This window comes from Impatiens glandulifera, chromosome 3 (assembly GCF_907164915.1).
Source record: "Impatiens glandulifera chromosome 3, dImpGla2.1, whole genome shotgun sequence".
In the NCBI taxonomy this organism is placed as follows: Eukaryota; Viridiplantae; Streptophyta; class Magnoliopsida; order Ericales; family Balsaminaceae; genus Impatiens; species Impatiens glandulifera.
Window position 1 is genome coordinate 29,527,387 of NC_061864.1, and position 72,089 is coordinate 29,599,475.

The 72,089-nt window shown below is 30.2% G+C and overlaps 6 protein-coding genes across 8 annotated transcripts; 1 reads left to right on the top strand and 5 right to left on the bottom strand.

The window, feature by feature from the left end:
• Positions 1 to 17,399: 17,399 nt before the first annotated feature.
• LOC124930128 (high-affinity nitrate transporter 3.1-like) lies at positions 17,400 to 17,894 on the top strand (the record flags this gene model as incomplete). Its single annotated transcript, XM_047470489.1, has 1 exon — positions 17,400 to 17,894. A coding segment is annotated over one exon (495 nt), but the record flags the coding sequence as incomplete, so codon positions are not given.
• Positions 17,895 to 18,045: 151 nt separating this feature from the next.
• Positions 18,046 to 20,561, bottom strand: LOC124931928 (CBBY-like protein). The gene is made up of 8 exons (XM_047472511.1): positions 20,194 to 20,561; positions 20,012 to 20,082; positions 19,742 to 19,900; positions 19,306 to 19,372; positions 19,035 to 19,130; positions 18,841 to 18,887; positions 18,480 to 18,560; positions 18,046 to 18,258 (listed from the first exon to the last, which is right to left on the bottom strand). Exons 1-8 carry the CDS (start codon positions 20,512 to 20,514, stop codon positions 18,135 to 18,137), a joined length of 966 nt encoding a protein of 321 aa, XP_047328467.1. The 5' UTR covers positions 20,515 to 20,561; the 3' UTR covers positions 18,046 to 18,134.
• Positions 20,562 to 21,554: 993 nt separating this feature from the next.
• Positions 21,555 to 31,841, bottom strand: LOC124930986 (kelch domain-containing protein 4). The gene is made up of 20 exons (XM_047471363.1): positions 31,628 to 31,841; positions 31,459 to 31,545; positions 31,299 to 31,367; positions 30,931 to 31,063; positions 30,801 to 30,847; positions 30,645 to 30,731; positions 30,083 to 30,144; positions 28,720 to 28,762; positions 28,541 to 28,621; positions 27,502 to 27,624; positions 26,631 to 26,736; positions 26,206 to 26,269; positions 25,265 to 25,307; positions 24,891 to 25,160; positions 24,647 to 24,808; positions 23,734 to 23,883; positions 22,691 to 22,843; positions 22,515 to 22,601; positions 21,998 to 22,066; positions 21,555 to 21,910 (listed from the first exon to the last, which is right to left on the bottom strand). Exons 1-20 carry the CDS (start codon positions 31,757 to 31,759, stop codon positions 21,800 to 21,802), a joined length of 2,079 nt encoding a protein of 692 aa, XP_047327319.1. The 5' UTR covers positions 31,760 to 31,841; the 3' UTR covers positions 21,555 to 21,799.
• Positions 31,842 to 33,603: 1,762 nt separating this feature from the next.
• Positions 33,604 to 36,496, bottom strand: LOC124931370. Of its 3 annotated transcripts, none has more exons than XM_047471819.1 (10): positions 36,295 to 36,496; positions 35,987 to 36,012; positions 35,799 to 35,883; positions 35,501 to 35,710; positions 35,114 to 35,242; positions 34,960 to 35,017; positions 34,801 to 34,874; positions 34,454 to 34,542; positions 34,305 to 34,377; positions 33,604 to 33,930 (listed from the first exon to the last, which is right to left on the bottom strand). In XM_047471819.1, the coding sequence occupies exons 1-9, from the start codon at positions 36,379 to 36,381 to the stop codon at positions 34,308 to 34,310; spliced, it is 828 nt and encodes a 275-aa protein (XP_047327775.1). In that variant the 5' UTR covers positions 36,382 to 36,496; the 3' UTR covers positions 33,604 to 33,930; positions 34,305 to 34,307. The 3 variants fall into 3 exon arrangements, with proteins under 3 accessions (XP_047327775.1, XP_047327774.1, XP_047327776.1); XM_047471818.1 differs by having other exon boundaries at positions 33,604 to 33,931; positions 34,296 to 34,377; XM_047471820.1 differs by having other exon boundaries at positions 33,604 to 33,931; positions 34,296 to 34,377; positions 35,987 to 36,005; positions 36,295 to 36,413.
• Positions 36,497 to 37,441: 945 nt separating this feature from the next.
• LOC124929474 (26S proteasome non-ATPase regulatory subunit 6 homolog) lies at positions 37,442 to 40,386 on the bottom strand. Its single transcript, XM_047469845.1, has 8 exons — positions 40,170 to 40,386; positions 39,976 to 40,090; positions 39,181 to 39,271; positions 38,764 to 38,909; positions 38,469 to 38,688; positions 38,283 to 38,391; positions 38,016 to 38,184; positions 37,442 to 37,858 (listed from the first exon to the last, which is right to left on the bottom strand). The coding sequence occupies exons 1-8, from the start codon at positions 40,303 to 40,305 to the stop codon at positions 37,684 to 37,686; spliced, it is 1,161 nt and encodes a 386-aa protein (XP_047325801.1). The 5' UTR covers positions 40,306 to 40,386; the 3' UTR covers positions 37,442 to 37,683.
• A 13,403-nt stretch (positions 40,387 to 53,789) lies between these two features.
• Positions 53,790 to 59,332, bottom strand: LOC124931866 (3-oxoacyl-[acyl-carrier-protein] reductase 4-like). The gene is made up of 11 exons (XM_047472442.1): positions 58,961 to 59,332; positions 58,594 to 58,739; positions 57,633 to 57,686; positions 56,228 to 56,308; positions 55,845 to 55,890; positions 55,680 to 55,774; positions 55,570 to 55,602; positions 55,341 to 55,475; positions 55,087 to 55,180; positions 54,229 to 54,311; positions 53,790 to 54,112 (listed from the first exon to the last, which is right to left on the bottom strand). Exons 1-11 carry the CDS (start codon positions 59,145 to 59,147, stop codon positions 54,080 to 54,082), a joined length of 987 nt encoding a protein of 328 aa, XP_047328398.1. The 5' UTR covers positions 59,148 to 59,332; the 3' UTR covers positions 53,790 to 54,079.
• Between the last annotated feature and the right edge of the window lie 12,757 nt (positions 59,333 to 72,089).

The window sequence follows — 72,089 nt, forward strand, 5'->3', positions numbered from 1 at the left end:
GACCATGACGATGATCTTTCGGCTCAAAGTCCAAACAATGCCGAACATAGCATAAATCCTGAAACCACCGAGGGTGAGGACGGGGTTGACACAGGTGCCAATGATGAAGGCCTCAGCAGGGAAGAAGCCGATGAGGCCGAGGCCGAAAGATTAGCCTAGAATATCTTTCAGGGCATCATCAGGCGGGATGAGGACGTTATAAGCTTATACTTGGAGTGGCATGAGCACCGCTTCAACACGAACTATAAGAACATCATGACGGACTTGAACCAAGAGGATTGCTTCGCCAGGTTGGAGGAGGTGGAGGCCATGATCTTAAGCCTCACAAAATCCAATACCATTCATGAGGTACAAGGCCGAACTTGCCTACTGATACCGAGAAGTCATCTTCGACAGATAAGAAGGCGTATCAGAAAGATTAAGGAAGAATATGCCGAAGGGGGATCGGTGTCTACAGTAGCACCGCGAGTATTGGATAAGCTTGAAAAGGGCAAACTGGAAATTCGGCAGGAAATAGAGCGGCTGGAAGTCATATGCAATCAGAAAGAAGTACCGGTATATACCGCTCCAGTCATCGAAGAATTTCCAATTGACTGGACAACAACCTCAAGAGAAGACACCGAGACACCGAGGGACATTGAGACACCGATACAGGACAATGCTGAAATACCGACTTCAAAGACTATTGAGGTACAAAGTTTAGAAAATGTCGAGGTTCCAAACTCAGAAATTGAGGTAATAAACTTAGAGGATTCGGCTCAATTAGAACCTCCAAATGAAGAGGAGGCACCGATAAATCTTGATGAAAGAGCCGATCCTAATCCGACCGAGCAGTCCTCTCCCACTCCACCACCGGAAGCTACCGTTTCAGTTCCTCCGAAGGAATGGATTGAAGACCGGCTTCAAGAATTTGAAGCATCCGTTTCGGGACGGATTGGTGAGCAACTTAAGAAATTTGAAGCGTCCACATCGGGGCAGGTTGAAGACCGGCTTCAGAAATTTGAGGCATCAATATCAGAACAGATTGATGACCGCATACTTAACCACAACGTTTCTAAGCTTCAACCGCTCAAGGATAGATGCGAGAACATTTTCGATACGGCTATGAAGTTCGCCGATGTGACAAAACAGGTTGTGGATCAACATCAAACACGCCTGGAGCAACTCAGCACCGGACTATGGGAAGAGGCCGGTGAGCGAGAGAACTGTGCTCATCATATTTTAGCTCTGGAGGATCTCACTTCGGAATTAAAGAAGGATTTCGAACGGGTTGATCCGACAATTGAACGAGTCTCGGTACTGGAAAAGAAAAACGAAGATCTCGTGGCCGAAGTAAAGGCACTTACTGCACAGATGGCCGAAATCCTGAAAGCTAAGGAAAACGCGGATGCCGCGGCTATAGAGGCCGATGCTCTGGTTGCTAGGAGAGTCCAGGAAAGGCTGGACGCCGAGGTTAGCAGAGACAAAGAAGCGCCGCGAGCGACTCAGCTGACCGAAGAAGAAATAGAGGCCGAAAGAATAAGAAGGGCCGAGCTTTTATATCCAGGATATGTTGAACAATTGGCCAAACAGGCCGCAGCGGATGCCGAACGATTAGAAACGGAGCAACGACGGCTGGCGGGATTTGCGAAGGAACACGAGAAAAAGAAGAAAGCGGCCGCCTCCGCTTCAGCACCGGCCGCCTCTGCCTCAGAACCGAAGAAAAGAAAGAAGCCGACTAGTAAGAAAGTTCGAATTGTCGAGACGCTCAACACAATCTCTGAACTGGTCGAGACGGGTACCTCGCAGCAAGCCGACCCAGTAGAGGACGAAGTCGAAGAACAGCTGCGGTCCCGGTCTAAAAGACCACGATCCTCTCAACCGCAACCGCCACCACCACCGAAGAGAAAGAAGAGCGCCTACGAATTCACGGACTCGGAATAGGGACTCTCCTTCCTTTTCTTATTTGTCTTAAGTATTTATGCTTTGTCTTTCTCGGTTAGCTATAAATATATATATCAAGTTATTTTTGAACACCGGCCTTATTTTGCACTTCTACTTGGTTTTGATAATTTTAAATAAAATAATCAAAAAGGGAGAAATTGTTAGATAAAAGATAGAGATTCTTCCAAACCCCTCCCTCAAAATATTTTTTTGAAAATTCTCTAAGTCTTTTTCAAAAATTGGCCAAACAAAACAACCGGCCTACGGTTGCAAACTTACATGATTTTGATAATTTTAAATAAAATAATCAAAAAGGGAGAAATTGTTAGATAAATTCATACCGGTTCAAATAAACCTAACTTAAACAAACTTCCTATGCAGGAACGAGGAACCGGACAGGATAAATAAGAAAACCAAATGAAGTAACCGAACCGGTCAAGGTACCAAACCGATCAAGCATACTTAGAACGTGACCAAGGAAGGATCGGCCAAAGCTCAAACAGCCGATCAATCCACAAGACAAACATAACCGGAATAAGCCCGGTCACTTCACTATCAAAAGATATTCGGCCAAGTCAAGTGGCCAACCTAGGCCAAGTCAAGAGGCTGACCTGCACAAGAAGACACTTTGGGTATCTGCTGAGAATGATACCAAAGGAACAGACTGAATACTTCCATATCCATGCAAGTCTGAGGAAAGACTGTAGGCTGCAGAAAACAGTACTACCGGATCCTTCTACTTCGGGATAAGCCAGAAAGGAAATCTTCAAAGTACAGACAACTGTCCAAGCAAACAGTGCCTACATTGAGTAAAAGACAAACCCAGCAGGTTTGCTTTACAGACCGGCAGGTCTGAAACAGGATGCCAGGTCTGAGATTGACCGTCAGGTCTGAGGAGAAGACCGCAGGTCTGAGACACTGAATCACTGCATCTCTGATCAGCCAATCAGATTTCAGGCTTCGAAATATGACCGTTGGCATATTTCACCTATAAAAGGAGGCAGTTGCAGAAGAGTAAATGCGGGACATCAAGCGGACATTGAGCAGTTACTAAGAGTTACTAAGTGGGAAAAACATTGAGATAACAAAAGCCAAGTGCATTTACTACAAGTGATAACAGTGTGGTATTCTAAGAAAGCCTAAGTGCTAAATTCTGAGTGTGTGTGCTACAATTTCAGTGAGAATTGTAAGAGTGTTATCGAGCAGGAAATAAGTCTCGATCGAATTGTATTTGTATTCCTTAGTGAATATCCTTCTCGCGGTTTCGAGAGGAAGGGGTGACGTAGGAGTTTTATCTCCGAACATCCATAAAATCTGTTGTGTTATTTACTTTCTGTTGGCTTCATTATATAACCGACTAACTTAACCATACCGCTCCAAACCAACTCCATACTGACCATACCGAATATCCAGATAACCGAAACCGACCCATCATTCTTCAAATCTCCATCATCCGAAACCGACTCCGCCTATCATACACGTGTACCGCTTCAACTTGAAAGCAAACCTCTTCCGCGCTTGAACCTAGTTCAAGGGTTTGTGACAGGTTGTGTAGTATTGAAACCCCGGTGTTAATCTCTAACCGGATTAACCACCACCCTACGAGTGAGAACCGCTAACCGGTCCAACCCCCGGTTCACCAGCGGCGACCTAGATCCTAACAAGAAGTGTAAGCCTAATTAATTAGATCATGTTAAGTAAATAATAATGTGGGATGTTTTCCATCTTATTAGAAAGATAGAAGTACCCAATAAAACATGGATGACCTTACGTCGAGATCATCCAGATTACGAGGAAGGTTTTGATAAATTCATCAAGATCATCTAGAGTACAAGACGACAAAGACTATGCATGTCCTCAAAAACTTCTCCAATGATGAGATGGAATAAGGAAAGAAGATTTGATAGTGATACGTTGAGATATTCGGCTGATTCATTAACTTGGAAAACGTTTGATAAAAATTATAAATATTTCGCGTCGGAATCTCGAAACGTGAGAATGGGTTTATCAAGCGATGGGTTTCAACCATTTGCTAATGAGAAAAAGTCATACAGTGTATGGTCGGTTATTCTCGTTCCTTATAATGTGTCACCCACTACTTACATGGATTTTAGCAATTTCATTCTATCTATGTTAATTTCAGGTCCAAAGAGTTCAGGAGATGCAATTGACATATTTCTCCAGCCATTGATCAACGAGTTGACAGAACTGTGGAAAACTGGTGTGAGAACGTTTGATGCACACACCTCGCAATACTTTAACATGCAAGCGGCGTTGCTATGGACCATTAACGACTTTTCAACGTACGCGAATTTGTCAAGCTAGAGTACGAAAGGGAAATTTGTTTGTCCTTGTTATAACAACGACATTGTATATCTTCGATTAGTTAATGGTTCTAAACAATGTTACATGAGTCACAAACGCTTCCTTCCACCAAAGCACACAAATATAGAGGGGATAAATAGTCGTTTAATGGTCAAACAGATTATAAAGAGCCCTCTAAATTGTTAACGGGGCAAGAAATTTACGAGCAAGCACGAGACCTAGAAAACACAATTCTTACTACGGATCAAAGCAAGAAAACCAAGATATATCATGGAACACGTGAAGACAATTGGAACAAACTTAGCATTTTCTTCCGTTTTCCTTATTAAAAATCACTATTATTGAGACATAATTTGGATGTGATGCATATTGAGAAAAATATTTGTGATACGGTGTTGGGAACAATAATGAATGTGAAAGAGAAAACTAATGATAGTCCTAAAGCCCGTAGAGACTTACAACTCTTAGGCATAAAACAATGGTTACATCCTATAAATGATGAATGAGTGGTTCCTTATCCAGAAGCGCCTTTCACTTTGACCTCTGATCATAAAAAAACGTCTTTGTAATTTCTTGAAAGATCTTAAGTTTCCTGATGGTTTTTGCTCAAATATCGGAGGTTGTGTAAATTTGGAAAAGAAAAAGATTACAAGATTAAAGAGTCATGATTGTCACATTTTATTGGAATATCTTATTCCTTTAGCAACACGTGAATTATTTCCAGATAATGTGTATGATGCTATAGTAAATTTGTCTCGGTTCTTTCGGTTGTTGTGCTCCAAAGAGTTACTTGCAGCGGACCTCAAACAATTGTACATGGATATTATATTGACACTTTGCAAATTTAAAATGGTTTTTCCACCGTCAATCTTCGACATCATGAAGCATCTCCCGGTTCACTTGTCATTTGAGGCTTTGCTTGGGGGACTTGTCTAGTATCGATGGATGTATCCGTCTGAACATTACATGGGTACAATAAAAAGATATTTGTGGAATAAAAATCATCATGAAGCCTCAATAAGAGAGAGCTATCTTGTAAATGAGTGTATTAGTTTATGTGCCAGGTATATGGAGGAAGAAGACCAAGAACATGCACAAACTGAAATCTCGGGCATTTCAATATTTTCATCGTTGGAAGACCTATCCAACGAAAAATATACAACTTGGATTATAGCGATCGAGTGACGGATCATTCATACATTTTGAAAATTTGTTCCGAACCAGAATCTTTTTACATGTAAGATTCAATATGTTGTTGTTATAGTACGTCTTATTAATTAGCATTAAAGAGTATGTTATTTAATATTTGATCTATTTACAGTGATTATATGTAGTATTGCAATAACAATGAGTCCCGTGGAGAAACGTATGCCATCTATTTTAAGTATATATTGAGTACATTCAAAACCATATCTAATAACTTTATATTAATTTTAACAACAAAATTTCGGGAATGTATATATATATAGGTCGCTCATTTAGCAGAAAATAACGACATGTCAAGAGACCTCAAGATCTTAGTCTAAGGTTCAAGTATGTACTCATGTATGTATGTTTGATGTAAAGTAAACGAATACAATTTCTGTACAGAAAAACACGACGAAGGTTTGACCACTCAAAATAGTGGAGTGGTTGTTGAAGGGTACAACGGGCCAGATACTATGTCATACTACAGAGTTTTAACGGAGAAAATCCAAGTACAATACTTTTCTCACAAATGAGTTGTCTTATTCAAGTGTAAGTGGTTTGATACACACTCGGGAGAACTAGGAGTGAAAGTGGATAAATATGGCTTCGTAAGTATAAATGTAAACTGAATTTTAAAACGCAAATTCATGACCCGTATATATTGGCGAGTCAAGCAAAACAAGTATTCTACGCCCCTGATATGTAAACACGAACCGATTAAAAGATTGTGACAAAAATAAATCCATGGTTTAGGAATATATAGTTCAGATTAATTAGGTAGATTTATGTTTTTACTTTATATTCATTCTTATTACTACTTTATTTCAATTATTCTTCTATTTATTAATGGTATGCATTAAGGATGTCTGAAGATCCTAAAGAAACTTGGATGAGTATGAAGAAAATACCTAAAAAACTGTCTAGGTCATACCAGAACCTACTTACACAGGCAGATCTTCTAAAGATCCAAGGAGAGTCTTCTAGAGACGCACCATTAGCGGTGGACCCGTTAGCTACTACTGTCCCAACACGTGATACACATGAAGAGGATGATGTTGAGGTTGAAGAGTTTATTGAGAGCACGTTTGTCTCAATGGGGGATGACGAGGAGGATCACGAGGAGGATGACGAGGAGGATCATAAGCACCATTCCACTCCCGACCCATCATCAACAAGTAACATGTTTACACTTAGTTATTGTTTGTATTGATTTACATCTAATTATGACTTTGATAATTTTAAAGAATCTTCCACCTGCAAGAGACGAGGGAAGAACAAGAATATCGCGCTATCTAGGAGGTCACCGGGGACAAAGATTGCTCTGAATTTTATAGAGGTAGATGGGAGGTCCGGTGGAGGCGATGGAAGAAAAATATGGTCTAAACATTTGGGGTCGGTGGTGCGGGACCCCTCAGCCATCTCACACTGTCTCTTGAAGTGGAAGGCATTAAGTGTTGACCAATTGGATTCACTTTGGCTTGCTATGACGATAATAATTACTTAATTATACATTAATCATTTAATACTTTTTTATAACATTTGAATGACTTATTTTTCAGGATCTGTTCAAGTGTACTAATGGTTCTATTGATCAATATCGAGCGACCGAATTGGCACACACCAAACAAATATGGGATAGGTGGCACTCGGATTTGAACAGGGATTACATCCGGATTCATGAAGGAGACGAGGCGGTGGTACTCATCAATCCCCACGAGACTACGATCGAGATGATTGGGAATTCGTGTGTCGGAACAATTTAAGGTACGGTTTCATAATTCAAATAAAATCTGATATCAATTATTTTAACTTCATTTTTTATTTCAAATACAAAGAAATAGTCGTACCAATGTTGTTAACAAGAATAAACTGAAATTCCCACATCATACTGGAAGTGGACCGTTTTTTCAAGTGGAGGAAGAGTTGGTATGTACATTATTCATTATTTTTAATAATTTAATATAAATAATGTTATTAATTTTATAAATCATTTAGTTCAACAGACGCTTGAAATAGGACGGACCCCCTCCATCGTTGAAGTATTCAAAAGGACCCGTACCCCCAAAACCTACGAAAGAAAACCCAACCCCCATCCTAGACGAACGAGCGCAAGAGAAAATTGTAAGTTAATTAAATTTAAATAAATTACATAAATCTAACATATTATTATATAAATAAAAATGTATTTCAACTGTACAGGCGGAGATGGAGGAGATAAGAAGCAATGAAACGGATATATCTAACTTCGACTTGACGGAGAGAGTGTTCAGACGCCAAAAGCATGGGATAGTGATCAGTATGGGATCAGGCGTCCGGCCCACACACTTTCAAGAGGATCGTCGAAGTTGCAACAATTCATAACGATCCACTGATCGGTTGTTGGAGGAGAATGAAAAACTAAAGGAAGATATGAAAACGATGGCAATGATAGTGGAGGAATTGGAAAAGAGGGATGCAGAAAGAGCTCAAACGATTAATGAAATGCAAGCAGAAAAGATAGAAATGAGGACAAGAATGGAGAAATATGAACAAAACCTAGAAATTTTTATGAGGCAATATCAACCACCCCTTCCCCCCACTAGCTAATTCTAGTACGTTATGATTGGGTACATTTTGATTAGTAGTATATTTTGTTTCGACTAATAACAGGTTTATGAATGATTGAATACGTTTTAATTCGAATGATAACAGGTTGTTTGAATGATTTATTTGGTTTAGAATTTTAGAATGATAATGGTCATGTGGTTTATGAATGTTATTTTTATATATATTGGTTTGGCTTAACAGCTTTTGGTTGCGCACAAAACAATCAGCCTATTTTGTACATTTTATAGGGGTAATACCGAAAGTTAAATGGAAACTCTCGGTTTTTCACTTTCAAGAAAACCGAGAGTTATTTGGAAAGCTTTCCGTTTTTCTTGAAAGGAAAAAACCGAGAGTTTTCCATATACCTCTTGAGTTTATTTGAAAAGGAAAAACCGAGAGTTATATGGAAAGCATTTGGGTTTTATTAAAAAGGAAAACCGAGAGTTTTTCATATACCTCTCATGTTTATTTGAAAAGGAAAAACCGAGAGTTATATAGAAAGCTTTCGATTTTTCGTAAAATGGAAAAACTGAGAGTTTTCCATATACCTATCGGGTTTATTTGTAAAGGAAAAACCTAGAGTTATATGGAAAGCTTTTAGTTTTTTTTGAAAGGGAAAAACTGAAAGTTTTCCATATACCTCTCGGGTTTTTTTGAAAAGGAAAAACCGAGAGTTAATTAGAAAGCTTTCGGTTTTTCTTGAAATGGAAAAACCAAGAGTTTTCCAATTAACTCTCGGTTTTTCTCTCTGGTATATAAACCGAAAAATCTATGATATCTCTCGTTAACACCCAATTATATTTACCGAAAGTTGTAGTACCGACGAATGGCGAGAGTTTCCAAAACTTTATGTATTAGTTCTATACCAAGAGATATAGGGTCATTACCGAGAGATTTTACTCTCGGTTTTGACCCCTTTTTCACCAGTGATTGTATAATTTTTTTTAAAAAATTTCTTATCAAATTGGATAAGATTAATCAAATGAGATGCGCATAAAATTATTTCAAATTTTATATTTCTAAAAGTTTGGATAGTTGGGAACCTTAAGTGGTTCAAATGTCTTAGACTATCCACAGTAGGGTATCAAATTTTTTCATTTAATACCTTGCCACATCAACTTAACACCTATTTTAACACTCACTTTTTAGCATGTCCTACAGCAGAGTGTTATTTAAAGTATCAAAATTACTTTTTCACTTTCTCTCACTTCCACATCATTTAAGCATATACACACATAATTTCATTTTTTTTAAACCACAAACAATATTATTCATCACTTGGTAAATCAAACATACAAATATTATTTAAAACGAAGAAGAAAACAAACACTCTAAACATTGGTAATTTGTTAAGTAGTGTTTTTAAAACTCTAATCGAGAGTTGTTCCAAATTTATTCCAAATGTGCATGACAAGATCATGTTGGAATTATTTACAATATTTGGGTATATATATTATTTAATGATTGTATATTAGTTGTTATCATAATAAAGATTAAAGCCCAGTTAAAGTGATCTATTAAAGTATAAAAGTTATGGGCTTATTTAGACATCTATAATAAATATGGGGACATATTTGTGTAAAATCAGAAATACCATTTATTATTTCATTGATGGGTCGAATAATAAATGGGTATATTAGGGCTAGGTCCTCAACCCATATATATAGCCTACCTATTTGTTTCTCTCATCAGACAATAACGTTTTTTGTTCATCTCTCAAGAACACTCAAGAGGGCTATCAATATAGGGTTGGAAGACTTACACCCCCCACCCACATCAGACATTCCGATCCAGGTTCAGATCCAGAACAAGAAGATCCACATTCCAATCCAGGTCTAGATCTTGAACAAGAAGATCCAAGATTAAGAGAAGATCAAGAAGAAGAGAATAACGAAGAACGGCTTAATGAACCATTCTTCATTTCAGATTCAGGTACGTTTCTGCAACTTATGTTTATCTCAATTTATCGACATAGAGTATTAAGATTATAGAACTAAAGAATAAAGATCTAGATTAAAGATTCTAACAGATCATTCTTCAATTGAATATGTTGTGCTTTGTCACGTAGATCGGCCCTAGTATGAATATTAATTCAGATCGACCTTGAACATGCACTTGAAATTGAGATAGCACTTCTGTTTGGACATTAACTGAGGAACAAGACCCGGAACTATTCGAACGTTCGAAGTCGATATTTTCCCAATTTCGTGAATACAAATCTCGTTCATCCTCCACAATCATATTATGTAAAATTATGCATGCCCTCATTATTTTATATAGGCCATCAATATCCCACATCCTAGCTGGTTGGCGAATAATAGCATACCGTGCTTGGAGTACCCTAAATGCACGTTCTACATCCTTCCTGCATGCTTCTTATTGTATTGCAAACAACTGCGCTTTGTCTCCTTGGGGCATTTGAATTGATTGGACAAAGATAGGCAATTTAGGATAGATTCCATCAGCAAGATAGTAGGCAAGATTGTATTATCGACCATTCACAGTGAAGTTCACAGCAGGAGCTTCACCAGACTCAATGTCGTAAAAAATTGTTGTATATTTGGGTTTTGAGCTTGATTTGGGAAGTAATTTGAAAAGAAGTTGTAGTTTTGTGAAGGATCCATGAAAGAGTTTGAAGATTTAAAAGAAAAGTGATACAAACAAGGATGATAATATGGTGGAAAATTTCAGAAATTTTTGGTGTCCAAATGACACAAACCAAGTCTCTATTTATAGATCTCGAAAAATAAAAAATAATGATATATATTTTTTTATTTTGATCAATTATTATGCAAAAGTAGTATTTAAAAAAGAAAACAAAACAAAAAAATAACCCACCGGCGTTGTCACTTGACACGCTGTCATTGGGCCACATCAGCTGAAAATAAAATTTGCACCGGTATCAAAATTTGATACTCATTTGTACCATGCTGCACCATTTAGTCCTCATTTAACACCTGTTGTGGGTGGTCTTATAAGTGATTTTTTTTCTTCCATGGCCTGGGTAAAAGAACAGTCAACTAAGAGTCAAATGAGACTTAAAAAGATTAGATGTTGTAATGTTCAAACTTCATGGGTGACGATAAAGTCACATACTCAAGAGTAGTTCAAGATACATTAATGGTTGTGTGAATGAATCACAAGTATTCACATGTTGGTGTACAATGTTTGAAATCATAGTGGGCTGAAAAGTAATTGCAAAGGTCTATCCTCCAATAAAGGGCTTCAAAATATCTATTCCATTGTACCCTTCAATCAATCAAAAGTCATAAACAAAAGAGAATGACAAAATCAAAAGACAATGTTCAATCAAATTAAAGTTCAGAATTGAAGACAGTTGACAACTTAACATGGCCTATTCATCCTTTTCAAGTCTCTTTCTCAAAAGGAACATGCCTCATCAACTTAGACATAAAAGAATTATGACTCATCATATAACCCGGCTTTTTTAAGATTTAAACTACCCCATAGGCATTTTTGTTTTGTTGTTCTTAGTACTTTTGGGAGATAATTTGTCATATACCTTTGTCTTCTATGATTTATCATATCTATCTGCCGTGGGGAAGTTGGGAAATTCTAACAAAGACAAGTCCATGTACTAGAAAATAATAATATATCATATTTATTTAAAATAAAGTTTTTTTTAATATATATATAGTAATAATTAGACAATAACTAAATGACAAATAAAATCTTCACTAAATAATGATAATTAAAATGGTGAACAAGACAACTCAGGATAATGAAACATACCAAAATCTATATATATAATGATGCTTAATTTTGAAAGTGTCTGAATTGTTGGGTCGAGAGCTGTGCTTAATTTGGATATATATGTGAAAGTAAATGGATACTTGGGTCGGATTCTGGGTTGACCCGCCCATAAACTTAAAATATTTAAAAATTAAATTAAAAATGCTATAAGTATGTTTCAAACTCGCAACCTAACAAAACAAGCATCACTCTTTAACCAACTAAACTAATAACTCTTTATATTTTTAATTCAACACCACATTTAATGAACGCGGGACGTTGTAATAATATATTTTTATCCGTATGCATCGCACGGAGATCTTCCTAGTAATAATAATTAACTAGTTAAATATTAATTGCAAACATAAATGAACAAAATATATTATTTGTGAGTCAATATATAAGTCAATCAACATATCAAAAATTTATTTATAAAGACATATACCAAAAAAAAAAATATATATATATATATATATATATATATATATATATATAAAAGTGATCGACAATAAACTTATGATAACAAAGACATGTGGTGAAGACGACATAGTTTAAGAGCATGACTACACAATAACAATCATCTGGACGCAGATTCACATTTACAATAAGAAGCATCTAGATGCAGATTCACATTTACAGTCTCACACAAAAGACTAACTATAAAAGAATAGTAAAGAATATTGGTACAATAATAAAAATGCATGTTGGATCTTTTCACATAAAGGACACCTCAAACTTTGTTAGACTCCAAATCGAAATAAATGTCACGTTACCGATCCAGACAAACATCAAAATAACCAAAACTAGAAAATCAAGTATTTTGATAGAATTCACGTAAAAAAAAACTCAGAGATGTATGTTTCGAATGTGGAGTAATATGGTCGGACTAAAAAATGCAACAATCATGTAGAATCTCCATACGGTTTTTAGATAAAAGCATATTCTATAAGTCATATTCCAATTTATGCCAAAATAATACCCATGAGCTAACATATCACTTTTGTCAAATAGAAAGTGAGTTACATGCACATAAGATAGTACAAAATAACATTGGGAGACGAATAGACGCATACTTCCAAAGAACAACTATATATGAAACAACATAGTTATGTGATCTAATTAAGTCGTAAGTTTTATTTAAACAATATGATTCAATCATTTTTAAAGACAATTCTATTAATATTGTAAAAGATACTAAAGGAATTTACAGAAAAAATAATTTTAAAAAATGAAAAATATTAAGGAGAATGTAGTAATGTTTTTATGAAAACACAGTGGAGATAAATACGAACCAACTTGTGGATGAGCTAAAACATAATATTTATGTTGCCACAATAAACCCATCATCCAAAATTCTACCGAAGTGCATTATTAACAACCCAAAAGTTATTAATGTGATTCAAAATACAAACCACTGCATTACTCTATAAAAATAAAAATTGAGAAATAAACGATAAACTTATCTTTAAGGACTACAATAAAAAGTATATTTGGATTATGAAAAATAAAATGGTGCATTATAAAGAATTGTGATAAATTATTTATAGAGTTTAAACCCCGCATCTTTTTAACAATCATTTGTTTACATGATTTTGTGAAAGGACGGCAATAACGACCAATATAACAATGACAATAATGACTTGTAACATTTATGTTATAATCGAAAGGAAATGTGTATATTTAAAGACTGAATAGTGTCAAAATTTTGACTATATAAAACGAGATCATAGCAATATTGTACTTAGGGATATTACTTATTAATATTAAGAGTCCAATATTGTTAAAAAAAAACGTTATCTACAAAATTATTTTCTTTTGTTATTATGTAATATTAGATTTTAATTAACTTATCATATTATAATTAATTAAAAAAATTATTCAAAATAAAAGTAGTATGAAATATTATCTTAAAAAAATAAATTATTAATTGTAATATTCAATTATAATTAAATATTATTATTTTTAATTAAATAAATTATTTAAATATAAATATATAATATAATTAATATAAATTAATATATTAATCAAACAAACTAATAAATTAAAAGTCAGTTTATAGTTACACTTATTTATATCAAATTATAACAAGAGATGCATTTAGAAATTATTTCTCGGTTTCACAGTTATACTTAAACACAGCTCCAACTCTAGACTTAGGGAGTTTCTAAATTATTAATTTTAAATATTATCATTTTTAATTAAATAAATTATTTAAATATATATATATAATATAATTAATATAAAATTAATATACTTATCAAACAAAAATCAGTTTTTAGTTACACTTGTTTATATCCAATATAACCAGAAATGCATCTAGAAATTATTTTTCGATTTCTCGGTTAGTCTCAAACAAGCTAGACTCAAACACAGCTCCAACTCTAGGCCGTTTCTAAACATGCTCATAATATTATCAAGTTCGGAAAATTTTAGTAAGTCATTGAACAAGTATTATATAAACTCGAGTTCGGCTCGAATATTATACAAGTTGGTGAGCTCGAATTTGGTTAAACTCAAGCTCAAGTCTAGCTTGACTCATTTACAGCCATATTCCCAACTCCCCTTCTTTAATGCTCTTCTTGATCTTACTCTACCAAACGAAAGGAATAATATAAGACTCAAATGTACCCCATAAAAGTTGTGCATAAGCTTCTCGATGTTAACCGCAACAATTCTTGGGATTTTGAATAATGAAAGCATGTAGTTAAGCACTGAGGTAAGGACACTCTTAATCAAGACCAGTCTCCCCCTTTACAGAGAAGTTTGTTTCGCTAAATAGTCAACTTAATTACCCTCTATTTTCACAACAATATTGTTCCAATTCTCCTTGTACCTATAGGAACCATCAAGAGGTAGACCAAGATAGATGTATGAGCAAACCCCACATTATATTCTAGGATTTGAGTGATATGATTAATATATACCTTAATAGTAAAAATAATTTATGATTTTGCTATGTTAACTTTCAACCCCGCCTTATTATCAAACTCCTCGAGAACGTTCTCTAACGCCACAAAGTTTTTCATTGAAGCCTTAATCATGCACAATGTGTCGTCAGCGAACAGAATATGAGAAATACCCACTTTGTCCAACATGTTGCCACAATTAATTCCCTTAATGTTACCTACCAGTTCTTCCTTTTATAGCAACAAAAAAAATCTTCCATAACAATCACGAACGAGAAAGAAGACAGTGAATCGCCTTGTCTCAGGCCTTTGTAGTTACTAAAAAATTATGTTGATTCCCCGTTAATGATCACCGAGAACTTTGATGCAAAATCAAATCCAGTAAATTCATTTTGACCTCATACCCATTTGACTCATAATATGTAGAAGATACTCCTCTATTTGGTGATTCAAACTTTTCTCCAAATATGAGTAAGGCTGTGCCCATCAGTATGAATATCTCGCTAAATTTGTTCATTTATCTGTCAAATTCTTTACCAAATTCTTGTATTTCTTTTGTAATCAAATTTGATATATTATATTTCCAATTAACAAGTTTCTTTCTCAATTTTTTTAACAATCAAAAAGGTATTTTTCATTTTAAACTTTACTAGAATTCCTACATTTATCCATAAAGTACATAACTATGATTTTCATTTTGTCAAATATAATTTTTATTATTTTATTTTTCAATTTTTAAAAATGATTTTCATTTATTTTAACATTATTCTTTTTTATCTTCTTATATTTTTTTCTATTTTAAATGATATATTTATTATAACAAAAATTGAGAGTGAATTAATTACAATAATACTAAGTATTAAATCAAAAATTAAAACTATTAATTATTATATTGATATTTTAAAACTATTAATTATTCCTATAAATAAATAAATATATATATAATATATAACAATTATTATTAATATAATATATATATATATATATCAAATAAAAATAAATATGACATATATATTAATAAAATAATATAATTGTTTTATTATATAAGAATTGTTGAAAACATTATTATGAAATATATATATATATAATAAAATAATCTTAGTAAAACTTTCCTCCTTGATAGAAACAAATAAAGAATCTCTCCTCAATCTTCTATATTTGTTAAGATTAAGAATATTTTAATTAATGAAATAAATTATTTTATAATTAAAATATAATAAAAAAACACATGAAAGGAACTCTTAGAAAGTTTTTCATTCCTTTTCCACCAACTACTATTGTATATCATTTCTTTGACCAGTTCATCTTTCAAATAAAATTTAGAAGAAAAAAAAACAATTTTCTTCTTTCTCTATATATATTTATATGAGATCTGTTAATTAGCTTAAACCCAAATCATCATCATCATCGTCAAGTGAAATTAATGGCGTGGATTAATGATCGATCTTTAGAGCTGATAGGTTCAATTTTTCTCTTCTTCTTGGCTGTGATCTGCTATGGCGGTGTGCATTTCTCTACCCTCAAACACACTCTTTTGGTTCAATCCTCCTCACCACCCAATCCTGGTAACCCATCAATCTGTTCTTTGTTTATACATTTGTAATCAAATACAGATAATTCTAACTTACTTAACACAAAAATATTGGTTTGATCTTGAATTATTTGAAAAAATACAATGAATTCTTTTTTAAAATAATATAAAAATTACTTGGATTTATTTGAAGGAATGAATTCCTTCTGAAAGCAAGTCGGCAGTTACAATGTTCTTATGTCAACAATGACATGTTTGGTTTGTGGGTTGATTTTAATCATAATATAAATGGAAGGGAGAAAATAATTATATTATTCTATTTTTGTATACCTTTTAATTAATTAAAATATTCTCTATTTTAAAACTAAAACAATTAACTCATGTCTACTATTATATATTTATACATCATTTTTTACCAAACAAAGATCCATAACCCATAACCCAAAATTGAATTCCAAACAAGACCCAAATGAATCAATTTCTTCCAACCGGCATTTCTTAATTTCTTGGATTCATACCAGGCCAACTAAACTTACAAAGGAAAGAAAACAAAACAATGTCCTAAACTCCTAATAATATATCAAATAAGTTCTTAAGGTATCCAAAATAATATTATTTTTAATTAAGTAGAATTAACATATCTCATGTTCAATATGTTAATATCCAAAAGATTATTAAGATATTAGTTATCAATATTAAGCTCATTTGTACACTATCTTGTTCAAACTCTCAAATTTTTCATTTTCACAAAAATAATAAAATTTTCTTCCTGTTATTTTTATTTTTGTTCATCTAAAAATTCCACATAATTTAATAATAATTTTTATACTATTTTTTTAAAATGTATTGGGTGTGAAGATCCATGATGTTATAGTTCATTTGTTGGACAACTGAGTTAAACTCATTAAGGTCATTCAACAAGATTGGGTTTTTAAAATATCAATTTGATTCCTATTTAAAATGCATAATTAATGTGAAAATCATGTTGGTATATATATACATATATAAAAACTTGTGTACAAAGTTATCAGTCCAAATTTTCAAAAAAAGAATAGTCAATTTAAAAATAATATATATATATATTTTGAGCCAAAATCATTAAAAAAATGTTCATAATAGAGCCCAATAACTCATGTGTGCTTATATTATTGTGTGAAATTTTTCCACTTTGATAAAACCAATGTAAAATCGATGTAGTGTTGAAAGCCGGTGAGGACAAAATCACAATAACATGGTCCCTAAACCAGACTGTGGCACTAGGAAGCGATTCATCTTACAAAACCGTAAACATCAAGCTATGTTACGGTCGTATAAGCCAAGTGGACCGGCCATGGAGAAAAACAGTGGACGATCTTGACAAGGACAAGACATGTCAACACAAAGTAGTTTCCAAACCATACTTGTCTAACAATAATTCCCTCATATGGATGATACCGAAAGATGTTCCAACCGCAAGTTACTTTGTTAGAGTTTACGCCAACAATGCTGATGATGAACCGGTTGGGTATGGTCAGACGGAGAATGTGTTTGAGATACAGGGGATCAGTGGTCGCCATGCTACGCTTGATATTGTCTCCGCCTGCTTTTCTGCATTGTCGATTTTCTCTCTTTTTGGATTCTTCTTCTTGGAGAAGAAAAAGGCTAGAGCTAGAGCTGGAGTTGGTTTAGAACAGAACAAGTGAACAAATAACACAATTTGGTTTGGAGTTATTTGTATTATTAATCAAATGTCATTGGATCTTATTGATCCTTGATTGCATTGTGTGTCAGCTTTTTGTTTTAATAAATTCATCTATATATATATATAAATGAGCTTGGTTAAATAAAAAAGGGGACACTAAATGATACATATATATATATAATTATTTGAAATTAACATCCATGATGAAGATATACATGAAATTTGATAAGTAGTAATTAAACTAGCTCACATATTGCTTCTGGAGAAGGCTTCCACAGAAATCTAGATCAAACTGTTCTGTTGGAGGATCTCCAATGAAATCAAACACTGCATCTGCATTCTCAAAATCTTCATCAGCAGTGTAACTGCATCAACCAATTTTAACAAATTCAATTCATACTCAATTTTCGAAGTTAACTCTCCCCAAGAATTAGTCGAAATGCGCACAAAATGGGACAAAATGTCTAGAATCCAAGATTAGTTCTCAATCTAAGTTGAGTATTATCAGTGTAACATCTCCGAGTTTCCAAAAAAAAATTTCATTTGATTAAACTAATAGCAAATATAAAATTACATAGAACCATACCCGCTTTTTGTTACAATACATTTCATTCCGGCAGATTTAGCAGCTGCGAGACCTATGGCGCTATCTTCCACCACCACACAACTGCATATACCAGATAGAAGAAAAAAAAAGTGATTACCCATCATCAATTAACATACTAAATTGACTATGTTTGGTTTAGGGTGAAAGTGGAGTTCGTAAATTTGGGATTGAGGGTTCAATTCCAAACTCATTGTTATACAATTTCTCCTGACATAAGAATTTGATTATAATTTTTTATATCCATCCAATCAAAGCTTCACATAACTTTTTATAAGTATTAAATACATTATTTCAATTGAACTCTTGGTGTTTGTTTGGTGATATATGGATCTAAACAAACCTCGATGGTTCAACTCCCAGGGTGCTGGCCGCTAATATATAAATTGCCTAACAAAGGGAAACAATTTGAAGTCAGAATCAAGAAGGTTATCCTCAATCTTCATGAAAAAAGATGCATACTATTAAATCATAAGTTATTGTCATTTTCAAATTTGTCTCTAGTTGAATCACAAAGGTAAAAAAGATGTTACTTACTGGATCAGGCTTCTTGCGAGGCACCACATCCCCAGCAAATATTTGGATTTTCTCTGCTCTTTCTGGTCCTAATAGGAATGAAACTATTGCAGAGACCTGCAATTATCAAAATCATAAGAAACGTCAATAAGTATAAGAATGTTTAATGTAATTAAACAAAATAATTCTTGTATGTTCTTGGATCCAGAGGAGACACTTCCAATAAATCTGTGATCTCATCTGGATCCATTTTCCAAATGGTACGAGAAACATGTAAGCTTTTGATGCATACCGCCTTCTCATTGGATGTACTGCACACAGCCACTTTTACTCCTTTAGTCAGAGCCTGGTCAACCAACCTGGACAATGTCAACTAAGAGAGACTCAGTTTCAGTTAGATTGTATTGTCAGTTAACAGTATCCATCTCTATCATGTAACCTTGTAAATGGGGCTGCATATATTATGTTGTCAATGATGGAAACGACAAAGGGAAAAGTTTGTTAAACCAACTTTTGGCAAGAACCATATGTTTAAGCTTGAAATCTAATCTAATCTAATCGTTGGTAGATTGATATTTTCCAAGGGATGTGATTACTCTTTAGTTTTGCATAATAAGTTGCCAAGACAATTCAGAAGAACATCATACTTGCTATAGAGGATGATATTGAAAAGATCTATATGCAACTAAAATCCAAAGGTTCATCTTTAAAGATTTAACAACACCTACTTTGCAACACCTGGTCGAAGAGGCAACAGCTTCTTCTCAATAAGGACCATGAACAGTTCAGTCTTCCTTTTGTGAAGAGAAGCAATAAATTCCTTTCTTTCAGTTTCATCCTTAGGAGCTTTATCTGGCCAACTAGTTTTGTTAAAGTAAGCCGTCATCCTGCCAAAACAAGAAGGTACTACAAACTTATCATCAAAATGAACTTAATTTAATCATACTTCAGTTCAATTCACCCTACTTTTGTATCATACATAATCTTTTGAACATTACCTTTCTTTTCCACCCCCAATCTTGAGCAATTCTCCGTATAAATCCACATCCCATGTCACACCCAATTCCCTCTGAGAAAAAATACATTTCAATGAGAATATTTACGTTCTATAGCTGTAATGCAGATTTTGAAGACAAGTAATCGATTACTCGAAATAAGTGGATAAATTTGAAAGTGTCACCTCAGCGAAAGTGTCGTTGAAAGAAATGCGGTGTCCATCCTTCTCAGTGTCGACGAGAACACCGTCACAATCGAAGAGAAGAGCAGAAGGAAGGACGGAAGCGGAACATTTGATGATACTCCGATTAGTGTTGCTCAGATGCCTAAGGGACGACGATGATGATGTTCTGAAGTTAAGTTTGGCGCCAATTAACGAAGAAGAAGGTAAATTGGGTGATTTCAAGCTGAGAGGTGACGATTGGTCTCTCTTTGCATTGGAGAATGAAGCAGCAGCTGAAGAAGAAGAACTGAGTGAAGCAGAAGAGATTACTGTTGACGCCATGAAATCAAACTTTCTTTCTATCGCTTCTTCTGGTTCGTCTCGTTCAACTATAAACGACCGGATTTTTTATTTTATCTTATCATTTTCTCTAGCCACAAATTTATTTATTTTTTCTCAAATTTATTAGTTTTTTTAAAGAAAATTTTAGTTGAAAATGACAAGCGCGTGATGATTTTGTTCATTGGATATGATTATGGTTAATTGGATTAATTGTTTTGTTTGGGCGTTTTTTTTTTTTTTTTTTTTATGGTTTGATCGATAGTTTATCGAAGATGGATAGAGAATGATATTTATGTCTCTATCTCAATTTCACCACACTTTAAACACAATTAAATATATAAAATTAATATATTTATTTATTTATTATATTTTATAAAAGTTTTAAGTTTATTTTTTATTATAATATAAATTTTTAATATATTACAATATATATTATATTAAAAAATCCGTTTATACAAAAAAAAAATTAAATAAAAAAAAAAAAAAAATTAAGAATGTGGTATAAACAGTGCTCCGCAGGGATTTTCGAAACCGAATGGGACGAGATAATTATAGTAAAAAAAACCTAAAATAAAAACGAGACAAAATGATAAATACATTACCCACCTAAACCGTCTCATTATCGAAAACACTAAATTAAAATTGAATTTAGGGTTAAAATTCAATAATTTAAATTAAAATTCTAAAAAATATAAACCACGATTCCTCCCTATCTAATATGGACTTTTAATTTTAAATATTATTTTAAAATAAAAATATTTTATTATTTACAACATATTTAATATATAATATTTTAATAATATATATATATATAATATTTAAATTAATTTTATCATATTTATTATATTATTTTTCAAATATAGAAATTAAAATTAAATTATAATTTAATCATTTTTCCAAAATTCTAATGTCTATCAACAAAGAAGACCCCAAAAAAATTGGTTTAATCAATTTTATTCCATATTATTTTTTCTATAATTAATATTTTTTATTAACATAACCAATATCATAAGACAGATTAAAAAAATGTATAAACAGTAATAACTAACCCATCATATTCCTTAATCTACTTCTAAAACACAAATAAATGAACAGGTTTTCCTAAAAAAAACACAAGTGGTTAAATAAATGAGCATTCCAATAACAACTAGAATACAATTTCAAAAATGTTTAACACTTAATAATAATAAATAATAATCAAACCAAATCAACATTCTCAAAACCACAAAATTTAAATGATCTTATAAAGTTACATATTACAAATTTGTGAGAAATTATTCCAAAACTATCTTGAAGCTAGGGTTTTATTCTTCTTGTTACCACCCCGTTTTTTAGGACCACTTATTTCGGGCCCTTCCGCTTCTTCAGCCTTCTGCTCTGCCTCTAAAATGGCCAACTGATAATACAACACAAAATAATAAAGCTTGTTAGAAAAACAAAATTTTGAAAGAAATTTTTCCAAAAAAGTAACCAAGTTTATTACCTCATCAAGCACTGGTTTAAGTTCCTTGTACCTAGAAACCGCAAGATCAAACCCATCTTTTCGGAGTTCCTGGCATCACATTGAAATAATATGTTGTTATGTTTGCCAAAAACAACAATAGTCTACAAATTAATCTGGATTATGATCCAGAAAATGATTTTCTATATCAAATAATGACCTACTAAACAATCTTATTAACAGAAAAAACAAAAATCACTTCCAATGGGATAGTGATTGTGACGAAATACCAATTTCCAAATAGGCTCTTAAAAATCATCTTTCCGCAACAACATTATTTTCAAACAAGTTTTACATCTTCCATAACTAGAAATCATATATGTTCAGGGAAGTCAGTATTAATAGCAAGGTTCAGCCAACCGATTTATTAAACTGCAGCTGAGCAAGTGTACTTTCTCTCGAGAAGGCAATCATATAAGTTCATATGAACATTAAAACTTATAAAAATCGCCAAACTGTCAACCCAAAATAAGCAGATTTTAAAGAAAATGAAACAGACCTTTCCAGTATGTTGTGTATGTTCATAGGCTGCCATTTGCCAATATACATTTGTCCGCTTGTAGAAGTCCTTCAGAGATTCTCCAGGCTTCAAAGATTAACAATTAACAATTGAATGCACTAGACAAAGATGAAAATAATAATACATTTTTATAGGAGAAGTGAAGAAGAAAGTACCACTGGTGTTCTCTGAGCATCAGAGAGCCCTAAACTTGCTCTGATCTGCTCTATTCTGGCCCGTTTCTCTTTTCTTCGAAGTTTCTTACCTACTCCCTTTAGTATAGCTACAGCATTTCCCAATTCATCTGATTTCTGATCAGAACTCTTGACCTACATTCATAAAAGTTTAGATTCGACCAAATTGTCTATATCTGACAACAACTTTCATGATTTTCACACAGTAATAAGAAAATTAAGAGATGTGCCTTGTCCTCCAAAACCATGAACTGTAAAATGGATCAGGGATTAGAGATATAGCTTGATTATTAACACATCTTAATCTAAATAGATCAAATTAAGCTAAAAATCTGACTTAATTCGGTAAGCTAAGAAAGACTTGACTTGATAATCTGGTTAGAGCGATCAAAAAACAACTTTACATCAATATAAGGGTAAAATAGCTTTTAAGTACTTTTCTCATTAGTTCCACATTCTATCAAATCAACTTATAGATATCAAGTCCTTAAATTTTAAATATTTTTAATTGATTTATTGAACTTTCTCATATTGATTCCCTCTATCTAGACTCCCTACAAAAGAAAACTGTCAAGTGCACATTGTCAAGTTCTGTTTCAATAATTTATGGGATAATTCTCACTTGCATATTTTTTAAGAGGAAAACTAAAGGTATCTCATCTGCAACATAGCTTCTCATCAAGTTCATGGACATGTAAAGAAATTTAGAACTGTGTCGGGATACAGAACAAAAGTCCATGTGAGAAGATGGGCAGAATCTTAAAAAATAGGATGGGAAAATATATAGAAGGAAGAGGATAAATCTTTGTTAGATATATAGCTGGTACGGGGACTTGATTGAAATTCAACTCACCTAGAGATTCTATATTCAGTAATGATGTGAAAATAGCAAAGAAAACAAAAGGAAGGGATTCGTGTACAAATGGAAGAGAAGGCATGTTATATTGTATTCAAGAGCTTAATAATCAAAGTAAAAGTATTTTGGTTTCATATGTATTCCTATCAAAGTGTTATTGAGGTCATACCTCCATATCTTCGTCATCATCAGTCTCTTCACTATCTTCACCCTCTGATTCTTCATCTTCACTATCACCATCCTCATCATCATCGTCATCATCTTCATCATCGTCGTCATCATCTTCGTCTTCTGAGACTATCCATTCAGATTCAGATGCCTGAAGGAAATCAACAAGACATATAATTGTTAAGTACCAGCCTAAGGATCTAGGATTTGTGGAAGAAATGTAGGTGAGACTAGGAATGGCCACCTAAGCATGAGAGAGGTAATCCAGATTCAATAACTATTTCTATCATTACTCTAAATATTATACACTCAACTATTCATAAACTACTAACTTATTCTCCTAATTACTATACTACCCCTATACTACTACTATTATATCCTACTAATACCGATACAATGATCATCAAGAGTCATGTTTGCTATCTATAGTGGCTGGTAAGCCATGTCTTGCCCATGAAGATCAATCCTTCCCCTTGCTTTCTCTCGATATTTCTCAATTTTCTTTGGTGCTAAGATTATCGAACTAGAGTACCATAAAGATCAATGGAGAAACAAAAAAAAAGGATACAATTCTATAACTGTCTAATTATTATTTTACATAAAATTCAGACATATGTCATTGTCACCATCCAAGTACAGAAGTAGTTGCAATTTTCAGCCATTGATTCCAAGTAAGTTCAATACACGGAACATAAGGTAGCAGTTATAACTAAGGGTCTAGAAACAAAAAGTGTGATGGTAAAATACTAGTAATGCACTAAAAGTGTGATGATAAAATACTTTAAAAGAACTTCATCACAGCATGGTGAATTACTTAGTCAATCTAAGTACATATTCCCAAATGTCTAGAAACATATCAGATTTTCTTCATCTGGCATACAATTATCAGTTTTTTCAAGGACAAGCGAACAAACCGGTAGGAGACACTTCCATTCGTCAAGCTTGCTGAGGTTAAGTGTGTAAAGATCATCAAGAGTAATTTCTTTATCTTTTACTTCCATCATGCCACCATAAATGTATAGAGTATCTTTGCCAACAGCAATGCAGGAATTGATACGCCCACAAGGTTTCACCAACTGAAAATTATACATAAAGAAAATAAGACAGATGCCAACAAAAAAAAAATCATAATAGTAGCAACTTGATCAAATGTCAAACCTCTGGAAAAGCAGAGCTCTGGACTTCAAATCTTGAATTCAATTTAGGAGGTTTTCCTTCAGATTTGCCAGAGACTGCATTATCATCAATATCAATGTTCTTTTCCAGAGCAAGAGACATCTCATCAATATCATTTTCCATCTCAAGTGCATCTTCATCACGCTCCCAATTATCCTCTTTATCATTTGTTACATGTTCATCTACTTCCATTGCATCTGTATCGTTGTAAGCAGCTGTAGGTTTGGTATTATCTTTGGAAATTTTTTTCAGCTGCATTATTGAACAGCAGGATTACCTAATCAGTTTCAAGAGGGAGAAAAGAAGGTGCAGGAAGAAACAACGCCTGACTAGAAAGAAAATGTTTTAACATTAACCTTATCTTTTGTTGACTTTTCTTTCCGTAGCTCCAAAGGATACCTATTATCAGAAACTCAGTACATTAGAAAAAAGAAATGAGTTGAGTATGTTCATTAAACGACAAATTTTTGTTGTTGAATGCGTTTATCTCAAAATACAATTAGAGGGAAAAAAAATATTCAGCTGTATACTAGTTAAAGAACTTATCTAGCCAGCAACAAGGAGTACAATCTTGACATCAAGATACCAACTATAAGATCACATTGAAAAATCGCCAAAGTTTGACTAAAACTGGTTTTTTTTTCACATTTGGTATGAAAAGTGTAAGTTGAATTAGACAAAACTTCATTTGGTATTAAAAATTCAGAACTTTTTATCCAGTTTTTATATTTGCAATTTGACTATTCTACCCTTACTATAAGAGGGAGCTGTGTTATCCTTGTTCCGAATGTATATCTCAATTACGTCAGAAGAATTTGCTAATTAAGACAGTGAGAGAGACACCTTAAAATAAAATAAAGTAGTATCCTCTAATTTATCTTGATTTCCAATGAACCCGCAATTAGATCTCAGCGAACACATTCCTTATGGGATTAGTTGACTTTAATTCTTCAATTTCTTTCATGAACTATTTTCCAATAACTTTCATCTATGTAAACAATTGATTCAGTTGGAAACATTTTTTCTATCAAATGATATCACAATTGAAAACTGAACTTAGTTCTAGTGACAGATTCAAAATTTATTGGTGGTTTCTACATGTTTCTAAATAGGCTCAATGTAGCTACTCTAACAATAAAATAGAAAATTCACAGTATAATCAACTAAAACTCCAAGAGTCTCAGCTCTTATTAATCTGACACCAGCATATCCCAAGAAATCAAAAAGAACAAAAATAAATTACTAAAATGCAATGAATCATACAAAACCAGATGAAGTTGAGTAAAGTAGAGCTCACCAGCGACGAGTATCTAACTGGAAGCCGTAGAGCTCATTCAAGAATAGGCTCAAAAGACCATCCCCTGCAAAAGAAAAAAGCATAATCACATTAACGAGTTCCTACAAACGGTGCAATAAAAGCAAAAATTATGAAGTATCAATAGGAGAGAGAACGGAAACTCTCTTCAACTTAGCAGAAACCGCAACTCCTGATAGAGCAAGGTATAAATATTCATTATTCTCATCTGTAAGATTACTTATGTGAGCTCTTTCCTATTGGCCATCATTGAGCTATATTTTATCCAATGCACAATAGCTAGGTATGAATGACAGCTGGTTTCTCTACTAAACTGTTGGCTATAATAATGCATCATCTAGAGACTAATTTGGATATCATAAAGAAAATAAAAAATAAGAAAAAAAAGCAATTCTGAAAATAACCACCTCCAACTTCCATATCCACAACTCCCCCGAATAGAACAGCGCGTTTCTTGTGGATGCACATCGAAAAACCAGCTCGAGGTCCAGGTGGCATTCCACTTTTTTTAACCTGTAATACCAGATAAATATATATATATATATATGAGATCAGAAAGCTAATAGAAGTTGCTACAGAATACAAATTTGAATTGCAAAGTGCATAATTAATCTCTTTTTGGTCAATGCTGAATAAGGAAAGCAATAACAGGTGATGCCAGGACAACACATTTTGAAGGTTAAATAACTGCACTCCCCAAGAACTGTAATTCTGAAAGTACAAGCAGACAGAAATCCCATGCTTTAACTACATATCAACCGATGAAGTACAAAGCTTATAACCATATGGCAAATGATGGTTGTTAATAAAGTGCTTTATTCGTATTAGGCCCATTGGTGATGTCAACAAAGCCTAACATAAGAGTTGATCTTGGGAACAGGGAAAAAAAGAGAAAAAAATATAAGATATTAATCTACCATGGAAGCAGACTATATTTCACTATCCAGCAAATAGAAGAGATGCAGAAAGGCCTAGTAAGGAGAATAGACACCAGGAAATTAGCTCTTTTGACAATAGTCTATTCATATGTAAAAAATGAAAAGGTAGGTATATATCCAAGCACATGCAGATGGGTCCGATGGGATGAATCCAAGAATCAAATAATCTAAAAGCATGTGGTGGGAGAATTTAAGTAACACCTGTAAAACCAAAATAGATCAACATCGACTCAAGTAATAGGTTGATCAAGTACACCTTGAACCAAACCATTATAACAGTTGTACTTTCTAACGTGAACAAACATGCAAGGTACCCACCATTGGTCAAGGGTTGACATACCTTATTCCACTCCCAGGTCCTAGGATCGAGAGACCACATGTCAAAATGAACTGTTCCTTTCTCGGAGGAGGTGCCATTCTTATCGGATGAAACTTCTTTTGAATAGCCTCCATACAGAAATATCTGCAGAAAAGAAACTGGAGTTTAGGTACTATAAGCACAAGAAGTTAATGATATGGGCATATCCAAAACCAACTGCAAAGAAACCTTCAAAAGATTAATCACTTGCAAGTTGCAAGTTTCCAGTAAATCGATATATTCATGTAAACAAAGCCCAAATATCCCCTATTATTATTTTCCTATTTTTAGGAAAAAATAAACATTATCTGAGATAAAGAAAGATGTAGTCATGATTCAGATGTTAATATAAACTAAAATACTTCACTTAACAGGAGTAAGGATTACCAAGAGTAGTATAAACAATACTTTGGAATATGGAAGGACAGCAATGCTCATTATCTTGACCATTAACATATATCCACAACCAGTATTAAAGGAAGTCCATATTAAAAGAGGTTAAACTTTAATACACCCACTGGGATTTCATACACAGGTAGAGCACTTTACTTCAGCTCTTAAATCTTGGTACTAGATCAATGAAAAACTCTTCAAAGCAAACAATATAAATTATGTGAAGCTAATCAACTTCTGATCTGGTAACAATAATATTATGCCCAAGCACAAGAAAGAGTCCATAAGTTGTATGTGAGGATGTGAAACAGTAACTTTAACTACATATCAGTCACATCCACTGGCCAATGAAACCAAGTGAAAGCTCTAATTGTGTTTTTTTATGCATCTGCTCCGAGAATTCGAAGCAATCAACCAATCTTTTTGCTCATCAGTGGCTAAAATAAGCTCTGTGCTGGAAAGCTAGGTACTTAGAGTTGGACTTCCGAAATACAACCACCTATAAATGCATTCAATCATCTCTGCTATGCATATGTCGTGAATTTCATCATAATTGCATGTTATACAAGGTTCAAAACAAAATCATACAAAAAGTGAGATTGGTCTATTATTAGTCTAGAACACTTACTTCATCCTGGTATACAAAGAGCTGGAATCCACTACGGGGACTGGGCCACATGGCTGCAGGTTTAGGTTTTATCTCTTGCCACTGCATTCATGTACTACAATGACTTAATAAACAACAAATGATTTAAGCATGAAAAGTATTCAATCATTATCATCATGCTTAGAAACCAACTCTATTACCTTAAACTGATCGAGGTCAAAAATGTGCAGATCATTAAAATACCTGAAGATCAGACAACAAGAGTATTACAATTTACATGTATCAGAATAGTAAAAAGAAATATGAAATGATGTGGCAGGATTAGTTATGATCAGTCATTAGCTTCATTGTAAGTAAGACAACTGTGAACAGATTTAGAAGCAGGTCATTTATTACACAACTCGTGTTGAATTATGAATGTGTTCAGCATCATTGAGTATGATGCAGAAACTAAATCTGAGCTGTTATCTTCTCATGTAATGTTCACTTTACACTGCCACCACTTGTAACATTTTTGGATATATCATTTATGGGTCAAACTTGCTTACATGACTATAGATAACATGCTTCTTAAATAATCATAATACATATGTTCTTGTGAAAATATACATCTCATTTAGCCTCAAGGCCTCTAAGCTATAAAGGAATATATTCCAAGCACTCTTAGTTACTAGTCCTATAAAAGATCAATGAGCCCATTGGCATACCCCAGTCACACAAACAAGAGAAATACATATTGAAGTTCTATGCCTCCTCAAAAATAGATGAACAAGTTAAAGAGCAATAAAATATACAATCATTTTTATTAAAGTTCAAAACATTTGTATTATGTTTCCACAAACAAACGAAAAAAAGACTTAGTACAATTATATGGTGTACAAACCATGGTTCAGAAGAAGAAAAAACATAGCAATGAGCCACTGGAGCATCATTAAAAAATAGTTGGATCATACAGAACTAAATTTTCAATGAAAATATGATAGACTAGCTACCAATAATATAACAGGAGGAGTTTTCACATTGAAACTTTGGAGAACATAAGTATATTTAGTTAAAGATTTTGATTGGCTAGGATTCAATTTAATGATCTATGTGTCAAGAAAAGAACGCAAAATGTTGTTAAATTGGTGTAGTCAAACAAGTGCACCAAGGTCGGAGCTACAATTTTAAAAAATTAGAATAAATGTGAATTTGCAAGTTTGCAGAATAACAAAGTATGAGCCTACATTAGGTTGAACTTGAAAGTCATTTATGATTAATGCACTTAATGTGACTTCACTACTGATGCATTCTAAAATCAAAATCATCTTTATTGTCATGAGTATTGTAGGAAAACTTAAGTACAGCGAGCCTTATGGTCCTTTGCTGGATAATTTCACAAGTTTGGCATCTTCATATCTTATAAATAATATTACACTTATTTTTTCATAAAAAGAAAAGAGTCATGCTTATTATTCTAACAAATCAGAAAATCAAGCAAACTAGAAAAAGGAAAGAGGTGATATGTAGAAGGAGGAATAAGAATGGAGAAAGCTAGAGCTTAAAACTGAGTAGAAAACCAACCTTACTTCTCTAAGAGTGTCATAAAAACCACCAAACACAATAATCTTGTGCTTGTATAAGATCTGAAACACAAAAAGGGAAATTGTGACATTAATCAAAAAGGTGGAGTATATGTGAAATGTAAGTGAGAAAAAAGGTAAGGAACTAAATGTGTTAGCTATAGTGGGAAAAAAGGTCAAAAAGAAAATCATCTCAAAACAACTTCATTCATACACAAGCAAACCAATTATGTCCAAAAGTATGAGATGTATAGAACCCAGACAATATCATTCTAAGACCTAGAAGAAATCCTGATGTTAGAACTTCACAAGAACCTCCAACGGTCAAAGAAAGAACTAATATAAAATCATCATTAACTTATATGTAAAATCTTGTGTCTCATATTCCATAAACTGATTGGCCTAATACCATGTGAACAGTTTAAGTACTATATCAGACAAAATCATGATAACTTCAGTGGTACATATATCAGACAAACCAAAATTCACCAGCATGTAAAAAATAAATCACTCTTTCCTAGAATGTTTTAAAAAATATTACATTACCATCAAGCTAAACTTACCATCCGATGACCAGACCGTGGACTTGGACACCCTTTATAATTTAATTGTTCCCATTGATTTGTCTTCAAGTCTAAGACCCAAAAATCCTGAGACAACAATTTCATTAGAAAATTTTAGAATCCACTATTTTTTTGCACTGTAGAGTTAATCCTTACCTTGTAATGATGAAATCTCTCTTGATTTGGAGAAGTAAATTCCCCACCTTGTCACGCAAAAATGAAATTATGTCATGAAAAGCACAATTAACAAGATTGTTTCATAAGCAGAAGTGCAGCCTACACTTACCAAAAATGTAAAGATAGTTCTTCCAAACAACAGCTTGATGTGCACTTCGAGGTGGTGGACTATTGGGACTGGAAACCAGCTTCCACTCTTGTTTTTCCACATCATGTCGATAAAGATCACCATATACAAAAGTCTGCAAACCCAATTTGTGAGATTTACTTCATGTGCATTATTTGATATAACAATCATAAATTTCTAGTAAGAAAAAACCTTTCTTGGCACCCACATGCCTATGTTGACTAATATTACATAATTCTCTTTCATCATCACTTTTTCAATTTTGATCATACAAGTTTCTCCTCCAATAAGATCCATTTATATCACAGGTATGGTTCATATGATATTAGAAAAAATAATTATAAGCTAACCTTGCTTCCGTTGTAGAATTCACCACCGTACAGAATCAATTCAGTCTCTTTCAAGGGATTGATATTCAGCTAGTATAAGAAACAATCAATTATCTCAGTTTTTTTGAGAAAATAAAAACAAAAAGAGAATAACCCACAAATGTATTAAGTAAACAAGTACCGAACAGTTGGAACGAGGTGAGGGTTTAGGGACATTCTCTTCAACGTGAACCTCTTTCTTCTTTGCTTCCTCCTTTTGTATGCTTAACTGCAGTCAGTCAGAAATACAAATATTAGCTTCAAATTCTGGTTTATGAGCCGGATATTATGAATTTGAAAGGGTGGAGTACCAAGATGGCTTCAATATCATCCTCGGGAGATAGTTTTTTATCCTCTCGGCGAGCTCGTTTTCCGTCTGCCTTGGCGGTTTTCCGCTCTGTTTTCTCTTTGCCTTGGCCTGGCTTCTTCGTCTTCTTCCCCATTCGTACTTGTGAACTTCGTAAGAGAGAGAATTGGAGAGTAAAGCTTGGAGCAGGGAATGGTGGCGCCGTTCAACTTTGCAACCTATGTGTCCTCAGGTTTAGTATTTCAAAGAAGCTCAAACAATATTATTATTTATTTTTATTAATAAGATTTTATTTTTATTAATATTAAAATTTAGAAGTAATAATAAATATATTTTTCTTTCTTAAATTATATATCAAAATAATATTTATAAATTAAAAATATATAAAAATAATTAACATTATAAATTAGATTCAAACAACATTATAAATTATTTTTTAGCAATTAAAGGGCAATTAATAAATCAACCTATCTTAATATTATTTATTTTCTTTAATATAGTTTAGACTGAATTAACTTTAATAGATTTATTTATTTTTTTAGATAAATTTAATGTTAATTTAATTATAAGAATATAATTATTTTAAATAAATTAAATTTTAATATTATTCAAATAGGAAAGGTATAATATCAATATTTTTTCGAAATCGCGATGTAATGTCAATATTCGGTGTGATTGATATGTTAATTGTATCATATCCAGATTTTGATATACTGAAATAACGGGGTATGATTTTTCTATATTGAAACTTTCGATATGGTATACAATATGGATAAAAAAAAATTACGGGGTACCGACTCACCCTGAATAGTAATTTTTGTTGTATAAAACTCAATCAAATTCTACCTACTAAATACATAAAATAAAATAAATTTTTGAGTAAAATTTATAAAAAAAAAAATTAAATAAAATGTCCATATATATTAAAAAAATATTAATAGTTAAACAATGAGAAGAGGTGACATTAAAAGAAATAAGTTATCAGACTTATAAGTTTTCGAAAATAACTGTGGACTCTCAACGAATTTTACCGGTTGTTATAATTAATTATAACTAATTTTCTATTATAAAAAAAAAAAATTAATTAATGATGTAATTATTATTTTTAATTGCGATTCATATTATTATTATTTTTTTTTTTTAATATAGAATACTGACGTCTTTCATTTTTATTAAGGCATTTTAAGAATTGTGATTCAAATTATAATATTTTTTCTAAGTTAAATATTAGTCTTTAAATGAAAATTCATGTGAAATACTTAATTTTATGTAATATAATATTATTCCTTTTAAAATTATTTATAAATCAAATCAATAAAAACAAGTTATGCCAGCATTTATAATAAATTAATAAAAAAATAAATTACACACTACTAAAACAGAAAAAGAAAAAAAACAATGTTGTTGAAAGTTCCAGTCTTGCTCCCTTAAGTTTATTATAGTTCACTTCCCTATCCATCACAATTCATATTATTTTCAATTACTTGGATTTTTATATATGTAAAATGTTTAGAAATATTATTTAATCATAAAAAAAGAGGTAATAAGGTTTTGATGAAAAATAAACTCAAATTGCCTAACAAGCCTAAAAATATCTTGAAATTATACAACTCAAATGTATTTTTATTAACTCTATCTACATTTATGTTACAATTTTACCAAACAACACACAAAAATGAGCAATTTGAGTCAATTATCTCAATGAGTGATTTGATATTTTTTTATGAGCTCTTTATGGACAAATTGAACAAAAAAATTAAGTTAGGTAAATTGAGCATTTGATGCAATTGATTGCCTAGAGCTTATTAAAATAAAGCTCAAATTTATCTTTAGAATAAGAGACATAACAAATATAAATATTGTAAAAGTTTAACATGAATTTTGAAAGAGTAAGAAGATAGCTTACATTAATTATATGGTCAACTAAAACAATAGCAAATACACACAAAATTTCCAGATTGATAAAATGTGACCATATGTGAGTAAGACTAGTCTTAGTAAGATGCCTTGTTTCATCTAAAATGTGCAATAATAATATTAACAAATGTCAAAAGTATATAGAAAAATGTCAATTTATCTAAATGTATTATTTCTATCCACCATTTGGAGGAAAATTTTCACAATCATTATACATTATACAAAAAAATGAATATGCAGACCAACAAAATCATCATCTTCTTCATATAACGGGAAATGCTCGTTGTAAATGACAATCCTGTTCGTTATAGGTGAAATTTTATCTTCAAGATTTGCCATTTTTCCCCATTGTATTCATGATGATCTCAGTTGCATTATGAAGATGGAGTCCTGTAAAAAATAAAAGATGAACATAAATGTATATTAGTTGGTCAGGAAAATCAAATCTTTTCTTCTCTTATGTCAAAATCATTGGGAAAAATAACCATATTTTTAAATGAAGAAGACCCTTGATAAAACTAGGGCAATATTCCAACATCAATCACTTCTACCTTCACAAATCATGAACTAAAATAATTATTTTATTCTTTATAACGTTTAAATAAAATGAAATACTAAAGATATTTTTTTGTCATTTTACCCAAATATCAAACAAGAAAATTTTTTTCCAATAACACGGACTATTTTGAAATAACCCCATTTCAAACAAGCCTATTTTTATTTTATTTTCGAGCTGGTAATAAGGAGCTACATTACCCGCTCACCAACTACGAGGGCTTAGTTTTTCGGGCGAGTCTTGAAATACGCCTAAGCTCTTGGGTTCCATGATTCATTTCTCTGCACAAACTCGCAAAAATCAATAACAATTAACAGTAGATTTGATAGAGATGATATATTAGTTGCTCAATCTTACTTCTGGTATAAATACACAATGACATAGAAGATTGGCAGCAGCATCAATGTCAAGATTGAGATAGCCAAATAGAAAACACTAGTATGTTTCTGCAAAAAAATCCAGAAATGGGTCACAAGCTAAGGTTTTTTCATTTATGTATGAAAATGTATTGCAGTTATAGGGTTCTCACAATTGAAAAAATAATATGATGTTATCCTTTATGTATATGTAACTCATTCACGTTGACTGTGGTTGTAACGAGATTTTTGTTTGCTTGTTTTAAAAAAATATATATGTATATAGAATAATCTCCAAAGGTAACTAAAAATATGATGATGTGGGTGTTACAACAATATAAGACTTACCCGGCCCCCTCTAGAGAAGGGTTTTCGTCCATCTTTGCATGAATGAGCATCACAAAACTGTCGCAGGAACAATTCTAACAAACAAGACATTACAAAGCGTAAGAAAACAAGAAAGGATGTTGTAGAAAAACGTATAATAATACCAACATAGTACAGTACCATGTAGACGGCTTGCAGAAGGACTTTCATTACTAGGAAAACAACTCTCAGCAAGACTCTACCAAGATTAAATTAAAAAAAGAGAGATTATAATGGTGCATTGAAATGGAGAAAGAATGTTGTGAGATTGATAAAGATGTAACGATTAGCAAACCTCGCATAAAATTTTATTCTTTGCTACCGCTGCTGGATTACACTTATTTTTGCGTGGCTTGGAATCTGAATCCATAACAAGGTCACAGTGTAATGCCCCACATACATCGGCTAAGCATTTGCTATGGCTCTGAATCCAATGGAGAATGGTACAAATTATTATTACATATTGAAGCAAGACAATCCAGTTCCTCAATGAAGAAACCAGTATTATAAGTAATGAAAAGGTGAAGTTAATTTTTTAAGACCATGTATTTTTTTCGAACCTAAGACCTAATCCTCTTAGTTATGGTGGAAAACAGTTTACGGTTTAGCTTTCATCGCCAAACACGAATCAAAAGAAAGGAAAAGAAATCGAGATGGGAAGAGAAATAGTGAGTCCACATACAACATTTAGGAGATTGTAGTGCCTGTTGTCAAAATGTTGATCTAGAAATTTCTCTGCTCGGAAGATTTTCTTACAATACCCACATCTGTATTCATTAACATCCACATGAATCTTATGCTGTTCTTGATCTCTAAAGATATCATTGGCAGGATGAAGTCTACATTTCCTTGAGATTTCAAACTTTTCTCGTTCCATAAATGGCATTAAATACTGCAAGTAAATCAATAAAACTCAACATAAACCAATTATTTTCCACATCCAAGTATCAATCAATCAATGAATCAATGAATCAGCTCACATCCTCAATAACTTTCCAAGCTGCTCTACTTCTTTCCCTAGAACAATGAATTTCCTGATGTTGTTGTTCATCTGACTTGAGCATCCTAGATATAAATCACATGCATTTCCCAAGTATAAACATAAATAAATTTGACATTGATATCAGTAATGATGATACAACATATTTAACAAAGTTGTCTGTCATACCTAGAAGCTGCACCGCCATCTGAACCCTAGTTTAAAGAAAATGTAGTCAGTTGTTGTAAAGTGAACAAAATAGGATGCAATTCGATTATACCTTAACATGTTACTCTATAAAACAAGTGAAGAAAGATAGATAAAGATGCAGAGAGAGGAATTTTGACAGAATATTGAATTGACAGGTGAGTTGATGACAAGATCTTGGATGAGAAATCAATAGAAAATGAGTAAAGGAAGCAAAAAAGTGAGATCAAACATCATAATTGCATGAACTATCTATGTATGTATACAAGAAGATGAAGAGTGTAACAAACCTGTGCAATAGTTGAAGAGAATTGAAGAATATAGTGAGGAAAAAGTAGGAAAAAAAGAATGAGTGAAGGCATTCGAATAATCGCCATTTCTTGTTCACCGATCGATCCAGAGAAATCGCTTTCTTTCTCTCCCAAGACTGGCTGGATCCTTCAACCCCTTTCTTCGTTTTGCCGGGTCGCTCCTTCTATTTTACAAACATGTCAAACCGGCCTCCTATCTTCTTTATTTACTTTACTTCCTCTTCAAATCTAATAATTTATAGCTACTATTAACATGAATATTTAGGGGTGTAAGAAAAAAAAAAAAAAAAATTTAAACCGAAAGAATTAGTTATGATCGGTTTATAATTTTCTATCGGAAGAACAAGTTATGACCGATTCATAATTGTTTGTACTAGAAGCTATAGAGTTTAGATAATAAAAAATTGAAGGTTGACGATTTTTTTAATTAAAGAGAACAAGCGTACCAGACTAATACATTTAACGTGAGAGATCTTGGTCCTTACTCTTTACGAGACTTGCATGGTTTGGATGTTTCCGAGCATAGCCTCTTCTCAGACTTTTAGTCTTCCTAGATGTGGGCAAAACAAAGTATTCCGACTCTATGAGCATTTGTGTAGTTAGAGATTCTAAATAGATCGTAAAATCACAATTAAAAAACACGCACGTGAAACGTATAATGCCTAATTCCTCTTTTATTTATGGGAATCTGTCATGAAATATGGGTCTTGCTTCTTATATCTTTCTATGTCCAATTCAAATTCAGATAGCGACGTCAATGCCCCTTTTAACACAAAGGTTTATTAGGTCAATTATTTTCACCAATTTGGTCTATTATGTCAGCTATTTTCACTGAACCACCTAACAGGATCTTATAACAAGATCGCAGATGAAATTATTGAAATACCCACGTCAACAATTTTAATAAATTTTTATGTTAAATAAAGGTATCTTACACAATATGCATAGTTAATCATAAAAGTAACTAAATTTTAACATTTTTTATTTTATTCTAAATATCAAAATTTTAACAAACTCAGCTCTCCTATATTCATTTGTTATAAAACAAAATTGACATCTAAAACTAAATTATTGAAGAATAGAGTTTGATTTTTATGTCAGACACCTACACAGCTTCTAACAATAATTTGAATTTGCTATAGTCAATAGGTAAAAATTGGTCTCAGCACAATCCACCTAAAAACCCGACAAATAGGCGATAAGAGCAGTTGCCAGTGGCACATAGCAGGCCCTAGAAAACTATTAACTTTCCAAATTTAGGTCATAAAAATAAAGAGAGACAAATACAATGCGAGTCAACAAAGTATCCAACAGGAAGAAGTAAAATCGCTCAGTCAAGTACACTAAAACAAGATTCATCCGCTCTCTTCAAAGATCAATAACACGAGACAATTTCTGGATTCGGTTTAGCAAGAGATCTCCTTGTTTGATAGTTGCTTGATAAAGAGCATTCTTAGCATCTGGACGGTTTGTTTCCAATACACCCGCAACTTTATCTATCTTGCAGTGAAGCTTTCCAGCAGCAATGTATCGAGATAACTCCCTGATAACCAAAAAAATCATCAATCAAAAAACTAAAATACCCTTTATTTAAAGAAAATAACCCCAAAGAGTTTGTTTGATGTAGGGTTATTTGAAAATAATTACATGGTTATTCAAATAACCCCAGATCAAACAAGGACCCAGTAAAAACGACTTACAGATCAATGAAATCCACTGTTACTCCAAAAGCGTTTGCCATTGCTTCAATTGTGACACTCTTGTAAGATTCCAAGAACTGGGAATAAACAACAGTCCTAATCTCCCTCATATAATATCGGAAGTGAGGATGTAGATAGCGATCCAACTTGATTTGATCAGTCAGACCGGCTGAAACCCAAAACCAAACAAACTCACATCATTATTATCGCGGGCATTTCAATTATTATGTTACGTATAATTCACAAATCAATATTATATGATCTTACCAAATGCCACGAAGAAAGATTTGTATCTGCACTCATACAGGGAATTCAAAAATTCCGACAAGAATGGTATTTTACCAATAACTGTCAAGATTTCAGGGGCGTCAACCACCTGACAGATTACACACAAAAAAAAATTAACAAATCTTTTTTTACAGAATCATCATGAAGATGAATTAAAAATTGTACCTTTTGCTTCAAGGAAACTCTATCCAGTGTTATGATACTAGTAACGACAGTATAGAATATGAAGGTATCATAAGGGAAAATCTCGTAAGTAGTGAAAGTCGAGATGGAATCAAGAAACAGACTAGCTGCTTTCTTAAAATCTCGGGTTGACATGCAGTATAGTCCTTCATAAACCTTAAGACGATTCTTCCTTTCCCAGTCACCTCCTTCCTCAAATAATCTGTCAGAAATATGCAGCTACATGTCAGAACAAATGGGAGAGGCAAAGAAACAATAAAGAATGTATTCCACTTACTTCTTAGCTTTATCAATGCTCTTGGAGATTAGATCAAAGTCCATATAGAAAAATCCAATCAGAAGAGTATGGAAGACCAGATCCATCTTTTGCCCAACAGCAACTGTCTTGCCTTCAGTTACCTTCAGCTGTTCCAAAGCCTTGTCCTATACATTATCAAAACTGTTTAGAGCCTATTTGAAAAATGGTATTCTGACACAGTCACGATCCCCCATTATTATCTAGATCATTATCCAATTATACTGTATTATTTTTATTCATTTGGTGTAGAGATTATTTTTGCTGGAGCATGATCCAGATTAATTTCAAGATACTGTAATTTTTGGCAATCATAACAAATGTAAATTTTTCGAGATCATGATCAACTTGAAAAAAATGTATAACAAAACAGCTCACTAGGGAGCGACAGAACTGTACCTTGTCGCCAATTTTAACGAAGAACAAGGACTTGGCCAAGTGAGCTTCTCTAACTTCACTTTCACCTAAGTTTTCTTCAGCATCAGCAATCCTATATTGAAATGATCACACAAGATAAGACTATGAAGCAAAGGATGTACTGTACATTAAGCTATTAAAGCCTCACTTTCTAAAAATATCTACAAACAATTTAATGATTCTATCTTTTTTGCAAGAACTGAAGCTCAACGACAGACAAGTTCAAGAAGATGTATCAATTAGTCAACAATAATATTAGAAGGCAGGAAAAAAAGAATGTATATGAAAACAAAATAAGGGAGGAATAGATTATTGCTTTCATTTGGAAACTAAACTTAGTCCAACAAGAAATTTATTGGTTGTTTCTCATCCGTATCTGAATGCAGAAACAAAAGTGTTCTAAACAGACCCATATAGTTCAAACTTCCTGATACTTAATAAAGGAAAAAGAAATCCATCAGATGCAAAATAGATCAAAATGTAAGTTGTACTTATGTATCAATCAGAATTATCTCGAAGACATTCTGTCCCAATAATATGAAGATAACGAGACATTCCTACTTTCACAGATGAACTCAAGCAATAACATTATACATCTTATTTGCTTGTAGTGACTCTAAAAGATGCATCCATTAAACTGTAACTACAGTTGTTCAATTCCAGGAGGTTTTATTCCTAAAGGAGGTTCAATTTCTGGTTCATTCGGTGTTAGGCTATAAATGTAAATAACATAGCATAAATTTCAAAGTATATGACCAATAATAGAAATGGACTCACTTCTCATCAAGTTTCTTGAGTTCATCCTCATTCTTTGCACGCATAGAATCCAAAAGGGACTGATTCGTATCGAGCACTGAATTGGCGACTAGGGTTTCATAAAGCGGGGCCATAGCTGAGAAACAAACGAGAAAACCCTAGATTAGGAAAGATCAAAGGGATATTTTAGGGGAGGATGAGTTAATTGTACTTACATTCAGCCAAGACGAAATCCAACACTTCCTGGCGGAGGCGGACCTTCTCGATATCTAGGACATCAGATTGGGTAAGGAGGAAGAGCTTATGAGCCAAAACAAGCTGCGGCTGCTGCGATCCTTCTTGAGATTCCATTGATTCACCTGGTCTAGCTCGCTTCACAAAGATCTCCGTCGATATACAATCGGACTCCTGGTTCAAAGTTTACTTGCAGAGGCAGAAACTGAGTTGAGAAAATAGGTATATATGAACAAGGGTAGAAGGGAAATTATTATTAGGAAAAAATAAAATAAAATAAAAAGGAAAAAAATAAAATCAATTTTATACCTCAACTTTCAATAATAGTAAGTTAACTCTTTAACTTTTTTTAAAATTTATTTTATAAATGATTTAATGTGAAGACGGAACAAATTAGAGACACAACACAGACGCGACACGAGTCAGAAAATTGTATTTGTATTTTCGAGTCTAAAACACTAATAAATATAATTAAATATTTAATATAATAATATATTTATTTATTAGTATTATTTTATTTTATTTTTTATAATAATATAAGTTTTTAGTATATTATCATTTAAAAAAATTAAAAAACAAAATAAATAAGAAAAATAGTGAAAAATATCTGAAATTAAACTGAACATGAGATAATAAATATTTCATTTAGTTACAGGTTTACCTTGAAAAATATAATTATTTCTCATCATTAACCACTCATCAACTAAAATATTTTTTTAAAATAAAAATTTATTAATATATATTTTATCTAAATAATTCATTTTTTAATATTAATAAATTATATTTAAATCATTATTGAATTATTAAAATAACAAGGTATAATACAAGGCCATGGCTAATGGATTGAATTAAAGAAATATAAATTAATAATAATTTAAAATTTTAAAAGAGTTAACAATAATAATAAAAATAATAATTTAATACATTTGTTAAAATTGATGGATCAAAATATCCAATGGGCCAAAGTCCATGGCATCACTAATCATTAATTTTTATTTTGCATGCAATGGGCTGAATGACCTTCTTCACAACTATATAAATTTTCTGGACATGATTATTGTTACTTAATGTTAATTTCATAAAAGAAATTTAGGGGTATTAGATATTTTCATTCCTGTACTTTTGCACTTAAGTTTAAAATACTTTCATATACATTAGAATTTGTTTTATAAAACTTCTTATACAATTATTTTTATTTGATTTTGTTCATTTGTTTCTACCTTATTTCTTTCAATTCATCTTCTCAAAATAAAAGAAGACGAAGATTTTTTGCGCCATTTTTTCTTGTCATCTTACTTTACTCCAATAAACTAAGAGAAATGGTCGCCTACAAATTTCTTTCACCCACCAAGAGATTATTAATTTAGTATTTCTTTCATAATTATGTATAAAATAACCCAATATATTTTTGATTTCATTAGCTAGTACACAATATAACAATAATTTTTAAGTTCGATTATATATAATTAAAGAACCCCACAAACAAATTCTAAAAAGACTAAAATTGATTCTTTCGTGTCCCATAATACCATAGTTTTAAAATATGCGGTCTGACCGACAGTCTAACCAATTCAAACGTGAAACGGTTTATTGAACGGTCCGAATTTTGTCCTTAAAACGGTTATCTTTCAAACTAGTCAAAATCTGGTCCGATCGGACGATTCGACCGAAAAATCAAATCGATTATTTCCGGTTCGAAAGGTTATATTATAAACTATTAATCTTTTTTTTCTTTTCTGATACAGAAACTCTCATATCTATTTCTTTCCTCCGGTTTGAAACAAGAAAGAGACGAATATGAGACTATCATATGATTCATATCTCTTCCTTAATAGTTAACTCATCCTAACTCCTCATATCTAAATCCGTCTCTTCCTTCAAATCTACGGTTGTTGCTGGAACTCATCAATAAGTTTATCATTTATCGTATTTCCGATACTGTTATATGTATTGATATGTATGTATGATATGTAATTAGTAAGTGAATAGGAAGAAGATATGTAATTAGTAAGTGAATATGAAGAAGAGAATAAGTGACTATGAATCTGTGATGCATTTGGGTTTAGAAGAGAATAAGTGTGAATTTGTGATGTGTTTGGGTTTAGAAGAGAATAAATGTGAATATGTGATGTGTTTGGGTTTAGGGATGGTAAGTGTAAGTATATAGAGAGAGTTAATTAGGAAGGCAATAAGATTACAAATTATTTAGTAAATATGGTTAATAAACAGATAAAATTTAGTCAATATTATCATTATTTATTAATTATCTAGTTGTTTTCAAATCTTTAATATTTATTAATTTTTTATTGATTTGTTTGTTTAATTATTGATAGGTAATTGGTCGACTTATTAGGAATGTCTAATTCAGAAGCTACCTGTCTTAAACTAGAAGTCGAAACTCCAACAACACAATCAAGCGCTATTTCAAATGTCAGATCTAAGTTGGATGTAGTCTAAGAATATGTAATTCTACTCGAGCATATGGGTAAGAGATCAATTCAATGCACATTTTATGAAAAACTATTTATGGTGGAAGGATTTCTCGGTTCAAGCAACACTTAATGAGAATAAAAATAGATGTTGTGAAATGCAAACAAGTTTCAAGTGAAGTACGGGAAAAACTTATAGGCATAAATTCTGAGAATTTTAAAAAGTTGAAGGAGAAGTTGGTAAATTTAGAGAGTTTTGATAGTAAAAAAGTTACAATGCCAATGTCATCTTCAAAGAAAATATGTGTTGACAAAGTTTTTCAAACATGGTGTTTCTGATCATTCTCAACCAAGTATTAAAGTTGCATTACAAAGTAAGGAAAAATGACATGACACTAATTTAGCTTCGGCGATGTGGTTTTATGATGCTGGAATTCTATTTAATGCCTTGAACTCGCCTTATTTTTAAATAGTGATTAATAAGAGTATTATAATGAGTCATGAATATACATCCAACATATCATGCTTTGCGTGTTGGATTGTTGAGAGATGTCAAAAAATCAGTGGAGTTGATTGTTGAGGATTATAGAAAATATTGGAAGGACATGGGATACACAATTATGATAGATGGTTGGACGAATGGTAGACAAAGGTCTTTGAACATTTTTGTAGTCTCTTGTCCTAAAGGGATTACATTTGTCAAATCTTTTGAAGCATCGAGTTTTATCTTAGAGGTTTCAACATTGTCTTGTTTTCTAAGATTGTTGAGTCTTATATTCTTTTTAAATAAATAATCAATTTTAGTTATATTTTTTTTTTTTTTTTTTTTTTTTTTTTTTTGGGAAAACAGCTTAGTGCCATTTCATTAAAAAAACCCAAAAGAGGGAAAAAAATACAAAAGTTTAAGATCAGATCTAGACAATTTCTAGATTTGACAATGAAACAATAATTGAATTACAGACAATAACAATAATCAATTAGCGCCTACAACGTTTTTACTTTTATTCTACTTGTGATTTTTATTCTACTTTTATTCTACTTTTATACCAACCCTAAGTTCCTGGGTTCGAGCCCGTCGGGCGGCAAGTTCTGCGTCTGGTTAAATGATTAAGTGTGTTTGCGGGCTACATACTTAATCCGTTGTCCCATTTTTTATCCCCTCTTCTAGCCTAGCGGCAAAAAGAGGTGGATACCAACCCTAAGTTCCTGGGTTCGAGCCCGTCGGGCGGCAAGTTCTGCGCCTGGTTAAATGATTAAGTGTGTTTGCGGGCTACATACTTAATCCGTTGTCCCATTTTCTGCAATTTTAGTTATATTTGATTCAACTTATACTTAACTTTTTCTCGTGTAAGTTTTATATAATTCAATTTATTCGTCGTGGAAAGGAACTATAAAAAAAAAATGTATTTAAACACAAAATATATTAATTATAACTTCTGTTTTAGTTTATTACACAAAAATTAGGATAACAAATTATATTATTATAATGCAAAACACTATGCAACCATTATAATCTTAATAAAACGATACCTTTATTGACTTAATCAGCCTGGAAGAGTATATATATGAAAATCCATAGACTCGTAGGTAGGCCCATAAATAATTTTATTTTATATTTGTTTTTCAATGTCCTCCTTATGTGAATTCAAATATTAAGTACTGCCTTTATTTTAGCATTACCGTTAAAATATAATTAAACAAGGCTTGCAATTAATTGGATTCAACAGCTATTAGGCATAATTTGCAAACATTATACTAGAATTGGATTCCATTAAATAGTGTCATTTTTTTTAAAGTATACATAAATAACCACAAATTCAAAAATATTCATACTACAAATAACAATTCTAAATACTTGCCAAACTTCTACCTAAATCTTCAAAACTATTTTGACTTATTTTTCAACAATATTGTCTAGAAACTATAATATCAATTAATGTATTATTTAACTGAAATTTATTGTGTAATAATTATTATTTTTTATTTTTAGAAAGTAACACAACTCCATATTTTTTAAAGAGGAGTGATAGAGAGAGGGAATTTGGTGAGAGAATGACTTGCATCACCTTCATTGGTTGGAAAATGTAAAAGTGGGAGGAAAGAGAGAAATTATTTGATTTTTTCAGCGAATAAGATTATGCCAAATCATTCATTTACCAAATTCCCTCACATAATTCTCTCACATAATATTTCTCTTTTTTAAATTAATGTCCAAATAAGCATTGTTATTTAAACTATCTTAATGGATTAAAAACCTATTTTTTACTATAAGACTATTTTAAGAATGGTGTGTTGAAACAATTTTTTGAATGGTTAATTCTTATAATTGTTTTAAAAAATTCATGGAATATGATATAAACGAGAGTGATTACATTACATATATACACGAGTGCCTAAATATCACAAAACACACCCGAAATATATCAAGATTAACTGTTTAGAGAAAAGTAAAAGTAAAAAATAATCATCTCAACAAACAAACATAAGCCCTATAGTTAATTTCATTTTAATATTGAATGGATACACAATTTTCTGGCAAATTTTGATTTAGTTTATCAAATATTCAACATTAACTATATATTTGAATAAAATGAATAATTTTTCATCTTTTTAAAATCACTGAAATGCTATAAACATGATGAATATGAGTTGTTAAGTTACACAATTGAACTAGTTATGAAGATGTTGAAAGAAGATGTTCCATTCCATTAATAGATATATAGAAATTAAGAAGACAGAGGCAAGAAATAGAGAGAAAGAGAGATCTAGGTAGGTATCTAATTTGCTGAAATTCTCTCAAAATTAAAGATGGGTTTTTGAGAAGGCAATGCAAGCTAGGAAGAGAATAGCAGAGGAAGCACCATCTTCTTCAAGATTTGAACAACTTCTTTTGAACTTACTGTTCTTGCCCTGAATCTGAATTATATTATTATGATCATGCTTTATACTTCTTCTTCTCCTCCTCCTAATCATCATCATCCCCTTCTTCACTCCTTCTTCTTCTTCTCTTGCCACCATTCTTTTTACTTTCAAGTTTGAAAGAGAGATAGAGATTCTGTGTTTTTCTATGTCTCTGTTTGTTTCTCAATGCATGTGAGGACATCTATGGTGTGCTTCTATCCTCCACTATTTATAACCCCATTTTTCTTCTTACTTCTTTCTAAACCACTGTTTGTTTGGATTGGGGAACTTGTTTTTTTATTATAATATTGAAAAATTGAAAATTATTAATTTAAAACGCTTTAAATTTAAGTAAAAATAGCGTGGTTAATCATTTTAATTTTCAACTTTAAAATATTTTTTATAAAGAATTATGAAAAATTGGGTCGAGATTGTTTGGTTAAATAAACATGAGTTTATTTAAAAAATGTTGATGACAAGTTATTTTGAAATATATGTGTTTTATTTGTAAAAATGTTTTAAAGAATATGTGAGAAGATAGTGGGTTATTTGAATAAAAATAACTCATACCAAACTAGACATAAGCTACATATTCATTAAAAAAATATTTAAAAATAAAAGACATAAAATAATTTGAAATTTGAAAATAGTAATGATTTGTTCTTGAGAGTACAAAAGAGTCCAAAATTGTGCCACACCAGCTTAAGAGTGGTGACCACAGAATCATTGAAAGGTTTTTGGTAATAAAAGCAGGAAAGTTTATTATTATTATAATAATAAAATTTGATAATTCAAATATTAAGGCTGTTCTGTTCATGCAGAACAAGACATCTTTTTCTTTCCAACCCGTTACAAAAAAGTCCCAACGGTACTTTAATTTTATGAATTTTGAAATGTTCTCCCCCTTCATCTTTAAGAATTTAAACTTATTTTAAGCAAAAGACATGGTGAAATGTTATTATTGATTACAACTTAATTTATATCTACACTAATAGCTTAGTTGATTTTGGGTATTTGAAGGGTTTATATTAATTTAAGAAAAAATATTATTCATAATAAAGAAAAAGTTATTTATGTTTTTAATTAGTTGAATTATTATAATATTAGTTTGAAATTTTAAGTGACACAAATCGTGTCTAATAAATAAAAGGTCACGAATTCAATTCTTATTAATAACACTTTAAGTCGAAATAGAGAATAGGTAAGCTTGGTATATTCAACCAAAAAATATTTTAGTTTGTATTTAATTATAAAAATATTTTAATTTATAAATTGAATAATCAGATAATTAAATAATAAAAAAATTGATATCATAACAAGCTCAAGTCATAAAAATATACTGTGAGATTTATATAAGTTGAATCCCTAATTTTGAGAATTTGATTTTTGTTTATTGTATATTACAAAATTATAAAAATATTATTGACTAATTTGTCTATCATTTTGTAGTTGTATTTGGACCTATTTTTTACAATTATCAAATCTTAAAAAAAAAAAAAAAAATTTATAAATCACAATTTTGCCCCTGAACTATTATTATTTAAGTATTCTTTTCTTGATCCTAAACTTCCTCAAGTTGTTCATCCTTCCTTACCCATCATTTTAAATAATTTGCAAATTATGTCATTTTTAATTATGTAGTATTTGAAATATAAGTATAGATTCAACTCAGAATACACTCATCCCATAGAATAATCACAATATCATTCATTTAATTAAAATGATTTCATTTTTCATTTTTCATACACTTCTTTGAATGAAAACAAATGCTCTTCTTTGATTATTCATAATGGAAAATAAAGATTCTATTGAATTTCTTTTATAAATGATTAGTCTATGAAAAAAATTATTTAAAGGTAGATGACAATGTGCAAACCAGAATAGAGAGTTCACTTACTATCTTCACTCGGTTCTATTTTCATAATAAATTTTACTATTATTTTTGCGTAGTTCGGTTTCAAAGAATTTTAGACGTCGTTTATCATATTCTATAAAAAAAAAAAATTAAAAAAAATTCTATAATAAAATTATGTTTTTATATAGTATATATAGCGTAATATATTGAAAATCCATATTATTATTATTTTATAAAATAAATTTAAAATTTTCATCATAATAAAGAATAAATAAATATATTTATAATATTACATATTTAATTATGTTTAGTGTTCAGAAAATGAGACATAAATATCACCCTGTTAAGGAGGACAATGAGATCGGGATAGAAAATGTATTTTACAATTTCCGCATCATTCGGAGATATTTTTACTATCAATCTGTCCTGTTTGGTTTTAGTTAGAGAATTATTGCAAGGACCATTTATGTCATATTTTCTAAAAAATAATTTTTTCTATATAAAATGATGTTTTTATAAAGTATATATAACGTGAATAAATAAATATATTGATTATATTATACATTTTAATTCTATTTATTAGTGTTTGAGTCGAAATTATAGTGAAATTGGAGTGGTGAACACAAATATCATTCTAAACCATCCCTTTAACTATTATTCAAACCGAAAAAATTCCAAATGGGACAATTCATATCGAAAATAGCGGGACGAATTATAATTGACTTCCTTAATTCCTGTCACATCCCGATAAAATCGAAAAAAATCACTTTAATCAGACAATTCAAATAAAAAACCGAAACAAATTATAATTGTTATCTTCAATTAAACAAAACATGACAATAAAAAAACACAAAACCACAAATTAATATACTTTTAACTTAAATAAAATTAGTAAATAATGACATAGAGAGTTCGAAAGCACCTCAACCATTGTGATAAATATTTTTTATTCTACTTGATGGAAGGAAGACAATGAAGTTGCTCATTGTTATTTATTGATGACAAACCATAACCCTATCTTTTCATTTGAAGTTCATTATTCCATTGTTGATCATGCTTTTGTCTTGTAACAATTTGTATCTTCTTACTAGGTTATTTTTTGCCCTAATTGTTAACTTAAAATATCATATATGTCACAACTCACATGCTCCATTGTTATTTATGATCAATCTTCTTAATTCTAAATATATATATAAAGCATCTTCTTTTGAATAGTAACAATGTGACACTCCCTCATAACCCACTAATAATAAAAGGACAGACAACCATAGTTATTTTGAGATGAGAATGTTGGAACAATTAGGTCTCTCTCCTAAGGATCATCCACTTTTATGAATTTTATTTATTTTATCTTAAGTAACTAATGATTATTTGTATTGTTTCAAATATGATTTTTCTCTATTTATAAAAACTAGTCTAAAATCTGATAAAGTGTTTGAAGAGGCTAATTGAAGATTAATTAATTAATCCTTATCTAAATATATAGTATTTGTATGATTGAGCAGCTGGACTCTTTGGCAGTATACTGTAATGTAGTGAATTTATCTTTCTTATTCCCTAATCATATGCAATAATTTGGCTTAGCTGTACAATATTATATTTTCTTATAAACATGGGTCCAAATATAATTTAATGATTATTTTCAATTTCATTACTATCCATAATATTTGTATTGATAAATTCTTTTGCATTATTTGGAATAGAGTGAAATTATAATATTGTTTGAATTCAAATTATAAAAAAAATGAGTTATTTAATAAAAATAATTAAATAGTATTAATATATAATGTAAATGATAGATTCTTGTCATCATTCTTTTTCAATGTAAAATTAAAGTGGACAAAAAAGATATGGGTTAAAGATAATCAATATTAAAGTTGAGGAGTCAAAAGAAAATTGAGAAAAAAAATCAGGGACTTGGATGAGATGAGGTTTTGAGTATGCATATCTTAGTACTAGCTACTAGAAACCAACCATTTCATAGATTGTATTGGAATATGAACCAATCAACAAATTTATGTACATTTTTTATTTTTATTTCTTTATTATTACCTTGAAAAGAGGAAATTAATTATTTAAAAAGGCATTTTGATTAGTCTTTAGTATATGTAATCAACTATTTGGATAGGAGTTGAGTTTTAAAAAAAAAAAATTATTATTTAAAAAGTTTTTATTGACTATGATTTTAAAGAGTTTGGAATTTTTTTATAAATTTAAAATATATTCAATATATAATGATAAAATAAAAAATAATAATTTAAAATAAAAATTATTTTAATATTTTGATTAATAAATTGAATAATGTAAATAAGATATTTTGATTAATAAATTGAATAATATAAATGAGTGTGGAAGGAGATGATATTTTTTTAGATTGAACCAGTTTTAATATACTTAATCTTATTATTTTTAAATTTAGTTGGATTAAAGAGAAAATGAAGTAATATAATAGGAATGGATGTTTTTTTTTAAGAGTAAAATTAAAAATGTTATATATGTTGATTTGATATTTTTTTATGGAATTGTTATTCAAGTAGACTTTATTATTGAAATAAGATAAAGAAAGTTCCAAATATGAAAAACAATGCTTTAATATAATTTACTGTTAAAACAAATTCTTAATTCTTTTTTAACAAATGATAGTTTTATTAAAAGGTTAATGAAATAATACAAATTTACAAGAAACATCTATTATAATTAACGAAATCAAATATGCATAATGCATCCAAAATATTTTGGAGTTCTTGGCTTCATAACAAACAAAGTAAATTAATTGCTGCGTTTATCATTGAAATTTAATGGTTCACTCGATGTTAAGAACTTCTTTTATTAACTTCGCTTGCATTTCAAAGTTTGATTTACAATTTTTGCATGATTATTATTTTGTTTAATATGATTGTATCCATATTTTTTCTCTCCTATTTGTTTGCTTCTTTCTAAATATTGATGGAAAAGACATTGATATAATATTTTTTTTTATTGATAATTTAATGTTAAAATGGAACTCTTAACTTTTATTTATTTATTTAAAAAACGAAATTATCTTATGCTTACTTGGTGGTTGTATAAACATATTTTGCAAACAAAACCTACAATTCAATCCTTCAAAGAGAAAAACCCCAAGTCCAAATAAAACAATAAAAACTCAACAAAAAAACACACAACTAATCCAAAACTAAAATTCTTACAAAAATAATAATCAAAAGTGTGAAGACTGAAACTTATGATTTGAATTTTTACATTCTACGAACAATAAATTTTTAGTTTTATCTCGTTTCATTCTTGAAGATCATGGTTTATTCAATTTATATATCAAAAAATCTTTGACAAAGATCCTTTCGAGGCAGAAAGGAGGCGAGTTTTGGCTTCTTTAGTTTGTATTCTTATGTTTGAATATCAAAATTAGTTTGGTCAGAAATTTTGGGGTCCAAACTGTACTTAATTTTCTTCTATTTTCAAGGGACTGTTATATAGATAATAACCAATAACTTCTAAAAACACAAATTTGATGTGTTTGGTTGGATACATTATATAAAATACTATTTATGTAGTCTTCTCTTATTTTCTTAATCATATATTTAAAATGATAGACTAGCAATTTTGTCTAGTATATAAGATAATGATGACTAGATATAATCATAAATTAAATAATTGATGTTAGATTGTAAGTACATAGTAAGTATAGGGTCCATTTTACAAATTTTAAATGCTAAAAGGGCCAACCTTGTCCATAGGATCATGTGCAATGGCACATGTGAGCATGTGATGATGATCTATCTTCATCCTAGGCTGTTCTTCTTTTAGGGGCCCAACATGTGCTTAATACTCTCCACATGCATTTTCACCCTTAATAATTTTTCATTTTTTTTCTGTAATGTTATAATTGCAACTTCACTATTCAACATGCATGCATCTAAGATATTAATGTAAACTCTTATTTGTTCTAAGAGTTACTATAAATATTGCTTCTAAATTTGTAATTATCATGATAGGCCCGAAGATTTGACTACCCTAAACGAGTTTAGTTTGTCTTGTGCCCAGTTACCATAGTAATTATGGGTCTATCTTTATTCGAACAGCCGAGTTTTATGCAAATTTGAAAGTAACAATATGCAATTATCGACGTGATGTTAGTTGAGTGGAGTGTATCGAAATGATGCCATCAAGAAATTAGATCAATTAACGGGTTTTTGATTAAAATAAAAGAGTGGATAAGGGCAAAGATTGCATATAATAAATGCATGTTATGAGTGGATGGTTTAAGATGACCCCAAGTATTTGGTGATAAGTGACTGAAAGAGACAAGGAATAGTGAGAGGACAATGAGACCATAATTCTGAAAATATGAGGTTCATGGGGACATATTCTTTTAGGACATGGGTTGTTCTCCATTCAAAGAACATACCTTTAAGGAGGACTTCCAAATTGAAAGGTAGGGTTCCTCATGGGTGCATGCATTCATCAATTTGGATGAATTATTAATATTGTTTTTTTTGTTAACTTTAATTATAGAACGAGATGAAAGAATAAAGACGGAACAAACAAACAAACGAGTCTATTATGTCATGGGACCTCTTCAAAAGACGTGGCTATTAAGGTGCCTAAAAAAAGATCTTTGGAGTTTCGTTGTATATCTTTTTAAAAATATTTAGCACTAAGGAACATTGTGAATGATTGAGGTTAGGAATTGTTCTTAGTCTAGAGATAATGGAAGTTTTAGGCTATGTCAACACCATTGATATGTAGCACATTGGATGTTGGCCTCACCCTAGTCTTTGTCCAAGGGGTAAAGAGGTAATTGGACAAGCGAGGTTAGAGTGTTCGACATGACACCTTTGGATATTTTTCTCGCAAAGGGACAACGTTAAGATGTGAGGGTGGTAAGTATCCTAGGTTGACTTACATTAGAAATTGTCAATAAGTTTAATTTCCTAGGTCATAGTCTTATTGGCCTAGAGAGAATAACTTGGACCATCAGCAATCAAATGCCCAATAGTTGAAATCATCTGATCTGATCGAACTCTTCAATTTGATATAAGATTTCTCATGTTTAGTACACTAAAAAAATATTGTGCTTTCCAAGTCTATTTTATCCTTAGGATAGAGACAAATTGCACTCATTTTATGGAGGAAAAAGTGTTTATTGAGAACACCTCTCTTATCTCTTATAGAGGGGGATAATTTATAATTTTTGAATGTTGAGTAGAAATCATTTTATTGGCTTCATCACGATCTGAAATGGTTTGTTTCACTATGAGTTAGGCGTTTTACTAGCTCGAGTTGTTGGGATGTTTTAATAATTTGTAGGACGAACGTTTTTATACAAGTTAAATTACGGTTTACTAACTAATATTTTTTTTTATAAAAACGCCTTAAGTTGAATGAGATGGTTATTAACAAATATTTTTATAAGACCGGTATAAATTGAAGTTGGAGAATATGGGCAAAAACTGATATTTTCACTAAGGTTACTTTCTCGAATAGTGTAGCTTAAAATCAATTTTACAGACATCCAAAGTTTACAAATAAATTAGGGAGGTTAGATAATAACATCTCAAGCAATTGACAGTCTTAAGTGATATACAACATCTATCATCATTTACATGCTTATGCTTATATGGCACAACTCTATTAGGCTGTCAGTTGCCTTTTGAGATATTATTTAAGCATAGTCTAAGATATTAATTTTATAAAGACATTTTGAGTGAACATGTCTGTATAACCAAGAAAATGCTAATGATTTTAGTTGGTGATGTTATTATTATTATTATGAAGGTCGCACTAAAAAAAAACGGGGTCATCTCATTAGGTTCAGAATAGTGCGCCAAAGAAAAGATTTGCAATTTTATTCCTACCACACCAGCCATATGGTCACTATAAGATTAGTGCGCCAACTAATGTGTAAATTTTTTTATTCTAATAATATACATGAAATACCCCTTTTCAAACACACTAAGATAGCCCTTATGTGGAGGGTTGTAATTTGTAAATCCTTATAAGTAAAATACATAACTCTTTCATACAGGTCATGCAATTCCTGTATAGTCAAATTTTGTTTGAACCCTCCTGATCAATAGGTACCTACCAAATTGAGGGAAGAATCTTGATATGGTAAAGCCATACCCATTACATGAAGGACCGAATATGATTAACTTAAACTCCTTTTTCTATACTTATTTTGGCCCTTATTCTGGTCAACCCTCCACCATTGCAGCTGGTCCCTAAATATCTGATCATTGGATGCCCTAAGGCTTAGGGGCTTGTTTGATATGGGTTATTTGAAATTATTTATAAATATAACCCATTATTCAATCAAGTCAAATCAATCATTTATTTTTCATAAATATAGTAAATAATAATGACATTTCAATCATTTTACTCAAATAACCAGCTTCTTACATCAAACAAAACCCAGATCAAAATGTGCTGAAAATCTATTAATTCACCCACTACATGAACATTGATCATTTAAAATGATCCATTTGTTTAGTCCCTCAAGTTAAGAGTAAAAAATGAGATTGAAAAGCATTTATGGAAAAGAGATTGGAAGAGGTCACAGATAACTCACACACTAACTGTTCCATCTAGCTGCTAGGGGCTTTCACAAGATCAATATATAATAATAATAGGTGCTTCCTCCTCCAACAAAATGAAAAAAAAAGGAAGAAATACCTCATTAAGCTTTCGGGATCTCTCTTCTACTATGTTACATTACCATTCCTCCATCAATTGTCACAACCTACATTACAATAATCAAATATGCTCAAACTATTCATTTCATCTACCTACTACTATACTATTATTACACCACACACATACATTTTAAACTTTTAACTACAAAGGCACCAGCCATACCTGTCCAGTAATGTAAGATGCAGCAGGATTAAGAGCTAAGAATTCCACTACTCCTGCAACTTCCTCTGGTTGTCCATACCGGCCTGCGTTTAAATTTATGATAAAAAATCAAAGTTGGGTACACAAGAAGAATAAGATATATATGATATAACTTGGAATGTCCATAGTCCTTGATCACATCCTCACTCACTAAAAAATGCACTATGCTCAGCAAAATCAAATAGGTGTATTACTTACTAGAACACTGAACATGAAATATCTCGTAGGCTATGTATGATTCACGCGGAATAGAAATTAGAATTGGGAGTCCAATTCCATATCGTTTGACACTTAAAATAAAGAACTGGAATTATAATTCCAATGGAATTGAATGTATTCAATTTCATTATACTTCAGACTTAATCATAGATATCTATATTACCATTGCATCCAAGACTATTAATGATTTTACCAAACATGAGAATTGAAGTGAATCAATTCTTATAAAATTAGAATTCTAATTCTGCTTCCAACTCCAATTATACACATCAAAACATAGCCTTACTATTAAAGACTAGGGCCTTGTTTGATGAAGGGAAATTTGGATTTAATTCAACAACCCTTTATTGCCTCATCATCAAAATTTTCAAATTATCAACTAAAATACCAAATTACCCTTACTTTATTTTTACAACATTTTAAATATTAAATACAACAGATATTTTACTCTTTTAACCTAAAATAACCCCAAATAATCCACTTTTTCATAAAACAAGTTTTTTTTTTCCAAAATAATTGAAATATTTATATAAAAAGAAACCTACATCAAACAAACTCCAGAATTTATATTGAAAGAGCATCATAAGCATTGTCACTCACCTAAGGGAATGGTGCTCAAAATTTTCTTTTCAATATCATCTCCAAGCTTAGCAGTCATATCAGATGCAATAAAACCTGGTGCAACAGCATTAACCTATAAAAAATAAATGTAATATTTGATCGGTAAAACGATAAACACAATGAAACAAAGAGAAAACTATTAAATTATGAAATACAATGACTTTTTGCATCTATACATGTTGATAATCTACATCTTAAAAGAGAACAATGCTTATTATTCATTCCGGACTTACATTGATATTCCTGCTCGAATATTCCTTTGCGACACTTTTGGTAAATCCAATCACTCCAGCCTTTGCAGCACTATAATTGGCTTGACCAGCATTTCCAACCAAACCAACCACAGATGCTATATTGATTATTCTTCCCTGATATTTTCAGACTCTATTCATCATTATTTCACAAGAAAACAATGCAAACAACTCCAACTCCTCGCCTATCAATAAATAACAGTGAAGTTACCTTTTTTTTTTTCATCATAATCTTGGCAGCAGCCTGTAAGAATTACAAGATTTTTTTTAAGTAATACACAGAATTGCTGCAGACAGATAGAAAATCAAAACTACACAGACCTGTGTGCACAAAAATACTCCAGTAAGATTTAGATCAATAACTTCCTCCCACTGAGATTTCTTCATCCTCATCAACAATCCATCCCTAGTAATTCCTATATTGGCAAATTTAATATTCAACAATATATCAAAGAGCCCATGAATCAAGGGAAGTAGATTTCTAACCTGCATTATTTATCAGCACGTCAATTGTTCCCCATTGGTCAACTACCTGCGAATGTGAGAACCAAGTCATTAGTTGCAAGCGTTGGAAAGTGCTAATAAGGATATATTTACTGATAAGAGAGCTTAATTATACGCAATGCATGTTCATCCTAAATCTGATCAAATTCTATAATTTAGCAATTTATTTTATCTGAACTTCTAATAATTTAACATGACTTAGAGAACAACTATCTTGCTGCTTTTTCTAAAGGTAGAACTGTAGAAGTGTTATTTACACAAAAAGGAGAGCGCAAATAGGCTAATCTATGTCTAAAAGTATCCAGATGCAAAAATAGCAATGCATCAAGACCCTAAGATTTGATCAATCTGCAAAATTGTCTTACCGCTTTGATCATTGAGTTTACATCGTCTTCTTTAGACATATCCCCACCAAAAGTTATAGCTTGACCTCCACTTGCTTCAATCTGCAAAATAAATTTAATGAAGAACTTGCTGGCAACACATTTAGGACCTAAGTATCATTAGACAACCAACCTAAATGGTAAAAATTAAAATACTTTGACTTATGGGATATGTATAGGCCGTTACTGAATGTACAAAGCTAGGATTGATATTTTGGTCACAAAATGTTAAATACATTTTTTGAAGAGAAGATGGGTGCAAGTATCCAGTAGTAAGGTTAACGCTTGTTAAAAAAACTACATCAAATGATGCTTTTGGGGTGGTAAACAATATTTGTTTTCCCATGAACTCCCATTTGGGAATGAAATATCTAACCATTAAACTAAATCTTAAGTTCTAATCAACCTAAATGATGCTTCTTTTCTGCTGAAGCATTTTTCCTTAAATTCATTAGTTTTCTCCTTTACATCTTCCCTTTTATTGGATTGATGCTGCATCAGCTATCGCATTGCTTCTTTCAACATAAGGTTATGGGATTGTGCAATAAATTTGCAACATCTCAACAAGACCAGATCAAAAATTCTTTGAAGTTCCGGTCCTGTGCACCTCAGATGATATCTCATAGGAAGGGTTTCCAATGAACACAGCATAATTGTACTAGGTGTAGGAATAGGCCAATTTGTTAAAAGTGATCACAATCCTTGGTGAATCCATCAATATAATCAATCAATCCAAATCACATCTTGAGTCTATATTAAGATAAAATGCTGCAATTTAGTCACAAGAAACTTATTTCATCAGCTGGAAGATTCATTTCTGTAGAAATCTGATATACAAATTACATTTATAATTACACTACTTAAGCTTACAATTGGGGGTCTAGCAAGCTCATCATTCAAAATTAAGCCCACAATTACATACATGCAAATGTAATTTGTACAACAGATATCGAAAGGTTCATGCAGAGGTGCAAAACTGCAGAAGCAAAGAGTTAGCAGAAATTTGAGCATGAACAGAAAGGAACTTGCTTCAATAGAAAAATGCATACTGGTGTTTTCCAATTAGGAAGACTCGGTGGTCACGACCATGTCAAGTGATATCAAGGGATGCATCTAATCTCAAGGTTCCAAATAAGAAGCTCAAACTAAATCCATGACAAAGATAAAATTGTAGTTCTTAGTGGGGATGCCATCTGAAGTATTCTTAGCAGTATAACTACAGCCAGGAAATATTGATGCAAGGAATTAATACAACTGTCAATCACCACAAGAAGGGGTCCAAAATTAAAGAATTAAGATTGTGCATTGCATGGACTAAACTACATTGTTAGTCAAAAAAGAGAGACTAAGGTACATTGCATAAGGATCTGAATGAAACCAATCAGACCTCTTTGGATACTTCTTCTGCTTCCTTTGATGACCTAGCATAGTTCACCAGCACCTATAAAAACAAGAGAAATCCGTTATCAAAAAGTGTTTATTTTTTAAATTGCTGAACTTCATGTTTTCAATATTGACAGCAAAATAAGGAAGTTCGTTACACATATGACTCATCAGCTGTGTAGCAAGCTGTAGAGCAGCGGTACTACCTAATACAATAAAGCACTTGAAAATTTCAGAGTTCCAGATATGAGGTATATCTAAAATCCATAATCAAACTAGTTATAGTAAACTTCTGTTATGCGATGAAGCTTTAGCAATCTAAAAATTTTGGGTCTTATTCCTATAATTTAAGCCTTTGTAACGATCTGCATATTTCATCTAATCGTGTGTGCACCTTCAAATTCAAGTTAACTCTGAAACTTATGTCCTTGAACAGGGAGGACTGAGAATTATTCGAATACTAATAGTCTTGCATGAGCAATCGTTTCCTTGGGTATATCTTCAAATTTCTCTAGTGAATGTTTTGAATCAAAATAAGAAATTATCTTTAAATAGCCATGGAAATAAAAGACACATTATTGTTACAATTTAGTTGGACTCTTAGCTAAGCCAACACTTTAGAGAAACATGCATTCTTCACCAGCCAAACATCTAGATGCCAGTAATAAAAATCTCGAATCTACAAAACTCTACAACAACTAGACTATGAAGATCCAGTTAATAGAACGACCAAACTAGAATTCCAGAAAAATATTTCGAAGGTGGCCAAGCAGTCAAAACAGTATTGCTGAAAGTTGATATTTACAACTAGTGTAAGAGTTGCAATCATTTTCCTATTGTAATACTCATTGCACCATCATTTGAGTTGACATCACATGCTGACTAGTTGAAATACATATTTCACAAACAACGAGAATATAGATATAGTTCTTTAACATTTAATACTTTACATCTAGACTACCAACCTTACATCCAGCCTTTCCCAAGGCTAATGCAATTGCTTTGCCGATACCTCTAGAAGCTCCAGTCACGATAACAACAGGTGATTCAACAACTTTCTCAGTTACATCAACACTAGCTTGCTCAACTGCTGCAACCTGTGATCTAATCCCTGCAACACCAGTTTCCTCAATCAATCCAACATTAACGTACTCATTTAGTGCAGATGTTCAAGGAAACTACAAAACTGAGTAGTAGAGATTCAGATCAGGACAATGTGTCTCCTACGCAAGTCTATAATTATCCAATAGTTCGATGCTAAAGGCAAGCAATTAGATGCAAACATTCATGTTGTTTGAAACAAAAGTAGTGAGAAATGCAAATGAAGTGTACCAGAAGAAGTAGAAGACGATGACCATCGGTTTTGTAGTGGAAGACGGAGGTGAGGATATAGCATTCCAGCGGGAGAGAGAGAAGTAAAACGGCGATGAGAGATATGACGGGAAAATAAGGCAATTGAAGAGGATATCTTCTCCGGAACTCCAAGAGAGGTGAAGGCAGTAGCAGCATAAGCAGCCATTGAAGGATCTACTGATAAGAACAAAGGTCGAGTGAAAACGATCGATCAACTTCGAATGTAGAGTGTATATGCAAAGGAGGAAGAGAGAGAGATGATTGATGAAATGAGCAGTTGAATGGCGTGAACTTCGCCGAATTGGGGTTGTTTGGATGAAACCTAGCACTTTAGGCTAGCGGAGCAGGAGCTACTCCAAAGTGTGTAGTACTAAACTATTATGTTTTTAATTTTTTTAGAATTTTATTTATTTATTTATTATAATTAACTTTTTTTTTTGTTATTAATTTGATTATAAATAGGTGTGTGATTATGAAAACTAACATGTAGTCCGTCAGTGTATTTACACGAATAATAATAAAAAAATTTATAAAAAAATATTACGGTAAAAATGTAATATTATTTTTAATTTTATTTTTAATCGTTTTAAATATAGATGTTTAATTTTAAAAGTGTCCGGATTATCGGGTTGAAAACTATGGTCAATTTTATTTTTAACCGTTTTAAATAATGATGTTTAATTTTAAAAGTGTCTGAATTATCGGGTTAAAAACTGTGATTAATTTAGATATATATGTGAGAGTAATGGATATTTGTGTCAGATTGTGGGTTGACCCGACCATAAACTTAAAACGGTTAAAAATAAAATTAAAATATTATATGTATGTTCGAACTTGCAACATAACAAAGAAATACAAGCATTTAACCAACTAAGCTAATAAAATTTTATAATTTAAATTCAACAACAAATTTGATGAACGCGGAATATTTTAACAATATAAGGTTCAAATTTTAAACTAATATATTATATATATATATATAGTGATGCTTAATTTCAAAAGTGTCCGGATTGCCGAATTAATTTATATATATGAGAGTAAATAGATATTTGAGTCGGATTGTAGATTAACCCGTCCATAAACTTAAGGTTAAAAATAAAATAAAAAATGATATATATGTTTCGAACTTGCAACTTAACAAAATAAGTATAACCCTTTAACTAAGTGTGATTGAAATGTGGTTTGCCTAGGAATAATATGTTGGTATCAATTGAAAGTGGTTAAAAAATAAGAATCAAATATTTGATTGATCAAAATGTGAGGTCACAATGCTAAATATTAAAAAATATGAATCAAATATTTGATTAAAAAGTGATAGTGTAAGGTCACAAGATAAGAAGTTAATTCGGAAAAAATATGTGAGAAAATAAGTTGTTTTATCGAAGTGAATAAAATATGGAATTAGATTATTCTATTTTTTATTTCAATATATTATTCGCGATTTATTAAGAATTTTAAACATTAAATATATATTATTATTTTTATTATTAATTTTATTTTAGCAACCTAACAAAAACAAATACAACTCTTTAACCAGGTGTGATTTGGACGTGGTTTGTCGATGGATAATAGGTCGGTATCAATTTAAAATTGTTATAAAATATGAATCAAATATTTGATTTCACATATTTTATTAAGAATTTTAAACATTGACTATATATTATTATTATTTATTTTATTTATATTTTTATCCGTGTGCATCGCAGTAGAATCTTTCCAGTATATATATATAGATTAATTAGTTAAAAAGTTAAACTTATATTATTAAAATGTATCGCGTTCACCAAATTTGGCGTTAAATTAAAAATATAAAATCTTATTAACCAAGTTGGATAAAAAGTTGTACTTGTTTTATTATGTTGCAAGTTCAAAACATATCTATAGCATTTTTTATTATATTTTTTTTTTCCATTTTAAGTTTATGGACGGATGAACCTCAATCCGACCCAAATATTCATTTACTCTCACATATATATCCAAATTAAGTACCGCTCTCAACCCGGCAATCCGGACACTTTGAAAATTAAGCATCATTATATAGATACTAGAGTTGAACTGATCTTCGTTTGTGAGATTGAAACATAGATCCATCAGTGGGAAAATTGTTAGTTTGCAAATGATAATGAACATCTTCATTAGAACTTTCTGAAGTAGTCGGTGCGTACAAGAAGCAACAATATTAGAGCTTCCTCTCTATTCAGCTGGTTCCTCTTTTAAGGAATTCAAGTAGGAGAAACCTTTCATAAATCTTATTTAAGATTTAGGGATTAGGGCATCAATTTATCTAAAATATAAATATTTAAAAAGTTAAAAACACACTATTTGGCCACAACATAAAATGACAGTGGCTACCAACAGCGAGGCTAACGTGGTTCCGTCGTTAAATTTAGTCGCGCTGCAAAATGATACATTAGAAATGTTTTGTTAAATATATTAATATATTTCTTTTAACACTAAATATTTAGAATTGGTTTTTGAAATTTCACATTTATGAGCTCTTAAATATATATTTTTATAGTTGTAAAATCATTTACTTATATAGCAAATAGGGTGCAATCCCTTTAATCAAATTCCTGTATAGATTTTCTTTTCAAGTTTAATCAATTAATAATCTTGGATATTTATAGCTTGAACAGAAATTTAATGTATAATGATTTTCCATATTTACTTTATTTTGTTATTTTATCAAATTTAATTGAAATGTCTAAATTTTATTTGTGATTTCGCACGACTACATTATACTATTATTTTAGGAAACTATACCCAATATTGGTTGTAGTTCTTATATTGTATGAATACACCAACATTGGTCAAGTTTACAAACAGAAGGTCTGCCTAGGGGACATGGTATACAATCTGATGCCTTTTTACATAATTCGTTTGATTCAATAATAGATGTGTTTTTTATCCAACAAGCACACTTTCCTTCAATGCAAGAGCTTTGTCCAATTTCGCAGAATTTGCAATCCGCTTGCGTCTTACAATTTAAAGCCTCCGAGAATAGTAAACCTAAGAATGTCAGGTGAACTATTAGAGTAGAAAAAGAGGCGTAAATATTTCAAAACTCTTATCTAGTTTTAACTATATTCCATCTTCTTAAAATATCATTTTGTATAAATTTTTCTTCTTAATCTAGATCTAGTTTTAAACAATATAGTCTAAGTATATTTGTCAAACATTATTATTATTTAAAATTATAATTGATAAATAAACTAGGATATATATAAAAATTATAAATAATAATATGATTGAAGGAGAAAGACTTACCTAGTAAAAGCATGAAAAGAATGAGTTGAATAGAATTCTTTCCCATATCTTTCACTTAGAGTAACTAAGCAATAAGCAAACAAAATATGGAAATGCTTAATTTTTTTCTTTCACTGACAAGTCTCTTAACTTGCTAATGTATATATATATATATATAAATATAATATATAATATAGATGATTGGTGTGAAATAAAATATATATAAAAAAATGAACATTAATTAATGTTCCTCATTTAATTCATTATCTTTATAAAAAAATGAACATTTCCTCATTTAATTCATTATCTTTTTTTTGGAGTGTTTTAATTCATGATCCACTTTTTATTTTATTTTTATTTTTATTTATCTTATGTTCTTTTTTTCAATTTAAGTCTATCCTTATCTTTTCTTTTCATTTTTTTATCCTTATCCTTAATTATCACACTCTATTAAAAAAATATATCTGCAAAATTAAATTCATTAAACAATAAAATTTCATAAAAATGTTTAAAATTAATATTTGATACAAAGTGTCAAAAGATGGAATTTAATATATATGTTTAATTATGATTTAGATTATTATATATTTAAAAAATAAAATATATGACATCTATATATATATAATGATGCTTAATTTTTAAAGTGTTCGGATTGCCGGGTCGACAATTGTGGTTAATTTGGATATATATGTGAGAGTAAATGAATACTTGAGTCAGATTGTGGGTTGACCCGTCCATTAACTTAAAACGGTTAAAAATAAAATTAAAAATGCTATAGGTATGATTCGAACTAGCAACCTAATAAAAACAAGTACAACCCTTTAACCAACTAGACTAATAACACTTTATATTTTAAATTTAACATCAAATTTTATGAATGCGGGACATTTTAACAATACAAGTTCAACTTTTTAACTAACTAATCTATATATATATATAATGATGCTTAATTTTTAAAGTGTATGGGTTGTCGGGTCGAGAGTTGTGATTAATTTGGATATATATGTGAGAGTAAATGGATACTTGGGTCGGATTGTGGGTTGACCCGCCAATTAACTTAAAACGGTTAAAAATAAAATTAAAAATTTTATAAATATAGTTCAAATTTGTAACCTAACAAAATAAGTACAACCCTTTAATAACCTAGGATAATAACACTTTATATTTTAAATTCAACACCAAATTTGATGAACGCGGTGGTTCATCAATAGTTTTTAATTAGCCATAATTCTCTTTTGACTCTATGCTATAGATTTTACTATTATTAGTGAGCAATAATGAAAGAATTCTGTCATATTTATAAAGATATGAGACATAATTCATATGAATATAATAAGTCTCGTCTGGGTTACTTTAATGATAGTATTTACATTTTCTTTTCATTGGTAGTATGGGAAAGAAGTCCACTCTAAAGGTCAAACTAATTGAGTTGAAGAATCAAACTGTATCAATTGTTTTAGAGATCGTTCTACAATGTGAGAGTAAATGGATACTTGAGTCGGATTGTTGATTGACTCGCCCATAAACTTAAAACGGTTAAAAATAAAATTAAAAATGCTATCACATTTTTACCGTAATATTTTTTCACAGTTTTTTATATTATTATTCGTACAAATGCACGGGATACATACTAGTTTTATTAATAACAACATTGTTAGATTAACATTGTATAAGTCATCCTACCAATAAAACTCCGTAATAAATTTGCTATTTAATTTTAAATTATACATGTCATCATAAAAAAATAATATTTAACAAATTCTTTCATTTCTATTTTTTATTATTAAAAATAACATATTTAACGATTGCTCTCCCTTAAACTTTTTATTATTAAATTATTATAAATAACATTTTATAATTATTAATATAAATTTTTAATTATATAGATTTGTGATGTATATAAATTTACTATTATATATATATATATATATATATATATATATATATATATATATATATATATATACTTTTTATAATTTACAAGTATATATACAATTTTTTAATTTAAAATTATATATAAATAATGTGAAACAAAATTAAATGTAATAGGTCAATTAAAATTTAAAAATAATTTATTTTCTATTATTATTCTCAATAATTTATTTTCTTATACTTACTTTAAAATTAAAATTAAAATAGTACTAATTATTTAAATTATAATAAATAATAGTTAATTGTATTTAAAATATTCACTTATTATTATTATTTTTTTATTTTAGGCCAATAAATTGTATTTCCCACTTTTAACAAATCTATTAAAAAACATTTGGTTTTACTATCATCCATTTTACAACCTAATTTAGAAATACTAAAACCAACCCTCTCAACATTTAAAAAATAAAATAGGAACTTCATCTTCTAATGAAAAATTATTCATATTTTATGATCACATTTTAATTTTTAATTGGACGAAGATGGGTTTTGATGTACATAATTTATGTTATCATTCATTTCTTTGAAATTGAACGAAAAAAAAATAGTTGTTAAAATGATTCAAGATATATAATTCAAACATCAATTATTAATATTCAAAATAATATAAAATTATTAAAAAAAATCATAACAAATGATTATTATAATTGTGATAGGGTGATATTATAGATAAAAACTATAATAATAACTAGTGCATTTGTACTATTAATAATATAAAAATCGAGAAAAAAATTTACGGTGAAAATGTGATAGCATTTTTAGTTTTACTCTCACATATATATCTAAATTAACCACAGTTCTCGAACTGACAATCTGAACCTTTTGAAAATTAAGCATCATTATATATATATATATATATATATATATATATATATATATATATATAGATTAGTTAAAAAGTTGAACTTATATTGTTAAAACGTTCAACGTTTATCAAATTTGGTATTGAATTTAAAATATAAAGTTTAATTAGCTTAGTTGGTTAAAGAGTTTTACTTGTTTTATTAGGTGGAATATGAAACATACATATAATATTTTTAATTTTATTTTTAACTGTTTTAAGTTTATGAGCGGATCAACCATAGTTGGTTAAAGGGTTGTACTTGTTTTGTTAGATTGCGAATTCGAAACATACATATAAAATGTCCTACATTCATCAAATTTAGTGTTGAATTTAAAATATAAAGTCTTATTAATCTAGTTGGTTAAAGGGCTATACTTGTTTTTGTTAGGTTATAGGTTCAAAACATAAAATTTTTAATTTTATTTTTAACCGTTTTAAGTGTATGGGCGAGTCAACCCTAGTTGGTTAAAGGGTTGTACTTATTTTATTATGCTGCAAGTTCGGAACATACATATAATATTTTTAATTTTATTTTTAACCGTTTTAAGTTATGGGCGGGTCAACCCACAATACGACCCAATTATCTATTTACTCTCACATAGATATCCAAATTAACCACAACTATCGATTCGTCAATCCAAACACTTTGAAAATTAAGCATCATTTTATATATAGATTAGTTAGTTAAAAAGTTACTTATATTGTTAAAACACCCCGCGTTCATCAAATTTGGTGTTGAATTTAAAATATAAAGTATTATTAATGGTTGTACTTTTTTGTTAAATTGCAAGTTCGAAACATACATATAACATTTTTAATTTTAATTTTAACCGTTTTAAGTTTATGAACGGTTCAACTTAAAATCCGACCCAAGTATCCATTACTCTCACATATATATATCCAAATTAACCACAACTCTCGACCCGACAATCCAAATACTTTTAAATTAAGCATCATTATATATACATATAGATTAATTAGTTAAAAAGTTGAACTTTTATTGTTAAAATGTCCCGTGTTCATCAAATTTAATTTTAAATTTAAAATATAAAGTCTTATTATTCTACTTGTTCAAAGAATTATACTTATTTTGTTAGGTTACAAGTTCGAAACATACATATAATATTTTTAATTTTATTCTTAACAATTTTATGTTTATGGGTGTGTCAACCCACACTAGTAAAAAAATAGTCTATAGTGTCTTAATTAGAAACGGCGACTGGTATAATACCAATCGCCACTTAGTTATGGCGATTGGATGAAAATCAATGGCTATTGTTTATACCTTTTGGAGATTGGAAGAAAACCAATGGCTATTACTTGTTTACCTTATGGTGATTGGATTAATACCAATGGCTATTACTTGTTTACCTTCTGGAGATTGGATTAATACCAATGGCTATTACTTGTTTACCTTCTGGCGATTGGTTTAATACCAATCATCACTTACTTATCTTCTTTATACATACCAATCACAACTTACTGTATATAATAATAATATTAAATTTAATAATAATATTACAAATACATGTAAAACCAAAAATATAACTATTACCACCATAACACACCAAATTCACCAAATACACAATTGAACTAATATCCGACCCAAGTATTTATTTATTCTCACATATATATTCAAATTAACCAATGCTCTAGACCCGTCAATCTGGACACTTTTAAAATTAAGCATCATTATATATATATATATATATATATATAATTTAGTTATTTAAAAATTTGAACTTATATTGTTAAAATGTCCCGCGTTCATCAAATTTAGTGCTAAATTTAAAATATAAAGTCTTATTAGTCTCGTTGGTTAAAGGGTTATACTTGTTTTGTTAGGTTGAAAGTTCAAAAATACATATAGCATTTTTAATTTATTTTTATCCGTTTTAAGTTTATAGGCGGGTCAACTCACAATCTAACCAAAATATCCATTACTCTCACATATATATTCAAATTAACCACAACTCTCGACCCGACAATCCGAACAATTTTAAAATTAAGCATCATATATATATATATATAGATTAGTTAGTTAAAAACTTTAAACTTTTATTGTTAAAATGTCACGCGTTCATCAAATTTGGTGTTGAATTTAGAATATAAAGTCTTATTAGTCTATTTAGTTAAAGGGTTATACTTTTTGTGTTAGGTTACAAGTTCGAAATATACATATAACATTTTTAATTTAATATTTAACCATTCTCAGTTTATGGGCGGGTCAACCCATAATCCGACCACGTATCCATTTACTCTAACATATATATCTAAATTAATCACAACTCTCGACCCGACAATCCATACACTTGTAAAATTAAGCATCATTACACACACACATATATATATATATATATATATATATATATATATAGATTAGTTAGTTAAATAGTTGAACTTTTATGGTTAAAATGTCTCGCGTTCATCAAATTTAGTGTTGAATTTAAAATATAAAGTCTTATTAATCTAGTTGGTTAAAGGGCTATACAAGTTTGAAATTACAAATAACATTTTTAATTTTATTTTTAACCGTTTTAAATTTATGGGTGGGTAAACCCTAGTTGGTTAAAGGGTTGTACTTGTCTTGTTAGATTGCGAGTTCGGAACATACATATAGTATTTTTAATTTTATTTTTAACCGTTTTAAGTTTATGAACGGGTCAAACCACAATATGACTCAAATATCCATGTACTCTCACATATATATCTAAATTAACCACATATATCGACCTGTCAATCTAGACACTTTGAAAATTAAGCATCATTATATATATATTAGTTAGTTCAAAATTTGAACTTATATTATTAAAAAACCCTGCGTTCATCAAACTTGATGTTGAATTTAAAATATAAAGTCTTGTTGATGGTTGTACTTGTTTATTAAATATATTAATATATTTCTTTTAACACTAAATCTTTAGAATTGGTTTTTGAAATTTCACATTTATGAGCTCTTAAATATATATTTTTATAGTTGTAAAAGGGTGCAATCCCTTTAATCAAATTCCTATATAGATTTTCTTTTCAAGTTTAATCAATTAATAATCTTGGATATTTATAGCTTGAACAGAAATTGAAGGTAGAATGATTTTCCATATTTACTTTATTTTGTTATTTTCTCAAATTTAATTGAAATGTCTAAATTTTATTTGTGATTTCGCACGACTACATTATACTATTATTTTAGGAAACTATACCCAATATTGGTTGTAGTTCTTATATTGTATGAATACACCAACATTGGTCAAGTTTACAAACAGAAGGTCTGCCTAGGGGACATGGTATACAATCTGATGCCTTTTTACATAATTCATTTGATTCAATAATAGATGTGTTTTTTATCCAACAAGCACACTTTCCTTCAATGCAAGAGCTTTGTCCAATTTCGCAGAATTTGCAATCCGCTTGCGTCTTACAATTTAAAGCCTCCGAGAATAGTAAACCTAAGAATGTCAGGTGAACTATTAGAGTAGAAAAAGATGCGTAAATATTTCAAAACTCTTATCTAGTTTTAACTATATTCCATCTTCTTAAAATATCATTTTGTATAAAATTTTCTTCTTAATCTAGATCTAGTTTTAAACAATATAGTCTAAGTATATTTGTCAATACATTATTATTATTTAAAATTATAATTGATAAATAAACTATGATATATATAAAGATTATAAATAATAATATAATTGAAGGAGAAAGACTTACCTAGTAAAAACATGAAAACAATGAGTTGAATAGAATTCTTTCCCATATTTTTCACTTAGAGTAACTAAGCAATAAGCAAACAAAATATGGAAATGCTTAATTTTTTTCTTTCACTGACAAGTCTCTTAACTTGCTAATATATATATATATATATATATATATATATATATATATATATATATATATAATATAGATGATTGGTGTGAAATAAAATATATATATAAAAAATGAACATTAATTAATGTTCCTCATTTAATTCATTATCTTTTTTTTTTAGTGTTTTAATTCATGATCCACTTTTTATTTTATTTTTATTTATATTTATCTTATGTTTTTTATTTTTAATTTAAGTCTATCTTTATTTTTTTTATTTTTATCCTTATCCTTAATTATCACACTTTATTAAAAAAATATATATCTACAAAATTAAATTCATTAAACAATAAAATTTCATAGAAATGTTTAAAAATTAATATTTTGATACAAAGTGTCAAAAGATGGAATTTAATATATATGTTTAATTATGATTTTTTAAATTATTATATATTTAAAAAATTAAATATATGACATTTTATTAATAACAACTTGTTAGATTAACATTGTATACTTCGTCTTACCAATAAAACTGCGTAATAAATTTGTTATTTAATTTTAAATTATACATGTCATCATAAAAAAAATAATATTTAATAAATTCTTTCATTTCGTTTTTTTATTATTAAAAATAACATATTTATCAATTGCTCTCCTTTAAACTTTTTATTATTAAATTATTATAAATATCATTTTATAATTATTAATATAATTTTTAATTATATAGATTTGTGATGTATATAAATTTACTATTATATTAATATATATATATATATATAACTTTTTTATAATTTACAAGTATATATACAATTTTTTTAATTTAAAATTATATATAAATAAAGTGAAACAAAATTAGATGTAATAGGTCAATTAAAATTTTAAAATAATTTATTTTCTATTATTATTCTCAATAATTTATTTTCTTATACTTACTTTAAAATTAAAAAAGTACTAATTATTTAAATTATAATAAATAATAGTTAGCTGTAATTAAAATATTCACTTATTATTTTTTTTTTTATTATTTTAGGCCAATAAATTGTATTTATCACTCTTAACAAATCTATTAAAAAACATCTGGTTTTACTATCATCCATTTTACAACCTAATTTAGAAATACTAAAACCAACCCTCTCAACATTTAAAAAATAAAATAGGAACTTCATCTTCTAATGAAAAATTATTCATATTTTATCACATTTTAATTGGACGAAGATGGGTTTTGATGTACATAATTTATGTTATCATTCATTTCTTTGAAATTGAAAAAAAAATAGTTATTAAAATGATTCAAGATATATAATTCAAACACCAATTATTAATATTCAAAATAATATAAAATTATTTAAAAAAAATCATAATGAATGATTATTATAACTGTGATAGGGTGGTCTTATAGAAAAGAGCTATAATAATAACAAGTGAAAAAAATCGAAAAAAAAATTTACGGTGAAAATGTGATAGCATTTTTAATTTTACTCCCACATATATATCAAATTAATCACAGTTCTCAAACCGACAATCTGAACATTTTGAAAATTAAGCATCATTATAGTTAAAAAGTTGAACTTATATTGTTAAAACGTTCCGCGTTCATCAAATTTGGTATTGAATTTAAAATATAAATTTTTATTAGCCTAGTTAGTTAAAGAGCTTTACTTGTTTTGTTAGGTTGAGTATGAAACATACATATAGTATTTTCAATTTTATTTTTAACTGTTTTAATTTATGAGCGGATCAACCCTAGTTGGTTAAAATGTTGTACTTTGTTTTTGTTAGATTGCGAATTCAAAATATACATATAATATTTTTAATTTTATTTTTAACCATTTGAAGTTTATGAGTGGGTCAACCTACAATACGACCCAAATATCCATTACTTTCACATATATATTCAAATTAACCACAATCATTGACCTGTCATTCCGGTTACTTTAAAAATTAAACATTATTATATATTTATAGATTAGTTAGTTAATAAGTTGAATTTATACTTTTAAAACGCCATGCGTTTATCAAATTTGGTGTTGATTTTTAAAATATAAATTCTTATTAATGGTTGTACTTGTTTTGTTAGATTGCAAATTCAAAACATTTAACATTTTTAATTTTATTTTTAACCGTTTTAAGTTTATGGGCAGGTCAACTCACAATTCGAACCAAATATCCATTACTCTCACACATATATCCCAAATAACTAGAACTCTCGACCCAACGATCCAGACACTTTTAAAATTAAGCATCAATATATATATATATATATATATAGATTAATTAGTTAAAAAGTTTAACTTTTATTATTAAAATGTCTCGCATTCATCAAATTTGGTGTTGATTTTAAAATATAAAATCTTATTAGTCTATTTGGTTAAAGGGTTATACTTAGGTTATAGGTTCAAAACATACATATAATATTTTTATTTTTAACCGTTTTAAGTTTATGCGTGGGTCAACCCACAATCCGACCCAAGTATCCATTTATTCTCACATATATATCCAAATTAACCACATTTTTCGACCCGACAATCCAGACATTTTTAAAATTAAGCATCATTATATATATATAGATAGATTAGTAAACTAAGTATTTTACTATAAATTAATAAAATATTAATTAATATATAAATTAATAATTATTAATTTATCGATTAATTAATAACTCTTTTAATTAATAAATTCTGATTGTCCCAAGTGTATTATTTTATAGAGTTTCTACTGTATATAGAATTTTGTTAAAAAGTTAAACTTATATAGTTAAAATGTCATACATTAATCAAATTTAGTGTTAAATTTAAAATATAAAGTCTTATTAATCTAGTTGGTTAAAGGCTATACTTGTTTTGTTAGGTTACAGGTTCGAAACATACATATAACATTTTTAATTTTATTTTTAACCGTTTTAAGTGTATGGGCGAGTCAATCCTAGTTGGTTAAAGGGTTGTACTTATTTTGTTATGTTGCAAGTTCGGAACATACATATAGTATTTTTAATTTTATTTTTAACCGTTTTAAGTTATGGGCGGGTCAACCCACAATACGACCCAAGTATCTATTTACCCTCACATAGATATCCAAATTAACCACAGCTATCGACTCGTCAATCCAAATACTTTGAAAATTAAACATCATTTTATATATAGATTAGTTAGTTAAAGAGTTGTTTATATTGTTAAAACGTCCCGCGTTCATCAAATTTGGTGTTAAATTTAAAATATAAATTCTTATTAATGGTTGTACTTGTTTTGTTAGGTTGAAAGTTCGAAACATACATATAACATTTTTAATTTT

Coding starts and splice junctions, on each gene's coding strand:
- LOC124931928 (XM_047472511.1), bottom strand. CDS start 20,514: ATGGCGTCAACAGTAATCTCTTCTGCTTCACTCAGTTCTTCTTCTTCA. Junction 18,561..18,840: donor CTGGGAGTTGAACCATCGAG/GTTTGTTTAGAT, acceptor TGGTATATGCAG/TTGTGTGGTGGTGGAAGATA. Junction 18,259..18,479: donor TGTATTGTAACAAAAAGCGG/GTATGGTTCTAT, acceptor TGGTTGATGCAG/TTACACTGCTGATGAAGATT.
- LOC124930986 (XM_047471363.1), bottom strand. CDS start 31,759: ATGGGGAAGAAGACGAAGAAGCCAGGCCAAGGCAAAGAGAAAACAGAG. Junction 30,732..30,800: donor AGAGATTTCATCATTACAAG/GTAAGGATTAAC, acceptor TTGTTGTCTCAG/GATTTTTGGGTCTTAGACTT. Junction 27,625..28,540: donor TCTTTGTATACCAGGATGAA/GTAAGTGTTCTA, acceptor TCTTTTCTGCAG/ATATTTCTGTATGGAGGCTA.
- LOC124931370 (XM_047471819.1), bottom strand. CDS start 36,381: ATGGCGATTATTCGAATGCCTTCACTCATTCTTTTTTTCCTACTTTTT. Junction 34,875..34,959: donor TTCTGCAAGCCGTCTACATG/GTACTGTACTAT, acceptor CTTGTTTGTTAG/AATTGTTCCTGCGACAGTTT. Junction 34,378..34,453: donor ATTGTGTATTTATACCAGAA/GTAAGATTGAGC, acceptor GAGTTTGTGCAG/AGAAATGAATCATGGAACCC.
- LOC124929474 (XM_047469845.1), bottom strand. CDS start 40,305: ATGGAATCTCAAGAAGGATCGCAGCAGCCGCAGCTTGTTTTGGCTCAT. Junction 38,689..38,763: donor AGCATTGATAAAGCTAAGAA/GTAAGTGGAATA, acceptor TATTTCTGACAG/ATTATTTGAGGAAGGAGGTG. Junction 38,392..38,468: donor GAGTTTCCTTGAAGCAAAAG/GTACAATTTTTA, acceptor GTAATCTGTCAG/GTGGTTGACGCCCCTGAAAT.
- LOC124931866 (XM_047472442.1), bottom strand. CDS start 59,147: ATGGCTGCTTATGCTGCTACTGCCTTCACCTCTCTTGGAGTTCCGGAG. Junction 55,181..55,340: donor ATTCGAGCAGGAATATCAAT/GTAAGTCCGGAA, acceptor TATTTTTTATAG/GTTAATGCTGTTGCACCAGG. Junction 54,113..54,228: donor CATCTTACATTACTGGACAG/GTATGGCTGGTG, acceptor ATTGTAATGTAG/GTTGTGACAATTGATGGAGG.